This window comes from Rattus rattus, chromosome 1, assembly GCF_011064425.1.
Source record: "Rattus rattus isolate New Zealand chromosome 1, Rrattus_CSIRO_v1, whole genome shotgun sequence".
In the NCBI taxonomy this organism is placed as follows: Eukaryota; Metazoa; Chordata; class Mammalia; order Rodentia; family Muridae; genus Rattus; species Rattus rattus.
The window spans coordinates 33885643-33957731 of NC_046154.1; positions in this window are offsets into that span (position 1 = coordinate 33885643).

A 72089-nucleotide genomic window follows, 5' to 3' on the forward strand; every position below is an offset into this window, starting at 1 on the left:
TAATCTCAGTACTTGGAAAGCAAAGGTAGTGAGTTTTGTGAGTTCGAGGTCAGCTTGGTTTAGTAAGACATTGTCCCATAAAAACACTTTAAGTCCTTTGACTGCCATTCTGTGTCTTTACCATAAAGTATCTTCTTAGCTGCCACAGAAAGTTGGGTCTAGTGTTTAAAGATTTATTTAGTTTTTAAAGTTATGCGGACTCATGTGTTTGTGTCTGGATATGTATATGGGAGTACAGGTGTCCACAGAGGCCAAAGGAGGTGTCAGATCTCCCAGAGCTGTAGTCATTGTGAGGATCCCAACATGGGAACTGAAGGCAGGTCCTCTGCAAGAACTGTGTGCACTCTTTCATTTCATTTTCTAAATTATTGTCATTTGTTTGTTTGTTTGTTTTCCAGATAGGGTTCTCTGTGTAGTCCTGGCTGTCCTGGAACTCACTCCGTAGACTAGGCTGGCCTTGAACTCAGAGATCCACCCGACTCTGCCTCCCTAGTGCTGGGACTAAAGGCTTGCACCACCACTGACCAGCTAAGAACTGTATGTGCTCTTATCCTTTGAGCTGTCTCTAACCCTGTCTAGCATTTTTTTTTTATCCAGTCAGCCAATTTGTATCTCTTAATTGGTAAATTGAGACCATTTACACTCAAGGTTATTCAAGGTCCCCCCCCCTCCCGAGCTGAGGACCGAACCCAGGGCCTTGAGCTTGCTAGGCAAGCGCTCTACCACTGAGCTAAATCCCCAACCCCTCAAGGTTATTCTTAAAGAGATGCACAGTTCCTGCGACTCTGTTATTTGTTTTCCTTGCCATTGGGTTAATTGCTATATTGTTTGTTTTGCCTTTTTAGTATCAGAGGTTTGATGGTTCACTGTGTTGGGGGGGCATATCCTTCCCGCCTCTCCTCTCTTTCAGCTATTCCTCTCATAAACGTTTTCCTTCCTGGTCTCATGGTTGAAACTCTCCTTCTTCGCTCTACAGTCCTCCTCTAAGATCTTCTGCAGCGTGCAGTGCTGGCTTCGTGGTTATGAGCTGCCCGTGGGACTGCTCTGAATCGTCTTTAATTTTCCGTCAGTTTTAAAAGCCAGCTCCTCAGGATCTAACAGTCATATCTAGCAGTTATTTTGTGTTTAGAGTTTGAATGTCTTTGATGTTGTCCTGGATTTTAGGATTGCCAAGAAAGATCTGCTGTTATTCTGAGTCTCTTTTTTGCCTTTGTAGGTGAGCTGGCATTTTCCCCTTATAGCTTTTGAGAGACTGTTTTCCTTGTTTTGTATATGTGACATCTTGACTATGATATGTCAAAGGGAAGCTCTGCTCCTGTCTACTTGGGTGTCTGTTTCTTTTGTAGATTTGGGAAATGTTTTGCTACAGTTTCATGGGTTAGACTGTCTTTGCTTTAGTGTTTATCGCAACTCATTCTTTTGTCCTGTGGCTTCTTAGTCTTGATCATTTCCTAGAGTTCTTGGGTGACATAGCCAAGGTCATTTATTTTATTTTTTCTTATTGAAGGTTACCGTATTTCTTCCGCTGTCTTCTCCATCTCTGATATTCTTTCTTCAGCTTGATCTACTGGTGATATTTTCCATTGTGTTTTCTCTAATTTGATTCCTTGATGGTTTGGTTTCCAACATTCTTAATCTCCCCACCCAATCTGTTTCTGAATCTCTCCCACGTTTTTGACTCTTGTTTAAAAGATTTATTTATTTCATGTATGTGAGTACACCATAGCTGTCTTTCAGACACACCAGAAGAGGACTTTGGGTCCCATTACGGATGGTTGTGAGCCACCATGTGGTTGCTGGGAATTGAACTCAGGACGTCTGGAAGAGCAGCCAGTGCTCTTAACCACTGAGCCATCTTTCCAGCCTGTTTTTGACTTTCTTATTCACACCACCAATATTAGTACATGTCCTGCCACGTTTCCCCCTTTGTATTGCTGACTTTAGTCTTTGGAGCCTGGATTGAACTCATCTGCTCAGTTGTGTCTTATTTCAGGCCATTAATCATTTTAAACAGACAACTTCAAAACTCTTCATCTGGAAGTTTCCTTATTTCAGTGGCTGAGGGGCTATGGTCTTTTGGAGGAGACAGGCTCTGAACTCCTTCATGTTTCCTGCCATTCCATGCTCTGATTTAGGCTTCTGTTAGTTTGGAAATCTCCTCTGGAGTTTGAGAGGGTTCTTGTTATTACATAGTTACTATTACACTGTCGCTGTCTTCAGACACACCAGAAGGGGGCATCAGATCTCATTACAGATGGTTGTGAGCCACCATGTGGTTGCTGGGAATTGAACTCAGGACCTCTGGAAGAGCAGTCAGTGTTCCTAACCACTGAGCCATCTCTCCAGCCAACATAGCTATTCTTGAGGGCTCACTCCCCAGGGCCACTTGGCAAGGAGGAAGCAAACTGCGTTCAGAAGTGTCTTCTCTCTGGCTAGAGAGCTGTGTGGCAGAAGCCATGTTCCCCCATTTCTCTGCAATGCCCATCTTTGTCTCTGACCCTTGCCTGTGTCTTTTCATTCGCCTTGTGGATTTCTGAAGCCTTTTCTCTAGTTCCGCCTCGGGAATAAAGTCAGGTTTTCTCTTTGGGCTCTTCTTCATGGAAATACAGGCAGCCTCATGTCTGCCCCTTTACCCAGAACTCCTCCTAGTAGGCTTCTATATTAGTAATTTTTTTTCCTTACTAATTCTGTTTATTTCTGTTCCTTGAAGCAATTTTATTACATTCCTTGGTGGACTGCTTTCTTCACACAACTGCAAGTAATACGTATTATATATAATATATTATATTACATATGAATTACATATACACATAAATCATTATGGTTTATTTTGTCAAATATTATTCTGTCCGATATTAATATTGCACGTACACTCACATAAATAAGAATATACAACTATAGAAATAAATAAATCTAATCTCATAGTCTTTGTATCTTAGTAAGTAGACAATTTTTGTTTTTCCTTTTCACATTTGTCTTAAAAGCAGAGCCTGAAGCGATTCCACCCATTAAGAGAAAGAAAAAGTAGCCGAGGCTGAGGAGCCTGGAAGCTGAGCGGCAAAGCTAATCCCTGACAGATAGACTCACTTAGCCTCTTGGCCCATCTCCACAGATGCTGGGCAGACACACTCCTGCCTTGCAAGAGCAAATTAAGGTAAAGAAAAGTATCAGCAGCTGCTTCCTGCCTCCTGTTTAATTAGCCAAAGTTTGCCCCTTGGGGTTTAACTCCTCTGAACTGCACGGTGAGTTACCTAGTCCGCACTCTGTGGCATAAGGCGCCAGCTGAGTGGGAGGAGGCAGGGGGATGGTGGGCAGTGGCCTCCAGCTAGACACACCAAGTTGATTGTCACTTGTCTGTGGGTGTAGGATCAAGAGGTGGAGCATCTGAGAGACAGGCGAGGCCAAGAGATTCCAGGATGTGTAGACGGCCCATCTTGTTCCACGCTGTCATAATGATGTATTTGTGTTATGTGTTGCCTGCCTTATTTTGTATTTCTTGCCTTTTGACTCCGTGTTTTCTCTTTCTTACCTTCTGCTGAACTGAGAAGCTTCCCATAGCTATGCTGTATCCATCCTGCCATTTCTTCCCTCTGTAGTTTGGGAAATAAACTGAATGTTTTAGAGTTGTGATTATCCTTTGAGTTGTCCATGCGTTAGGACATACTGAGAGAGTTCTAGGACAGTCAGGGTGACACAGAGGAACCCTGAAACCCTGACTCAAAAAACCAACCAACCAAGCAACCAACTAACCAACCAACCAACCAACAACCAACCAACAAACCAACCAACCAACAACCAACCAACAACCAACCAACCAACCAACCAACAAACAACCCACCAACCAACCAACCACCAACCAACCAAACACCAACACCAACCACCCAACCAACCACCCAACCAACCAACCAACACCAAACAACCAACCAACAACCAACCAACCAACCAACAACCAACCAACCAACAACCACCCAACCAACCAACCCACAACCAACAAACCCCAACCAACCAACCAACCAACCAACCCAACCAACCAACCAAACCACCAACCAAACAACCAACCACCAACCAACAACCAACCAACCAACCAACCAAACCAACCTACCAACCAACCAACCAACCAAACAAACAACCAAAACCACCAGAAAACACAACAACCAACCAAAACAACCAACAACCAACAACCAACCAACCAACAACCAACCAACCAACCAACAACCAACCAACAACCAACCAACCAACCAACCAACCAACCAATCAACCAACCAACAACCAACCAAAAAACAGTTGTCTATTCCTTTTCAGTTAACAAGTAACTACATCTACCCATCTGTTTTATCCATGAGGCTATCAACTCTCTGAAACTCTCTCTCTCTCTCTCTCTCTCTCTCTCTCTCTCTCTCTCTCTCTCTCTCTCTCTCTCTCTCTCCTCCCTCCCCCTCCTCCTCCCTTCCTCTCTCTTCCTTCTTCTCTTTCTTTTCTGGTTTTTGTTCAGGACAGGGTTTCTCTGTGTACACCAGGCTGGTCTCAAATTCACAGACTCATCTGCCTCTGCCTCTGGAGTGCTGCCTGGCTGAATCCACCTTTCTTCTTCTTCCTTTTTGTGTGTGTGTGTGTGGGGGAGGGACAGGGTTTCTCTGTGTATACCAGGCTGGCCTCACACTCACAGTGACTCATCCGTCTCTGCCTCCAGAGTGCTGCCTGGGTGAATCCACCTTTCTTGAAGCACAGTATTTAGTAGATCTTTTCCTTGTTTGCTTTTCTAAAATGTGTACTGTGCTTTGTAGACATATGGAGGGAGTTGGGAAGGTGGCACAAGGGTTTCCCCTAAGTGTGTCAGCCCCACTGGCTGTTAACAGGGCACATGTGTTGCCCAGTATGAAGCACTGAAGAGCTGATGTTGATGTGTCAGTGCTAACAAAAGGAAAACTTTACTCTTTTTCAGAGGTCTCTAGCTTTTAATCCAGTGTCCTTCTGGTCCAGTACTTTACCCAGGACCCCACATCATACAGAGACAGGATATCTCCTTAGGCACCCTCTGACTGTGACTTTGTCTGTCTTTGTTTTAAAAAGCATCTCATTTAGATGTATTGATTTGATTTTCTGTGTTTTATTTTATGTGTTTTATTTAGAAGTGTTTTGCTTGCATATATGTATGTGTGTATGTATGCATGCATGTATGTATGTATGTATGTATGTATGTATGTATGCATGTATGTATGCATGTGTATGTATGTGTACCATGTGTTCCTGGTGCTGGTGGAGGAGAAAGCATTGGATTCCCTGGAACTGGAGTTACAGATGGTTGTGAGCCACAGTGTGGCTGTTAGGAACTAAAATAGGGTCTTCTGCAAGAGCCTTAACCTCTGAGCCATCTCTCCAGCCTTCCTACTTTCCTGTTTTTGATGGTCTAGACAGTTTTTTAAAAATTTAGTGTCTTGTAAAGTGCCTTACTATGGGAATGTATACTTTTTATGGTAAGACTGGATTGTCTTTTCTGGCTTTTCTTCCTTCTTTTCTTCTTTTCCTCCCTTCTTCCTCTCCCCTCCTTTCCCTACTATCCCCCTCCCCTCTTGATACAGGGTCTCAATCTGCAGCCCAGGCCTGCCTAGAACGCTCTATGTAGAGCAGGCTGGCCTCAGAAACAGTGACCCTCCTGCCTCTACTTCCTGAGCCCTGAGCTTCCAGGTGTGCACGACCACACCCGGAATACAATGCCATCCTCATTGCTTCATGACGGCATGACTTGTGAGTGTTGATGTTGGCCTGGTCATCTGGCTGAGGAAGTGTTTGTCAGGCTTCTCCATTGTAAACTTGCTTTCCCCACCCTGTCATGGAGTGCATCTGGAAGGGAAGATCTACCTGCAACCCACACTTGAGGAGTGGGAAGTGATTCTCCCTCCATTGATGGAGGGTGGAGCGTCCACATACAGTGTTTGGAATCCTGCCTGAGACATTTGAGTCTCGTCAGCAATTTCTTAGTTAGTTCATTTATTTATGCAAAAATCAGCTTATTAAACTTTGTTTTCTACTCTGGACTATAATCCAGCACGGTCTTATTGGGTTTGTTTTTCAGTGCTAACCCCTGAGGTCATTGGCCCCAGCACTCCTTCGATACATCCCCATCAGTGTTGCTTTGCGGCACTACGGAAAGTTCCAGAATCTTGTTTGTTTCCTGCCTCAGTCCAGGGAGCAGACACTTCTCTAGGGATGCATGCTGGTTTTTATTGGAGAACGAAGTTAGATGATGAGATCTGGATGCTGTGTGTGCTCACTGATACTAGGGGGCCATTTTTGTTTTTCTACCTGATGTTACAAAATTATTTGTTTAAATCCGAATGCTAGTCTTGTGTGCTCTAGATAGAACCAATCTCTCTCTGTCTCTCTGTTTCTCTGTCTCTCTCTGTTTCTCTCTGTCTCTCTGTCTCTCTCTCTTTCTCTCTGGTATTAGTATCAGATGCTATAATGTGGTTTGTGTACTGCATGTTTTTACCGTAAGGAATTGGCTCATGGGATCGTAAAAGAGACAAGGACCAAGTTCTGCCTTGACAAGCTGGAACACCAAGAGAGCAGATGGCTAAGTTACCAATACAATTTACTGGGCCTTACCACTTGCATCTGTATTAAATTGACCATCGGCCCATACTGGTGTATCTACCACCATCTTTAGGTTATTCTGCCCTCCTCCCTGTGTCTGTAAATTTCCACTTAGAGAGAAACCTGCCTTCTAACATCGAAAACCTATATACTTGGCTGTCAAGTTCTAAAATACATGCCCAGTGGGGTCAGGATTGTTGACCCAAACTCCTGTGAGAAGCAATAGCTTAATCAATTACAGTGATTAAACGCAGCTTCTGCTGTCTTTAGTCTTCGAGACTCGCTGATTCCCAAAGGTCTTTGGCTCAACACGCTGTTCCCCCACCATCTCGAGTGAGGCTGTGTCCTGCATGTGTCACACTGCTGGCTTCTCACGCCACAGTCTGCATTCCTGCATTGAAATTTTTGCATAGAGCTTCATGTGCTTGACAAATGCACATTTTAACATCTCATGATAGCATCTTATAATAAAGTGTCATGGGTTCACCTCTTCCTTCCCTCCAGCCAGGACCACAGCTCCATGCTCCCAGCACTGATGTTTTTGCTGTCTTTTGTAGCATCCCCCTGGACCCTTCAGAGTTTTAAGAAATGACTTAAGGGAGGGAGGATGAGCTTATTTCGACTCACGGTTTCATAGGGTTTAGTCCATGGTCGCTTTGGCTCCATCATCTCTGGATCCATAGTAGAGAGAGAGAGCATTGAGGTGAGGGCTGCAGCACAGGAAAGCTCCTCATAGACGGCAGATAGGAAGCAAGCAGAGAGGAGGAGGCTGGGGACCAGATTAACTTCAAAGGTGATCTGTGATCTAATCGCTTCAACTTCACTTCCAAGCTGCTACCACCTCTCAATGGTGCCTCTGTATTATGAATACAGCAATAAATTCATCCACCGATTACATCACAGCCTTCAGGATCCGGTCATCTCCCCAGATCTGCACCCTAAAACACCGAAGCTGGAACTGGGCCTTCAACACATTTCATAGCCAAGCCACGATAGTCATATAACTCAAAGTACACACTCTGCAGATTTCCTTATTCTCTCTCTCTCTCTTTTTAATCTGGTAATGTGGATCTGACTCCTTGTGGTTTAATAGCTCATTTTTTAGTTGTGACATAATTCTTCCCTGTGTGGTTGTGTTGAAGGACATCTTGGTTCCCAGTCTTTGGAGACCATGGCTAAAACCGCTATTGGTATCCACGTTTTAAAAAAGAAATATTTATTTATTTATTTATTACATATGTGGGTACACTGTAGCTGTCTTCAGACACAACAGAAGAGGGCATCGGATTCCATTACACATGGTTGTGAGCCACCATGTGGTTGCTGGGAATTGAACTCAGGACCTCTGGAAGAGCAGTCAGTGTGCTTAACCACTGAGCCATCTCTCCAGCCCCCATGCAAGGTTTTGCATGACTGTAATTTGCACAGCAGTTGGTTGTTGGCTTTTGTGCAGGCTATGGTTAGCATTGTGGAACTCTGCCAAACTGGCTTCCAAGGTGAGGATATCATTTGATTAATGAATAAGGCTTGCTTTTGTTCTGATTCCAGCCACTGTTAACAAGTTGAAGGTTGGGTCCCTTTGTTTTACTTTGCAAGTCTCTGGTGACCAGGGAGGCTGTGATATTTTTACATGCTGATTTTTTTTTTTTACTTACTGGAAAGTATCTTATCTGTTCATATCTTTCAGTTAATTTTTTTCCTATGTGATGAGGCTCTGGGTGCTGTGGTGGCTTGACTATGTTGGCCCAGCAAGTGGCACTAGAAGGGATGGCCTTGTTGGAGTAGGTGTGGCCTTGTTGGAGGAAGTGTGTCACTATGGGTGTGGACTTTGAGGCTTCTATGCTCAAGTTCTGCCCAGTGTGGAAGAGACTCTCTCCTGGCTGCCTGCAGATCGAGACGTAGAACTCTTGGCTCCTCTAGCACCAAGTCTGACTGCATAATGCCATGCTCTCTGTCATGATGACAATGGACTGAATCTTTGAAACTGTAAGCCAACCCCAATTAAATGTTGTCTTTTATAAGAGTTGCCTTGGCCATGGTGTCCATGCACAGCATTGGAAGCCCTAACTGTGACAGGTGCCTTTGTTATACATTCAGGGGGTTCAGCTACTTGTTTTAGAACTCTTTTCTCACAATCAACAACTTTTGATTCTTCAGTCAGATTTTTTCACAGAGCAAAATAGTGTTCATGTGAATTTAGCCTCAGTCAATCCCCTTTCTTTCCTGAGATTGTGCTTGTAGTGTAGGATCTAAAATTTCAAGGCAGCCATTTTGACTTGTATCTGTGATCCAGGCTGCTCAGGAGAGGGAAGCAGGAAGATTAGTTACTTAAGTCCAGCAGTTTGAGGTAGCTCTGGGTGATATAGTGAGACCTTAAGGGGAACAAAAAGGTAGGGCCAGCAAGGTGGCTCAGGAGGGAAAGGAACTTGCTACATCAACCTGACTATCTGGGTTCAGTCCCCAGACTCCATGGTGGTAAGAGAGAACTGACTCCTGAAAACTGTCCTCTGACCTCTATGTGGATACTGTGGCATGTATGTGTGCACACACGTGCATGCATGCACATGCATATATGCACACAGTCTGTGAAGATATAAGAAATTAGCTTTTTCATTGCTAAACCTAGTGTTAAATAGATTTTTGTCTTCTGTCTTTTTAAAATAATACTGCGTTTACTGTTAGGTGTATGATCCATTTTGAGTTAATTTTTCTGAAAGTTATGATACCTGAATTTAAATCCTTCTCCCACTCCCAGTTTGGAAACTCAGTTTTTCTAGCAGTATTTATTGAAAAGACTATTCCTCAGTGTTCTTTATGTGTGATGTTTTGGATTTTTGAATTTTGACAGAGACTTTAAAAACAGTTTTCCTACAGTCATAACGTAATTGTTTTAGTCAACATTTTGTTGTTGTGAAGAGATGCTGTGACTATGGCAACTTCTATAAAGGAAAACACTTGGTTGAGGCTTCCGCATAGTTTGGAGGTTTAGCCCACCGCCATCATGGTGGGAAGCATGGCGCCATGCAGTCAGACATGGTGCTGGAGAGGTGGTTGACAGTTCTAGATCCAGGTTGACAGATGTCAGGAAAAGAGAGACACTAGGCCTGGCTTGAACATTTGAAACCTCAAAGCCCACCCCCAGTGACACACTTCCTCCAGCAAGGCCACGCCCACTCCAACAAGGCCACACCTCCTAATAGTGCCACCACTTAGGAGCCCATGCTCATTCAGACCACCCCAGTGTCCTACTGGGATCTTGATTAGATTGTGTCTTTGAATCTACGAATCAAGTTGGAAAGGTCATATCTTAGTAACTTGGAGTCTTGCTGTCCATGACCATGAACTATCTTTATTTATTCTCTATTTATTTAGACCATTTTCAGACTTTTGAAGTTTTCCTTATATAGGTTTCCATTAGGTTTATGGCTGAACATGTTTCTGCTATTGTACTTTACAGCATTTCAAAATTCAAATACCAAGGTGCCATTAGTGATCTATTTAAATGATTGATTTCTGAACGCAAACTCTGTGTTCTACAACTTTGCCATAGTAAATTGTTAACTTTTTTTCTTTCTCCCGCTCCTGATTTTTTTGGGAGTTTCTACATAAACTATCAATGCCATCTGTGAACAAAGACAACTTTATTCCTTTCCCGTTTATACATTTCTTTCCTTTTCTTGTTTTATGAACTTGGGTGTATAATCTAGGAATCACCCCACCCCGCCCAGTGCTGGGTAGAAGTGGTGAAAAGGGACAGTTTTGTGCTTTCCTTAATTTTAGGGGAGCATTTATTTTTCACTATTAAGTATGACATTAGTTATATAGTATTTTTTTTTAAGTCAGAGATCTCTTTTGTTTATTAGTTTCTTTAAAATAAGTGAGCACCGAATGCTCAGTTTTGCCAACGCTTTTCGAAGTCCTGGATTTGTGTGCTTCAGGCAAGCACTGTACCAGTGGAGCCACGCCCCCGGCTGATGCTTTCTTCTTCTTTGAAAGGAGATTAATTATTTGAATTAATTCCTTTAGTGGATATAAATCTGTTCATATTGTCTGTCCTTTTTTTGAGCCTGGGTAATTTACATCTTTAAAAGTATTTGTCTGTTTCATCTCTAAGTAGTGGCCAAGTTTCTGGTCACAGATTTCTTTTAATATAATTTCTTTTATTATTCTTTTGGTATCCATAGGATTGGTAGTACTGACTCCTTCGTTTCTGATATTGATAGTTCCCATCTCTCTTTTCTTCTTCATGAAGCTTTATTGATCTTTTCTAAGGAGCAGTACTTGGTTTTGTAGATTTTTCTATTTATCACCTTCAACTTCCTTTATTTTTGCACCATTTTTCCTACATTATGTTTAGATTTGAATGTACCCTCTTTATCTAATGTCTAGACTCTAGACTTAAATTTTTTTATGTTTTAGACTTCCTTTTTTTTCTTTATGAATTTACCCAATGTCATAAAATTTCCCTCTAAGCACAACTTTTGCTATATCCCACAGGGTTTGATAAGCTGTGTTTCATTTTTAATCAAAAATATATAAAATTTATATTTGGATTTTTTCCCTCTGACCCATGTGTTATTCAGAACTTGCCTAATTTCCTAGTCCTTCAGAACAATCCACTGTGCTGATTTCTCATTCAGTTACATTGTGGTCTCTGCCTGCTATTTTTATTCTTTAACTTTATGTTTTATGGCCCAGAATATACTCTCTTGATGACCATGTGAACTTAAGAACGTGCTGTTATTGGAACAGTTGACAGATCTTGATGGTATCCGGTTGACTGATGGTGCTGTTGGGTCCAACTATTTCATTGCAGATTTCCTTGATCTGTCAATGACTGGAGAAGGAGAGTTGAAGCCTCGGATAATAGTTGAGGGTTTTCCTGGTTTCCGTGGCAGTTCTGTTGGATTTTGGATGACATATTTTGATGTGGTATTGTAAGGTACGTCTATATAAAGAGCTGTTGTCTTCGTTGGTTTTGAGTATTTTATATGACTCAATTTTCTTTCCTCTCAACATATCAGCTGTGCTTCTTTTAAAACGTTTCAGTGTTTTCCCTCGAGTTTTCAATATGCATTTCTGTCTGTACATGTTGTTTTATATTGAGCCTTTCACACTCCAGGCGTACATGTTATTTTATAATTAGTGAAGGTGACTTTTTTTCTGCACATGGTTTCTGAGTCTGTCCTCCCAATTCCTCCCCCTTCCTTCCTTCCTTCCTTCCTCCTTCTCCTTCCTTCCTCCTCCTTTTTCCTCCCCTCCCTTCTTCCTCCCTCCCTTCTCTCCTTCCTTATCCTGCTTCCTCCCTTCCTCCTTTCCTTCCTCCTTCCTGTCCTCTTCCTCCTCCTTTTCCTCCTTCCTCCCTTCCTTCTCATAGGGGTCCTCCTTCCTTCCTTCCATTGCTATCCTTCCAGTCCTTTGATGCTTTTTCTGCACAGAGTTGGTTTCTGATCTGTCTGTCCTTCCTTCCATCTACCCTTCCTTCCTCCCTTCTTCCTTCCTCCCTTCTTCCTTCCTCCCTTCTTCCTTCCTTCCTCCCTTCTTCCTTCCTTCCTCCCTTCTTTCTTCCTTCCTCCCTTCTTCCTCCCTCCTTCCTTCCTTCCTCCCTCCTTTCTTCCTACCTTGTGCATTCTTCCTTCCTTCCTTTCCCTTCCTCCCTCCTCTTCCTTTTCCAAATGTTCTACCCCCCTCCCTTCTACCTCCTTAGCATTTCCTCCTTCTCTTTTGATCGAAAAGTTCCTTTTCTCTTTACTTTTCAGGGCACTTCCATTAGATATGTAACTCTAGATTGATTGTCCCTTTTCTTTCCATGCTAAAATGTTTTCTCTATTATCTTCTACCATGCATCATTGCTGACGAAATGTTCGCTAGTTTTCTATCTCTCTCTCCAAGTAGTGATTTTATTTTTCTCTGCCACTTTGACAATTGGTCTTTGTTTTTGTGGAAATTAAATGTGGTGTATGGATTGAGTTTTCAGCATCCATTGGGCTTAGTATTCTCCGGGTCTCCTGGATCTACATTTTGATGTTTGCCATTAAATTTTTAAAAACCCTTGGCCATTACTACTTTCAGTATTTCTTCGGCGCTGTTCCCCTTCCTTGGCCTTCTGGCGTTAGAATCCTGCACATAGTGCAAATAGCATTGTATGAACTCAACAGGTTCATGCAGTTACACATGATGAAAGGAGAGAGCAGGGAGGTCTATCGGGGGCTTGGAGGAGGGAGAGAGGAGAAATGGTCCAATTAAGATACAATCTAAGAACAATCACTCTTAACTTTTAAAATTGCCACAGTTCCCGGATACGGCACGTCCTTTTCATTTCATCTTTGCATTTGACATGGAAAGATGCCAATCAATAGATTTTCAGTCCCAGCGATTCTTCTTCTGGCCCTGTCCAGTTTATGAGCATGATCACGCAAGGTAAGTGTCATTGCCGTTACAGTGCATGTACTGTTATTTCTAGCATCTCATTTTTCTCTGCTTGTGTGATCGTTTGAATGACAAACGTCCCCTGTGGTCGTGGACTTTTGAATATTTGGTCCCATTTGATGGCTTGGGAGGTGCGGCCTTGTGGAGGAAGTATGTCACTGGAGGCCTTCAAAGTTTTCAAGTCTCATGCCATTTTGAGTTCACCCCCTCTCCTTCCTGCTTGTGGTTGGAGATGTGAGTCCCTAGCATTTTGCTCCAGCTACCTGCAGCCTCCACTCGGCCATCATGGATTCTAATCCTTCAGAACCGTACACCCAAACCAACTCTTCTCTAGCTGCCTTGGCCATAGTGCTTTGTCACAGTAATAGAGAAGTGACAGCTACAGCTTGTATCCCCATCTGGTCTCTTGTGTGCCTTTCTTTTTCCACCATCAGTATGACGACTGCAAGTGTTCTGTTTTCTGGGAGTCTGATGATTGTCCTCTGGGAAGGACTATATCTCTCCTGACAATGTTTTTTTTTTCCCCTCAATATTATCAGGTCTTGTAATTTTTTTTGTTGTTGTTGTTGAAAGGAAGGCCTGGTGTATCAAGTAATAGGAGCTGAGGTAACAGGACTTCAGTATGAGGCTCTATGCTAACTTGTGTGAGGTTGGCCATAGCTTATGTTTGCTGTAATTGTAGGCATTCAAGATGAGTCCTTTCAGTGGCTTAGTTTTTGTCTCTCTTGTTATCTTTGGTTTTTCCTTCTCTGGGGTCTGAGTCTTAGAGCTTCTTCACATGTAACCTACTCTTACTATACTGGAGCCCTGTTAATGTTCTGGTGAGATATGGGGTGAGGTCAATAGAGGTACGGGCTCTATAATACTTTCAATCTGGGTCCTTTAGTGGGCTTTTGTCACTGAGCTTCACAAATGTTCTTCTACTTTCCCCTTTAAGTGATGCAGGAAGTCTAGTTAGTTGAGGTGTTAGTTGTTTGTGTCCACCCTGCTGCACCCCAATCACACACACACACACACACACACACACACACACACACACACACACACACCACAGATAGAATTCCAATTAGGTCTTTCCCACAGAATGCCAGCCCTATGATAATGAGACCAATCTGGGTATATTTCAACATAGCTTGCTTTCCTCTACCTCTACAGGAAACACAAGATTTCTTTCCCCCTGGATGTCTCACCCTAAAAACTCATTTGGGTTCCGGGAGGCGGAGCCAATGCAAATACAAGTCACTTAAGTCTGCAACTCCGAGGCATTTGATGGCCGCACTCTGGTCTATACTCTACTGCCATCAATCTACTGAAGCTACATTTATGGGTTCCCACCAACTTCCGGTCTGGGTGAGCTGATATGGGTGGTGATTCTCTTCTCCTCTGTCCTCCAGATTTCATGATGGTGACTTACCCTCTCAGCTCATTTCTCTAGTGGATCTCAGAATTTCAGTTTGTTCAAACCTACGTCTTTTTTTTCTTTTTCTTTTCCTTTTTTTCTTTCTTTTTTTGACTGTGGAATAACTTGATTTTGGGGGGGTGGAATCACCAAATAATAGACCTGGGATGAGTTGATGGAGGAGCTGAATTTGAAAATATTATTAAAACACATTGTATAAAACTCTCAAAAAATAATTTTACAAAACAAGAAGGAAAGAAGCTGATCCCACGCCTTAGGAATGATTTGTCTTCCTCCAGTATCTTCATTTAGGCTGTGAGCACCTCTCTGGATTTTTAGTGGTCAAGAATATACACCGTTCTTCCATTGAGAAAACAAAAGGGACACGAAAGGTCTTCACTCCATTATATCTTCCAGCCACTGTTCCACTGCCTACATCATTGATCCTCAAAGTCGTGTAACAAATGAGTGAACACAGTGATTGTTCTCACTGTTTTCTGAGATGGAATGTTCTCTTTGACTAGTCCTTGAGGGTTTTCTAAGTTACTAAGTGCATGGTTTCATGATCCCCGTGTCTAGTAGCTCAGTCTCTGTCATACTGTCCTTGCTTGATTGGAAGATTCTGTCTCTGGGCTGTGCCTATGCCATTGTGAACATCCCTCTTAGTGTTCTTGCTCAAGACCGACCTGGTATCTGCAAGTGGATGAAACAACTCTTCTTTCACTGGCTGCTTTGTTCTCCTACATCTTACACTTTCTTTTAAATCTTCTGTGTCTTTTTTTAAAAATTGGATATATCTCTTTATTTGCATTTCAAATATTCCCTTTCCCTGTTTCCTGTCCATAAGCCCCCTATCCCTTCTCCCTCTCCCTCCCCCATAAGGGTGTTCCTCCCCCATCCACCTCCCCCCCCCGTTACCACCCCCCAACACAGGGGGTCCAACCTTGGCAGGACCAAGGGCTTCTCCTCCCATTGGTGCCTAACAAGGCCATCCTCTGCTACATATGCAGTTGGAGCCATGGGTCTGTCCATGTATAGTCTTTGGGTAGTGGTTTAGTCCTGAGAACTCTGGTTGGTTGGACTTGTTGTTCTTATGGGGTTTCAAGCCCCTTCAGCTCTTTCAATTCTTACTCCAATTCCTCCTCTGGGGGTCCTGTTCTCAGTTCAGTGGTTTGCTGCTAGCATTCACCTCTGTATTTGATTTGACATGCTCTGGCTGGGTCTCTCAGGAGAGATCTATATCTGGTTCCTGTCAGCATGCACTTCTTAGCCTCATCAATCTTATCTAGTTTTGGTGACTGTATATTTATGGGCCAAACCCAAGTCTTATCCATGCTCAGGAAGTCTTCTTTTATTGAAGCTACATCCCAGCCTTATTTAGCATTGTTTTATTGTTGCAAGGATGGGCATGATACCTTTCATGTCAAATATAAGAATCTTAACCTCTAATAGCTTTTAATCTTTTAATAGGTTGAGAAAGTCATATCTTGTATATGTTGGAACAATGTGCCCCCTCCCCATGGAATACTAGTTTATCTGGGTATAAAATTTCAGATCATCAGCTATTTTCGCTGAACATCTTGAAACGATTACTGTGTTCTTGGCATGTAGAATTGCTGCTGACAATTCATTCTCACTCTGCCATGACTACTTTGTAAATCATGTCTTTTCTTCTAGAGAATTTAAAGTTGTTTTTTTCCCCCTTTTTTACTTCATAGGTTTTATAAGATATGACAGTAAGCATAGCATTTTCTTCACTGGTTTTATTTCTGATATAACGAATCGTGTTTCCTCTCATCGTGAAAAGGTCTCAGTTCTGATAGCTTCTGTAAGTGTGTGTGTGTGTCTGTGTGTTTGTGTTTCCACACCTGCAGTGTGTGTGGAGGTCAGAGGTTGACAGTGGGTATTGTCCTTGACTGTTCTCCACCGTATATCTTGAGCAGGGGGTATCTCACCAAAGTTGGAGCTCACCAGTTCAGCTTGGCTGGCTGGTAACCTCCTGTCTCTGCCCGCCAGTGCTGAGATTACAGCTCACGCTTCTGTGATAGTTGTCCCTCCTGTCTGAGGGGCCAGCACTTTACTGACTGAGTCATCTTCCCAGCTCAGTTCTGATGTTTGATGTCAGATTCCTATCATTCCCATTCTTCTCTGAAGTAATATCTGCTCCTCAATCTGCTCTCCACGTCCCCAAACTGCTCTTTTCTACCTTCAGATCCCTTTGTTTTGTTCTTGGGAAGTTATTTGCCCTCTCTCGCTTGATCTCTCTTTGCCTGTCTCCATTCTAGAATTCATTCCATTTTGCTATTTTTATTAATGAGGAAGTTGTTTTTTTTTTTTCCTTTTCTCCTAAGCCAAAATCTTCTTCCAGTCCTGGTGTGTCCTCCGAGGACACTGATTTAAATCTGCTTCCAAAAATTCCTTGAAGCCAGAGATGACAGCTTGTCTTTTTCTCTAGATTAGACTCCACGGCTAAATGTAAGTAGGTCACGAAGGATGCTGTGATTCACCATGGAACGACCTCTTGCAATCCAGTGATGGGGAGTTGCAAAAGCAGATCAATATCTGACTTGTAATCAATACCTCTCCAGATGTTTGCCTGCTCGTGGTTGAGCGTGGAATGAGCAGAGGGCAAGGAATGGGTTTCCTAGTTAATTGCCTCCCTGTTTATCGAGCACACCTTGTTTAAATAAAACCACAAATATAAAAACTTTAACTTCTGTGATCCCTATGTGAATGGTGACTACCTCTTGGCATCTGACAAAGGGATTTAATATGAGTGGATGGAAACCCCCTTGGGGTATGTAAATTAACCCTATGTGACTCATGTGGGTTTCATTTGTTTATTAAACAATACTTCATTGTGTTTTCACTGTGTTGGTATCCTTCCAAGTACCGGGGCTATACTGGGATCAAGACATGGGTTCTACTTTGAAGGATCTTAGAGATTAATGTGTGTGGGAGAACAGATAAGAACAGAAGCACAAGATAATATGACAAGCGCTGGGGAAAGGGTGCTGTGGGATAAGACATGAACCAAGCTATGGGGTAAGGAACGCCTTTGCTAGGAAGGAGACATCTGGTCTGCTCCCCGAAGCTCAAGGAGCAATCAGGCAGCGGGACAGTGCGTAGGAGCGCTTCCAGAGGAGCAACCGTGTGCAGGAGCCTTTCTGAGAGTGAAGGTGAGATGCCTTTAAAGGCCTGAACAAGATGAGGAAGTTAACATTCCCACAGAAGATGGAAGGGGGCCGAGGCTGGAGAACTGTCTACGCTACGTGGGTCTGGGTCTTATGGAGGGTTGTGAGCAATCTGAAAACCTCCAGATACTGGGGTGCTACTGAAGAGGTAGGGCAGGGTGTGGAGAGAATAACTAGATATAGTTTTGACCTGTCCCTCAGTGCTGTAAAAGGTTGAAATGACAAAAAGAAAGAAAGAAAGAAAGAAAGAAAGAAAGAAAGAAAGAAAGAACGAAAGAAAGAGAGAAAATGTCCTAACTGTGGGGATATGAATGGAGCTGGGTTAGTGAGGCAGAAGCAGGAGTCAAGGGGACTTCCAGATTCCAGGCTTGGAGGAGGGGTGGGTAGTGGGGAATTGGGAACATAGGGAGAGGGGAACAAAGGGAGAGGGCTGTATTTAGTAAGAATGAGCTTAGGTTTTTGTTTTTTGTTTTTATTTTTTTAAAAGACAGAATCTCTGTAGCCTTGGCTATCCTAGAACTTACTACGTGGATTCAGCTGGCCTTGAACTGCTGGAGAGATAGCTCAGCGGTTAACAGTAAAGGCTACTGCACAGGGTCTCAGTTTGGTTCTCAGCACCCAGGAAGGAAGCTCCCAACCACTTGTAACTCTAGACCCAGGGGATCTAATGCCCTCTACTGGCCTCTGCAGGCACCAGCACTCATGTGCACACCTCCCCCAGCCACCACTCCCCACACACACACAAATATACACTTCATTAAAAATAAAATAAATCTTTGGGGAAAAAAAGGAGTGTTGGGTTATGGAGCTGGAATTTAGCAGACTAACTTGGAGGTATTTATGTATTTAAATAGCTCTGACGTCCTCCATATTGGTGATAGAGGGCGTGCCTATCAGAACGTCTTGTGCAGAATCTTCTAGAATCACCACTTGAGGTCTGTGTTTCTAGACGTACTCCTCCAAGTCTGTCCACTTCGGTGTACCTCAGGGATCGCGTCTTTCTCTCTCCCTCAGACCTCAGTATAAAGCTATCGTCCTGTCGGTCCACTGCTCCTGGATGTCCTGACACTCCTGTGCTAGCAAAGGAGGAAGATACTGAGGATGGTGACAAGAGATATGATTAGGCAGAGGCACAAGATAATAAATATGACAGTGGGGACTCCTCGAAGACCCACACTGTTCTGAGATTCCTCTTAGCACTTTAGGGGCATTTGATCTGGGTGAGGTGGGCTCTGCGGCTGTTTATAGGCCCCTGGTGCAGAGTTGCTTAGGGTCTGCCTCAGCTCTGGTGGCTGCTGCTGGTTGTTTTTCCTATCAGTGTAACAAAGTATCTGACCACTCCCCATCGCTCCCAAAAAAGCAATGTAAGGAAGGCAGGGTTCACTTGGGCTTCTGGTTTAGGGGTATAGCTCGCCATAGAGGCGGGACTGGGTAGGAGCCCCGTGAGTAGCTGATCTCATTGTGTCTGAGTCAGGAAGTGGGCAAGAAACAAGGCTTGGCTATCAACCCTCAGGGCACAAAATTACTGCTCCTTCCAGTAAGGTTCTGTGTCCTAAAGGTTCTACAGCCTTCTTAAAACAGCGCTACCAGATAGGGACCAAGTATCTAAACAGGCGAGTGTAGTGGGATATTTCCTATTCAAACCATAGGAGTATCCTTACTCCATCTCCAAATAGGTGTCTGTTTCATTTTGTTCCCAGTGACCTCTGCTTCATTGTTTGTCGACTCACACATGGTGGAGGATCGGTAGCACCAATGGCCCTGGTTAATAACCTCCAGGTATCTTAACCTTCTGTTCTCAAGCTTCACGGTCCACTCCTATTGTGGCTTTGGGCTTGACCACAGGACTTGCTCTGACCAATGTGGTGTTTGTAAAGGAGATGCCTCTCGAGGATGTAGATTCCTGTATTCTCCAGCACCTCTGCCTCTCCTGGAACAACTTGCCCGGACTAGCCTCTCTCCTTCGTGGCTAGTGATGAAGGGAAATGCTCAGAGTAACCGGCTGGAGGAGACGCATGCAAGAGAACTGTATGCTCAGGTGAGGCCCTCTTAAAATCAGGAGGCCCTCAGTTCACTTCCAATTCATAGGAGATACGTGGACCAATCTAGTCAGTGTCAGCCTGGCCAGGGACGGCAGAACACGGATCTCACAATTTACAGAGAGCCTAGCTGATCTACAGACTTTTGAGCAGTAAGAAAGGTTTGTTTTGTTTGTTTGTTTGTGTTGTTGTTGTTTATTTTTTTTAAAGCTACAGAGTTTCAGGGTGTTTTGCTATACTGCAGGGGCTAGTTAGCTGATGCAGGACTTGTAGCTACTTGATGCCCCAACATGTGGTAAAGTTCTGTAGGTCGCCTACTTTAATGAGCCATGGGGAGCTGTGTGGAGATTCATCTCTTTGTCCAGAGCTTGACTCTTTTGCTGGATCAGATCTTTCCTAACACACCATTGGCTGGACTGTGCTCCTGATGCGTTAAGTTCTTCTTGGCCTTCACTTGCTGGCTCCGATGGACACTTGGAAGCGTGCTGTATCGCACCTAGAGACTTCTTACCACCCAGGGTTCATGGTTGGCCACAAGGGACCTGTGTAGGTATGGACAATGGCCACAGGTACTCACACGCTCACGGCCTACCCTCCGACATTTCACACTGACACCTGGATGAAGGGTTGTTCTCTGAAAGGCTACCATCGACTGTGTGGCCTAAACATCCATGTCCCCTAGAGTTTTGGAGGTCAGAAGGGTGTTAAGGGGGCAGATTTCTTCTAAAGTCCTTTAGCTTGTAGATGGCCACCGTCTCCTCATGCCATCATCTTCTGTATGTGTGGATCTCAACTTCCTCTTCCTATGGCGACAGCAGCCATGTTGGATTCAGGCCTTTCCCAATGACCCCATTCTAACTTAATTACCTCTATAAAGGCCCGATCTCAAAATTCAGTCACATTTTTAGGTGCTGGGGATTTGGAGTTACTCCTCAAGCCCAGTTTCCTTGGTCTGTCTCTGACCTGTGTGCCTGAGACCTGGGTAGGTTGAACCTCTGAGCCCCCAGAACTGTGACGTGTGTGCTTGCGTGCAATTGAAATTTTGAGATGACAATGTCCAGCTTCTTTTCACAGCATTTGCTCTAGTGCTTGTCATACTTGTTGGCGCTGATAAATTTTGGTCACCAAATTATACTGTTTTCCTGCTATAAAACACACACACACACACACACACACACACACACACACACACACACACACACACACAAATGATATGAGGCCCTGGGACCAACTCCAGGGAAGCTCACAGATGAGACTATGTCCTGGAGGCAGAAATGGCCCTTCCTATGTTCAACCTGTAATGGTCTAGAGCCCAGGCGGTGTGTGCTTGGAATGACACTGGGGTGGGAGAGCAGTAGGATTTTAGAGGGGAAGCCAAGCCCCGAGAATAGGCTTGCATTTCAGAAAGGGCTTCGGAACGAGGCAGGAACGTTGCTGGACAGTGGCTTCACTGGTTGCTAGTTACAGCTTCAAGGAAGACATTTAGCCTTTCTGGACTCTGCTTTTTGGTAAAAGAGAGAGTGGGTGGGACAGTAGTGCCACGGTCTGTGCCTGGACCACATCCTGAACTTGGAACGTGTGTTAGCTCAAAGGCAGACGACCCCAGGATGGGGAGATAGGAGGGGCCTGTGGGAAACACTGGGAGATTCAGACGTCTCAGGGAGTAGGGAAATAACATTAGTCTGAAAGCCTATTCAGAAATATCTTCTATTGAATCTCCCCCAGCATTCATCTACTTGTGTGTATACACATGCATACCTATACAGAAGGATATAGAAACTTCAGGAAGGTCTACGGGCACGCACACATGTGAATGCAGCTTATATACTCCCATGTCCACAGGAACACATATGTCCCCAGACTGTCCCTCCACTACTAATACACACACATGCACAAAGTGCGTGTATTCCTTACCCAGATGTGAGAACATATAAACACACACACATACCAGCATACAAGCACAAAAAAAATATGAACTCCCAGCCCCAGTTCATAGTAGCTGCTTCCCTTCATAAAATAGAACTCCAGCCTCATCGCAAAGTCATCTCCAGCCCCCGTTCTCGCGTCCTCCCGCCATAGATCTCAAATTAAATACGAGGGGGAAGACCCGAGCCCGGAGTAGAGAGCCACACATGCAGATCGCAATCACCACACAATGTTGCTGGTTGAAAGGAATGGATGTCGAGCATTGAATGTTAAAAATTGTGTTGAATTAGATAAGAAAATCCCGTGTAGACTTTGTTAATGATTCATAATCAGCTAATAAGCTCATCTTGAGGAGAATAATGATCCACGGACCTGTTGGCTCGTTTATCACTGTGTTTTACAACATTGGCAAAGAAACTAATTAAATCCCCGCATCATTACAGAGAATCCCTTTTAATAGAGATACAATGATGCACTAGAGGCTACAGATTACACTGCAAATTGTACCAGGAGATTTTGGACAGCGGGTTTTAATTAACATGTGAGCCAGAAGCAGCTCGTTTAAATAATAACTGGGGCTGGAACCATCTGTAAATTCGAGCCAGCCAGTAGGAGGAGGTGGGGAACTGAGGCCTGGGAGGCTAGGGAAGTGTTGGCTGGGAGCTGGGAAGAATTTCAAAGTTAGGGCTCCGGGCGACAGAAGAGAAACCGAGGCAGGGATCAACCTTAGATGGGGAGGTCCAAACTGTAGCCTGTTACATCCGCTTTTGGAATCAGAGTGGCTGAAGGACCACATCTCCAGGTAGGGAATTTCAACCATGGCTCACAATGGGTCTTAGGCCATCGTGACGGAGGTACCCGGTGGTCTCCCGAGAAACCACTCCCTTGCCATGTAGCACAACAGCATGCAGAGAGGTCATGCTATGCATGAGCACCTCCATGGACTACTGTGATGAGTCTGGGGCAGGTTCTCTGTCTGAACAGTGGCTGGTTCAGCAAGTTGCTGAAACTTGCCCTAGGCCAGGCTGGGTAGGTGCCCTGGCAGAGGCCCACCGCTTTAGTTTTTGCTTCAGAGTGGGAGCACATTTAAGAGGCCCAGCCCTGGACTCCAAGGCTCCTCTGAGGGCTGGCTTTCAGAGTGGAACTTTAGACTGTCGGCCAGAAGATACACAGAAAGCCCAGCACATGAAGGAAGATGGGCAAGGGACGGAGCAGGAAGTTGCTGGCCATGAGTGGCATGTGCCTCCTTGGAAATGCGATCTATCTGTGTCTCAAAGGCAAAGACTCATCTCCATGTGGGATGTTCCCATGGACGGAGCTTCCTGAGGACACGGCCTTGTCTGAGGACTGCCTGGCTCACACAGCAGCTGCTTGGTCTTAGTTTGAGCTACCTGTCATTCATTAGTCTTGGCGGTCCCAAAGCCTGGGTGCTTATATGTTCCCTCTCCAGCATTTCTTCCTCGGTGTTGGGGTGGCCAGTGTCGCCTCCAGAATCACAGCCTTCAAAGGGGCCTTTCTGACAGTTGATGGGAAGATCAAGGCAGAAGGTGGGAAGGAGTTCTCCACGAGTTCATGTTCCTCTCTCCGAGAAAAGAAGCCGAAGTCTTCTTCCACTGTGCCTTGTATATTATTTTTTTTAAAAAAAGATCAGCAGCAAAATGATTCATAAAACCTTGGAAACGGGTTTAGCGTAAAGCCTCAAAGAACAATAGCTCATTGTGCTCTGAGACTCCCACCTGATGTTCTGCCAAAGGCGTGACACAGGCTCCTTCTGAGGGAGCTGCACCCAACAGTCACTCCCAGCTTGCACTATTGCTGGGCTCCCATGGCAACACCAGGAGCATCAGCCCAGCGCTTGGCTAGCATCACCAGGTGGTGCATAACCCTGGGTCCAGGCCTCAGGGCCATCCCAGGCCTGGGATGTTGTTTGCAGGTAGGAGGTCTCTCCTACCTAACACCATGCACACAGGCGCACCTACCTCTACATGCTAAGTCTTTGCACCCCCTTGAAGCTGGAGTTCTGCACCATCTGTGCTGCCTACTCTTAGCCCCATCTGGCTTGGCAGTCACCTGCCTGATGTCATTCTTTTCTTCTGTCCTTGCATTCTGTCGTGTGGCAGGAGACATAAACAATCAGATTAGAAGTTAGAGGCCACCGAGTTCAATATCCTTTCTCTTGAGAGGATGAAGAGGTGTGTGTATAGAGGGGGAAGGGGCCCATTACTCTACACAGCAGTGTGGTTTTCTTTCTCCCAGGCATGTATCACTACCCTACATTAAACAAACAAAAAAAAGGTCTCTTGTCACCTGTGCAGTTCCACTTTGAGGCAGCTCAGTTGTTTCCTATGTGGTCACTGCTTCCTATCGAGCCCCCCTTGAGCAGTTCTTCCAAATCCAGCAGCCATGATTCTGGCACCTGCTTTCTGAGCTGTCAGAACCTCTGGCACTGCCTGCGTAGTGAGTCATATTTGAGCGCTTCAGATCTCGGTGGGGGAATTGTTCAAGGTTAGCTGGTCTACCTCTCTCATTCTGATTAGGGAGGAAAGGAAGGCCCTGGGAGGTGGAGAGGAGTGGATGGAGGAATTTAATCAGTGGTCCAGCTCTTGGGAGAACAAAATGTTTGAATTCAGAAATAGCTCTGGTGATGGTATTAAAAAAGTTGGGACAGAGGCAGGACAGGTGGCTTCTGTGTAGATTGAGCCCAAACCTGTGGAGACAGGAGGACAGCCATACTAACTTTCTTTATTTGGATGCTTACAGATCATTAGCACCTCCTATTTCTCCTAATGGTGCCCAGGGATGCTCTGCAGTTCGAATCAGTCACAACTCCATCTTGCAGTACAGACAGGAAGCTGAGGAGACCCTATAGTCTGGATTCAGTGAGATCTGGGTTCAAATCCCAGCTCTACCCCCTGATTCAGCCTCGCAAGTCCACTATGATGGGTGGCATGTTGGCGGTGGCCTGTAAGAACTGCTAATTACATTTTAGGAATTTGGTAAACCAGCCATTAAATATGGCCACTACCGAAGATTAACTTACATAAAATTATAATTATATAAACCTTGCTTCTGATCAACACTGAAGCAGCACATGACTTTTCTAATCATTTTACAGTGGTTCTCAGCTTTCTTGGTTCTGAGACCCTTTAATACAGCTCCTCATGTGGTGGTGACCACCATAAAATTATTTCTGTTGCTATTTCATGACTAATTTTGCTACTGTTATGAACTGTAATATAAATATTTGATGTGCAGGATATCTGATAGGTGACCCCTGTGACAGGACCATTCGACTCCCAAAAGGGGCTGCATCCCACAGGCTGACAACCTGTGATCTAGAGCCAGCTCTCCCCATCCTGTTTCTATCTGTTTTGTTTGAACAGCAAGAATGCTATACAGCAGTGTGCTACCCACACACCCAAGAAGCCGGTGCCACAGAGATGGAGCCTTGTACTTTTGGCTTGACATCAGCCGAGGTGGCCTGTAGGAATCGGTTAAACAGTACAGACCTAAGTGTTATTTTACTGTTCTATTACTTTTAAACTTTTATTCTTATGATGATTGTGTGTGTGTGTGTGTGTGTGTGTGCACAATTCTGAAGACACATGTGTGACAGTGCATATGTGAGAGTCAGAGGATGACCCTGAGGAATCAGTTCTCTCCTTCCCACCTTTGCGTTGGTCTCTGGGATAGAGCGCAGGTAGCCAGGCTCGCCCAGCAAAAGCCGTTGCCCACTGAACCATCTCACTGCCTGAGATTCATCTTTTTTGTGGGAGTTGGCTGTTAAATACTTTGTCACTTGGTCTTAATCATATGGATTTCCACCGGGAGGGAATTCTTGCTTGCAGAGGAGTAAACAGCTTACAACAGGAAGTGGTATCTTTAACTCCCCTCGCTGGCAGGATGGTAAGCCAGAAACACAGAATTTCACCGTGTCTTAGAATTCCAGATTTGGCCCTCTCTTTTTTTCCCCCCCCCAAATTTAATTTTTTTTAATGTCTTTTTTTTTTTTTTTTTTTTTTTTTTTTTTGGAGCTGGGGACCGATTAATTTTTTTTTACCTTTTGCAGTGTGACTTGCCCTGCTATTTCTCCTCAGGCCCTGGCAGACAGGAAGTCTTCAACAGAACAGCGAGGGTTGCAGGGGACTTGGCTTGTCTGTAGCAACGTCCCAGTTTGTTGAAAGATGGCTGTGGAGGCAGAGTCTCCGTGAAACAGGGCATGCTGTGGGAGGGATACCTGCCTGCCAGGGAAGAAAGGCATGATTTAAAGCCTGGCTCTGCTGCTACCTCTGCAGATGCTCGAGCAGCCGCCCACAGCCTTGGGTTTCTCCCTCAGAGGCAGGGATAACACCGCCACTCACCGTCGGTTTGAAATGTAAATGAGCGAGCCTTCCTTCTCAAAGCACCCAGAGTGGAGCTCTGGTACATAGTTAAAAAAAAAAAAAAAAGTCCAGCTCCTTCCTCTTTTCCTCCTTCCTGCCTTCCTTCCTCCCGGTGAAGACTTTTCAGTTGTCAGTCAGTCTGAGCACATCGATGTGTCTGGAAATGTTCCCCTCTAAGGTAGCATCTTTTGTTTCTGGGACAAACCATCCGTCGAGTTTTTTTGCTCCACTGCTTGGAGAGCTTGAACCTCCCCTCAGGTTGGTGGGAGTGAGGGTGTTGCAGGGTGTCCCAAAGGCTTGAGGTACTAAGGTGGACGCTATCCAGAGAGGCCTGAGACTTGAGAAATGATAGCACCAACCGGGCAGTTTTGGTCTCTGGCTAAGATCATGTGAAGAACAGCAGATCGGAAGCTTGGTGAGGTAGCACAATTGAGGGCTGGCCTCTGTCTGCCCCTGAGAAGAGAAAATCTGCTCCCTTAGGTGAAGATGGCCTTTAGGAGTGGGGCAAGGGACAATTCAACTCTGGGGCAGGGCAGTGCTGTTAGCCCTTGAGCTGAGTTCGTCTTGAAACCCCAAGAGCCTTTCTCATATCTTTCCGTTCCATTCCTCCCAAGAGCCTTGCGTTCATCAACAGGGTCTTACCCCCACCTCCCTTGTTTCCCTTTATCCATCTCTAGACTGACAACTTGAAACCGCCATGGTCTTATAACCCCCAAGCAGCTTGCCCTAGACCTGCATCTCCCTGCTCATCTTGGATTCTGGAAACCCACTTGGCTGCTTCTTCATAGGCGGAGCAGACAGCTCTGCCGAGTGTGTTGACTGAGTGGTTACAGTGAGGCCTCCCACCCCCAGGAACATCACAAATCCTTTTGTTCTGAGTGACATCTCTGACAGCCCAAGTGTGACTGCTCTGACCTTCCCCACTCTCCTCCAGGCACCGGAGACAAGTGCTATCTCTTGGTCTTCACGGAGAACAAAATAAGGAGTGGCAGAGCCTTACTGTCCTCCAGTTCTGAGTCACAAACACCAGGCAGAATCTCTCTCCTGTTCTAAGGCCCAACCCTCTTCCTCCATTATTCTCTTCCCACTGCAGCCCCGATCCCGCTGGGACCGTACTCCATCAGTCACCTCCTTTTCTTTCATTTCCCATCTTTCCTTTTTGGCTGACATCCTTCTAGAAACTTTTAGATGTGTTCAGGTCCCCCTGACCCCCTTGAGTGACTGCTCTATCCATCTCCATCACTTGTCACCGCTGCCGTTTCCTCACCGCCCACTCCTTCCTTAATCCTGTACAATCTGGCTCCCGCCCCCACTTCTCTATGGAAACTGCTCTTCTCATTTCTCTAGCAACATCCTCACTGGATTGAATATGTTCACAGCTCACAGGAAGCACCAAGAGAGGGCAGACTTCCCTCCTGGTGCTGGCTGAGGCATGAAGGATAGCAATGAGAAGCTCATAGCAGATTCACTCACAGGGCTTCGACCAGTTGGCCGCTGTGTCTCGTGGCCGGTGATCTTTGTGTGATTCCATTAGGTTGACAGGCAGATGTCCTCTCTCGGTAACAACCGACTCCCCATTGTCATCCTACCAGTTTGCACTTCTTCGGGATTGCCATCCTCATAACCACACCCATGACCACAAGGCTCCGCCTCCTTTTGGCCAGCCCCTCCCAGGGAAGATTGATTGATCTGTGGAGCTGATCCGTGCCCTCCTGGGAAGAATTGATCAATCATAGCTTGACCTACTGAAGAGAGCAAGGTGTCCCTCAGCCTTCTGGCATATAGATTCTGACCAGAACCATCTAACAGGGAAGCAGGGATGAGCCGTGGCATCAAAATAGGGTTTCTTTAGTTGGTTTTTAGGCAGTTGAAAAGCATGTTTTCATTTCTTAAAACAATACAGTATAATTTAGTTTAAATCTATACCTTTAGTTGTCTTTCCCTAGTATCGTGCTTCTAGGAATTCTGTGGGGTTCCTTTGTCTTCAGTAGATCCTTGCTAAATGCTGAATGAGCGGACCGATCCATGAATGACCGAGAAAGCATCGCATAGCTCAGAGCCTTCTTCGTGAGTTCATCATGAGCCGACTCTCTTGCTAATACCAACTTCTGGCTGACGCTGACATTAACGACAGCTCTATTTTTGTACCTAACACATAGGAAGACATGACCCTGGGGATCCAAAAGTTTAACAAAAGCCCAAGGGCCCAAAGGTGATTCATATTCCAATGCCTGGAGTGGTCTCCACGTGTAGTCAGTGTTCAATGTCTGGACAATGACCATCAGCCCTGCTCTACAAAGCCCAGAGGATGAGCTGGCAGGCGGATTGGGAGGTAGATGCCTGGCTTAGACTTTCTACAGCACTTCCTCCCACTCAAGTGCGTTCCGGGGAAGTCGAGATGCCGGCTGGTGGGTCAGGCTGTTGCCCATCTGAGTGTCCGGTCTCCTGTGGAATCCTGCCGCTTCCTCCCACTGATTTGGCCAGGATCTTCATTGTCTGCTCAAATGTAATTAAAGAGTCCTCTGATGGTGCCAATTAAAGACTCGGAGGGACAGGAGCGGGTGTTCACGGCATCACATGGCGCGGTGCAGCGAAGCTGTAAACATCCATTAGCCATTACAGTTCTCATTAGTCCTTGAAAAACAACTCATTAGTGTCCATAGAACTGACAGGTAAATACAGCTAATGGGCTAAATCTATCAATAAATTCATTGTGTGCAAAATCAGGGTTTCTGTCATTGTGCTGCTTGCGGTGACTAATCAGAAGGTTAAATACTCCTCCTGCAAAAATATATATAAGTTGCAAAGCACTTAGCCTGATAGACTGTGGAAAAATGGCACGGGAGAAACTAATGAAGACATCAAAGGCTTTATTTATACGTAGGGTGGGTTCACTGCGAGTTCAGGTTGCTATGAACTGTCACAGCTGTTTAGCTGAGACTAAATTTTAGAAAGCATATTGATTTGTTTTAATTTAAACGGGGCAGTTTACAAAAGCTGCTTGAATCTGAAGTTATTCCAGAAATGATTGCTTAGTGTGTGTGTGTCGGGTGGTGGGGAGGTAAATGTGCTTCTCCAGCGGCCCCATGGGCCATCTCTAGGGAGGCTGCCTCTTCTAGGCTGTGTAGAGGACGGGAGAGGGGCCGTGAACAGGTTTGTTTAGTCCCATGCCTTCACAGTGCAAACGGGGCTACAGGGAGTCAGGGCAGCCTGGCTTCGGGTCCAGGGTTCATTTGGGGATTTGTGGCAGAGTCCAGGTCTCATAGGCCTTAATTCTATTTTTTTCTTTCTCCAGGGAAACTAAGGTGCTCTTGGGGGAATCACCCACAGTTAAGGCTGACTTCTCTGCGTGTTTGTTCCACTTCCCTGCCTGCTGCCTTCTCCACGACAGCTGTAGCCGTAGAATCCAGAGAGGTCACATCTTGCTACCCTCTGCGTTCAGCCAGCCTAGCCTTGGATGTAGCCCTGGAGTTCACCGGCTTCACTGCAGCCGTGAAACTCCCATCTCCAGAGGACAGTTTCCCAACCTCCTGCTCAAAGGCTTCCCCTTTGGCACTGTTAGCGGTAAGGAAGAATTTCCTTATCTCAAAAGGATATGACATGAGAGGCAGGGTTATAAAGTGGTGGTTGGTGAGTTCCCTCTGACTTCTGCCTCAATTTGAATTTGTGATCTGCATAAAAGTAGTAGAGATTTTACATTAAAAAAAGTTCTTTCCAGTTGCTGTTGGGGAACTCTGGCAACAGTGGGCTTCATGGCCAGCCTAGCCCTACTGGGAGTGGCTGGGCAGCTGCTGACCCCGTTGGATGGGACCTGTGCTTTTTCCCACAGTCTTATGTCCTTCTGCTCTTCCTCCATGCCATAGATCAGGGCAGCACCCCTTTGATAGCCACAGGGAATGGCACCATACGCTGTCACCGCCGTTGTCGTGACTTCTGACAGACCTGGGTGTTCTGTGTCATCATCGCTAGACCTCATCTCAGGCAGACAGAGCTAGCCAGCCTCTGACAGGGGAGGTGAAAGAAAGCAAGTCTTTGCTTTTTAGCTTCTTGCACTCAGACCGTGCCTTGGTGCTCCTAGGAACCCCAGGATGGAGGCTCTCTAAACCCTTAAAGGGTTTTCAGAGCTTCAGCATCATAGACACGTCCAGTGCCCCATCTGGCCTCCTTGCCCGTTTCCCCCCAGCAGCTTTTATTCTGGTCTAGGTAACAGCACAGCTTCTCCTAAGGAAGTGGATGTGAGCATTGGCTCTCTCACAGAGGAGATCCTTGCATCCTTCAGGGATGGACACTTTCAGTGCTGCCCAGGCTCTTGACCCAGCCCTCCCTCCCTCCCTCCCTCCCTCCCTCCCTCCCTCCGTGCCTCTCCCCTCCCTACTCATTCTCATTCAGCATCAGTCTTGGTCCTCTTAGCCAGCGTGGTCTTCTCACCTCCCAAGTGCCCACTGTTCCCTCAGGCAGGAATGTTCTTCTCACTTGCACTCTAGCTGGCCTGGCTTTTTCCTTTTCCTCAAAATTGCTAAGCTGGTTTTGGGGCCCCTAATTTCCCGGTGCCTGTGTTTAGAGAGTGTTTCCCTAGATCATCCCACTGCTGGCTCGAGCTCATCACTCAGCTGCCAGCTTAAATTCCACCTTCTCAGAAAGGCTTTTTGCAACCACCCTCCCACCCAGCCTCTCTTCCTCAAGGCACCGAGCGTGGTCTGAATTTATATCATTTCCTTGTTTGTGTTCTTGGTTATTTATTCTTTTTTACTTGCCTTCTAAGCAGGCAAACTCCACAAGAGTCAGTCTTCGTTCCGCCCCATCACCAAGTGCCTAGAATGGAGCCCTGGGACTGCTCAAAAACAAACAAACAAACAAACAAACAAACAAACAGCAAGTATGAACACACCTGTCATGTGACTGGCTTTAACGAGCACTACTTGAGTGGGAGAAGACACTGAGGCCTAGAATATTCCATGCACATGGGAATGGACACAGTAGAAGGAAGGCAACTTGTACGAAACAGCGATGGAATTCTCAGCTCCATCCAGGGCCAGAGATGAATCAGTTAAACAGCAGGCTGACTCCTTCATCTGTCTGTCTGTCTGAACTTGAATGTACTGACAAGGATCTGAGCCAAAGGAGAAGTTCATGTCCCAGTGGCTTTCTATGGCTGAGCGAACTGTGCCTAAGAACTCTCTAAGGTCACAGACTCTGCTGAAGAGCAGTTCCCTTCCTGTGTCTGACCTGGAGAGGTCCGTGGTGCCCAGAGTTGAGCACACAGAGGTGCACGCACTGAGAGATGTTCATCTCGCATTTACTCTGAGTTCTGACAGAGCAATGAGCTCTGTAGCCCTTTGTCCTACCCAAGTACTAACCAGGCGGGACCTTGCTTACTTTGCAAAATCAGACATGATGGCGCCGGTTCTAGGCGATACGGCCATAGATGTGCTTAGCCTTCCTTCCACCGTTTGACTTCTAGTTGGGGAGAGACGGGCACTATTCACTCAACCAGTAAGTGCAGATCATGTCCGATGAGGAAAGATACTGCAGAGGAAAGGAAAGTGGGACCAGTTAAGGAGAGGGTTACAGTGCTCTGTGTGGCAGTGCTGCAGACAGAATCCCCTGATTTATGTTGAAGCCGTACTCCCCCGTGGAATGGTGTTAGAAGTGGGACTTTGGGAGGTAATTAAGTTTGGAGAAGATCGTGTGATTGAGCTCCCGTGATGGGACTGATGCCGAGGGATGAAGAAACCAGTGCTCATTATTGCTTGCCATAGAGAGGAAACCAGACGAGGATCTTCCCAGAGAACTCGACCGTGTTGGCGCCCTGATCTTGGACTTTGAGCTTCCAGAACTGCAAGGAATACATCTTACCGCAGTAGCCTAGGTTGGATAATAATAGCCCTACCAGGGAAGACCTCTTAATAGAGGCATAAAGGGTGAACGTATGAGAGGACGGAGGATGCATTTAGGACACTGTGACTAATCAAAGCAGAGGTCCTGCGATGCTGTGGCGCTGAGAACAACAAGTGCCCAGAGCAGTGTGGGAGATGACATTAGAGGGGAGATGCTAGAGCTCTGAAAATGCACATCCCTGTCAGCTACTGCAGGGCTTTTCCTTTTACCCAGAGGGAGAGGAGGAGCCTTGAAGAGTCCTGACCAGAGCAGCAATGGTCTCCTTGTTTTAGAGAGCCAAGGCCGTGCCTAAAATAGACTGGGGTAGGATACAGTTAGGAGATGAGCGACTGCGGCAGATCCTCAGGTGAGAGATGCTGGCCTGTGGTGGAGGGCGTGGTGGAGGTGTGTTCATGTCGGGAAGACACAGATGCTGCTGCTGCAGAATGGAACAGAGTGGGAAGGGGAAGCCCAGATCGACTCTGGGGCTTTCGGCCTGAGCACCAGTGAGACTGGAATTGCCCTTTCTGAGGAAGAAGGGGAGGCTACACCAACACAGGACTAGGGATGTGTCCCGAATTGCTTTTTGTTGTTTCAGTAAACACCACAGCAAAAGCAGTGTAGAGGGGAAAAGGTTTCTTCCAACTTACATTTTCAGGCCACAGCCCATCACTGATAGAAGCCAGGCAGGAACTGAAGCAGAAACCACGGAGGAATGGAGTTTAATGGTTTGCTCTTTGGTTTATTCTCAGCTAGCTTTCTTATAACCTCAGCTGCCTAGGGATGATACTACCCACGGTGGGCTGGGCACCCCCTCATCAATCAAGACAGTCTGATTTGAGGCTTGTCTGATTGAGGCAATTCTTCAATCGAGGTTCTCTTGTCCTAGGTATCTCCAAGTTTGTGTCAGTTTGACAAGAAAAACTAACCAGGGTGTGTGTGGATGCTAAATGTAATATATCCACTGGGTGTGCGAGTGATGACACTGAGACCGCAGCTGGACCTATGTTGTCGGGGGAGGTGGAGGGAACCTGCAGTCAGCAAGATATGGGCAGTGTGGAACTGTGGGGCCAGAAGTACCAGGCATTGAGCACAGATAATGTCTTGATGGTGTCTCAGAGCTGAGACCGGAGACCTGAAGTAGCTTGGAGCGTAGGGAGGTAAAGAAAAGTAAAGAAGGAGATGGGAAGAAACAGCCTTTCTTAGGACGAAGACTGGGAAAGGGAAGGTAATTAGAGCTTACAAGAAAGGACAATCCCAGAGGAGAGATGGGAATCTGAGGAAGGTGGGTGAGGGCAGTGTGGTTGGGGGTGTATGGATTTGACCAAGGTATGTCATACATTGGTGTGTGTGTGTGTGTGTGAATTTGATCAACATATATTTTCAGGCCACTGATTTGTAAAATTAATACATGGGAAAAAGATTGAATCCATGTACCAAACATTGGGGCACACAAGTGGTGGCAGTGGGGATGATGGGGGAGGTCCGAGAGCTGACTCTCAGATTAGGCCACACAGAAGTCACTGGCCACTTCAGTACCCGTTGTCTTGGCAGGATGCTGGGCAGGGACCTTATGGAAGCAGGTCAGAGAGAATAAGAATGAGTTGCTAATGTGGCGTGACTTGAAGTCACTCCGGGTGGATTCGCTTTCAAGAGGAGCAGAGACTGAGCAAGTAAAAGTGGCTTTCATGACTGAGTTGCACGGGACCCTCACAATGGAGAGTGCAGGCTCCTGCAAGCTGTCTTCCGGCTCCCATGCATGCATATGCAGCGGTACTGGGTGTCCACCCCAAGTCGGTAGACGCGGTGCCAAGAAGACCGAGGTGGTGGACTGGCTGTTGGAACACGGTGTCGAAGGACAAAGAGTCTTTGATTTCCTTTTCTCTTTTTCACTATTTTTCCCCCCTCCGAGATGAGAGAAGTTGCGATGCATTTGTTGGCTGGTGAGAACAATCTGGTAGAGAGGAAAAGATCTGATGATGCAGGGAAATTGAAGGGATAATTACTGAATTATTTGTCACAGCAAAAAAGAGAAACAGCCTAAGGTGTCCATCAAGAGAAGAATAGATGAATAAAATATGTTATGTTCAAAATAATGAGTCCCATGCAGCTGACTCACTGTCTGGAGGGAGGGATTTCAACAGCAGGGAGAGACCAGCGCTGCATTCCTTTCTGATGGCCCTGCCTGTCCCTGTCCCTGTATGGCAAACTGAACCCAGACCACAAAGCCACTCCCCTATACCTTACCATAGCAAATACCTTAGCTTATCAACCTATGCAGAGAAACGGTTCGTTTCAGCTCACAGTTTTGAGGGTTCTGGGCCATGGTAGGTCAGTTCCATTGCTTTAGGCCTATGGCCAAGCAGCTCCTCATGATGGGAGCATGTGGCAGAGCAAAATCGCTTATCACTAAGGACGCCAAAGGACAGGGGATGAAGAAGCCAGGTCCCCCAAAGTCCCTTTGCAGTCTCAGTCCACGATCTCCCAGTTACCACCCTGGTACCCAGAGGACAGAGCCCTTAGTGTGTGGGCCTTTGAGGTGCATTCAAAGTCCTTCTGTAGCACCCCACTGTCCTCAAATACCTTCCCACGTCACAGGAAGAGTGTAGCTATGTCTGAGGCTCTCCTGGAAAGTCCTCCTTATTTGTCTTGGTCAGAAGAGCCTGCATTGTGGTGACGTCACAGTACAACAAGAAAAGTGGCTACTGGTTATGGATCGCACATCAGTGTGCTGCCCTCATAGAGGTTATGTCCTGGGAAGACATTAAACAAACTGTCTGACAGTAGCTTAATTTCAGCGATGCTGGAAAGGAGAGATCAAAGACGAGCCTAGAACAGTCTAGAAAGGTTGAGGGATGTTGTTTATTTCAGAAGCTGTGCAGGAGTTAGCCGGGCAGATGTGGGGAGGGAGGAAGGGAGGAGGAAGTAGAAAAAGAAGATGAAAGCTTCCATTCATCCAAACAATGGCTACTGAGCACCAGCCCTGCCCTAGGTGTGGGGCTGCATCAGCCACAAAGCACAGCCCCTGCCTTCCTGAGGCTGCCGTTGTGACAGAGGGAGATGGACCGAGCATATCAAGGGCACAGGCCTTCAGTTAGCAACGAGGGCCAAGAAGGGGCTGACAGTGGAGAGAGGGGCAGTGAGTACAGTAGGGAGAAAGGCGGCAGGAGAGGCGAGTAGCACGTGAGACCCCCGTGCAAGTGGCTGGGAATCAGCCTATCACGACTAGGAATAGCAAGAAGGGCAGCACGACTCAGGCTTAAGAACATGGAGGCGTGGGTGAGATTAGAGTCAGAAGGAGAGAGACAGGGCTCTGAGCGCGAAGGGCCTCCTAGCACCATTTTAAGCCTCTGTAATTCCAAATCTAAGCTGAGCTGTCTGTTCTAACGGAGGATTTCTTGGAAATAGCTCAGCATCCCCAGGTCCCCGGTGAAGGCATGTGCCTGGTTTGGTTCTCCACTGCAGAGGTGTGGGATACCTCAGCAGCCACCCCTCACTCCCGGCTATATATCTCACCTTATCACTCCAGTCCATTTAGTATGAGCCGTATACTCCCCTCCAGAGGAGAACTCTCACTTAATTAATTTTAGATTTAAAGCAACAAGAAGTCCTTATATTAAAAACGGAGTGGGGGGGAGAACAGCTTGTTAATTAAAATGTCAGTTAGGGTGTTCCTGGCGAAAACTAAGATTAGTGGGTGTTTCCTTTGGTTACAAGCCCTTGTGCTTTGATATTTCATGTGTGAATTTAAGGATGTGCCTGGTACTCAGAGACAGGCAGCATTTCACTATGGGTCCAATGGGCGGCCCAGTCTCCAAATTCCATGGTCCCCTACATCCTATGAGATCGTACCTACCACCCATCTGTGTGCGTGCATGTGTGTGTATGTATGTGTGTGTATGTGTGTATGTATGTGTGTGAGTGTATGTATATGTATTCATGTGTGTGTATGTGTATGTGTGTGCGCATGCATGCGTGAGTGTGTGTGTATGTGTGTGTGCATGTATGTGTATGCATGTGTGTGTATGTGTATGTGTGCATGTGTATGTGTATGTGTATGTATGTATATGTATGTGTGTGCGTTGTGTGCACGTGTGTTAGTGTGTGTGTGCATGTATGTGTGTGTGCATGAGTGTGTGTGTATGTACATGTATGTGTGTGTATGTGTGTGTGCACATGTGTTAGTGTGTGTGTATGTGTGTGTGTGTGTGTATTTATAGGTTTATTCAGATGCTCATGTTTGTGTGTAAGCACAGGGTGGAGGTCAGAAGTTTATCTTGAATGTCTTCTTCAATCATTCTCCACATTAGATTTTGAAACGAGGTCTCTCACTGAACTTGGAGCTCTACGGATCTACCTGTATCTACACCTCTCCCCCAATACTGGGGACACAGACATATGCCGCTGAGACTGGCCCTTATGTGGTACTGGGCCACACACTCAGATCCTCATGCCTTCATAGCAGACACTGATCCATCGTCCTGCTGACCCATCTTCCCCAAACCCATCTTTTGACCTCTGACCTCGGCTGGGGAGAGTCTTTCCTCCTGCTTCTGCCATTTGCAACTGGCAGGCTCTCGTGTTTCCAGCTTTTGCAAAGCCTGCTCCCTCTTCAAGTGTTAGTGACTTCGTTCCTGATCTTAATGTGTCTCCTCCTCGGGAGTACTTGTCTCTTCCTTCTGCCTATGAAGCACACTGCTTACCCCTTAGGGCTGTTTCATTTTGTTGAGACAGACTATTAATGTGTAGTCCAAACTCCCAGTCCTCTCCCCCCAGCTTCCTAAATGCTGGGCTAGAATCATGTGCCGCCATGCTAGCTCTCTACTTTAAATCATTATGACAGATATAAATTGTGCTGGGGAAAATATTTTTTTAACCTCCCTGTTTAACTGCTAAGAAGAGTGGGGGTACGCGAAGGGTCCTTGTTTGCTGTGCTGAGGGATGAGTTTGGGGAGCTTGGCCTAGAAAAAGCAGGGTAGAGTTGGGCAATGAAGAGTTATAGAAAGGCCTAGAGTCGGGATGCAGATCTGAGCTGGCTGGCAGCCACACTGGCGAGCCCGAAGTGGAGATGGGATGTCAAGACAGCTGAAAGCTGGAGGAGTTTGGGAGGTTACATAAATGTTATGGTTTGACTGTGAGACAGCTCTCTCAGGCTCACATCCCTGGTCTCTGCCTGTCATTCACTTCCTCATATTGGCTATGAATGGCCCTCTACCATATGCTCTCTCTGCAGTGATGTTCCGGCCAAGTGCGCGATCACGGATGGAGCCTCTGAAGCCACAATCCCAAAGAAAACCTGAATCCATATGCTGTTTCCATTCGTCATTTTGTTACAGCAAAGGGAAAAGCAATCGACTCAAACGAGGAAAGGTTTCTGGGGTGTCGGCAGCAGGGGAGGGGGGATCTTTAGGGTATGGAAGGGAAGCTTTCTTTTGTCCTTCTATGAATCTTGAGTAAAGTCCTTCCCTGACTAAGGCTCTGTGGAATTGGATTAAATGGTGCTAGACGAGGACACAGCGATCGCTAGGAATGACCCGAGACCCTCTGCTTGCAGACTGTGGCAGTCGTCCACCAAGAGTATCATGAATGTTGACAGAAGACATGTGACGTCAGGTAAAAGACAAGGAACTACATGACTGTGACAATAACAATGGTTACCATGTCAGGGCTCACAGGGTTCCTATGGGGTGGCACAGGGGAGCTAGCAAACACCCACAGCAGGAACACTGGGCTTAACATACGAAGGAGTCCCTCAGTGAAGAAACATGTCTTAGCTTGAGTTTCATTGCTGTGAAGAGACACCATGACCAAGGCAACTCTTATAAAGTTGGGGCTTAGTTACAATTTCAGAGGTTCAGTCCATTATCATCATGGTGGGAAGCATGGCGTCCTGAGGTAGACAGACTTGGTGCTGGAGGTGCTGAGAGTTCTACATCTTGATTCACAAGCGGCAGAAGGAGACTATCTTCTGCAGGCGGCGTGCTGGGCAGAGCTTACGCATAAGACCTCAAAGCCTACCCCACATCAATGAACTTCCTCAAGAAGGCCACTCCTACCCCAACAAGGCCACGACTCTTAATACGTCACTTCCTTTGAGCCAAGCATAGTCAAACCACCACAGAACACAGTTCTTTTATTTCCCCCCAATTTGGAGTGTTATTGTTTCCATGTGGAAGCCTTTGTGGAGGTGAAAAGACGCAGCCTGTCCCACTGCTTGAGGAAGCTCGGCTAGAAGAGCCACACCCGTGACTATGTAACCATAGTGACGGTGATTAAACCTCATCCTAATGAGTAGAAGCTAGAAATGGAAGCTTGGGAAAATGGCTGAAAAACCCGTCAATGCAGAGTGTTTCACAGTAGGAACTCAAATCTTTAATGATGAGCAGCAAGCCTGCTTAAGATTTGCCCCAGAATGCTGGGGATGGCTCGGTTCGTATAGTGTTTGTTGTCCAAGCATAAAGTCCTGAGTTCAATTCCCAGGTCCTACAGTTTCCCAGATCCTTTACCTCAGGCCTGGTGGAGGATATGTGTAACCTCAGTATTGGGCAGGCAGAGACAAGAGGATCCTTGAGGCTTGCTGACCAGCCAGCCTAGCCTATTTGGTGAGTTTCAGGCCAAGTGAGAGATCTTATCTAAAACAAAGCCCACAACAAGCAAACAAACAAACCTCCAATGTGATATTTCTCAATGAGTGATATCAGAGGTTGACCTCTGGTGTCTCCATATTTGCATGTACATTTGTGTGCACATCCATGGAGGGGAGTACACACCCACTCACACAAAGATTTACCCTGGATAGTGAATTTATTTTGGACAATCAACCTTCCTGTTGCCCTGGAGAGAATTTGTCTAGCTTCCAAGGCTACCTGTTACATTGACATCCCTCTGAGATGCCTTTGGTTGTAGAATGTGCAGAACCAAGAAAGCTCTGGAAAACAGGCTCCCCAGACTGGGGCCCAGTGTTGCTTCCTGCTTCCAGGTAGAGTAGGATGAGAACACGGGCTGTTTGGGAGGTCTCAGTGACATCTGGTTCAAGAGTTTTACAATATTCCTTTTGAAAGATTCATTTAAGAAACACCATGACCTAGGCAGCTCTTATAAAGGACACCATTTAACTGTGTCTGGTTTACAGGTTCTGAGGTTCAGTCCATTATCATTAAGACAGGAAGCATGGCCGCATCCGGGTAGATGTGGGGTTAGAGATGCTGAGAGTTCTACATCTTCATCCCAAAGGCAGACAGGAGAAGACTGGCTTCCAGGCAGCTAGGACAAGGGTCTTAAAGCCCACACCCACAATGACTTACTTCCTCTAACAAGGCCACAACTACTCCAACAAGGCCACACCTCCAAATAGTGCCATTCCCTGGGCCAAGCATATTCAAACCACCATACCCACCATATCAGTTAGCTAGTGACTCAAGACTTGGAGTATAAAATAAAAAGCGAGAACCAGAGAGAAGTTCTAGTCTTTGCACGCCCTAATTCAGGTCACTCTTGCTATGATGAAACACCATGACCCAAAAGCAAGTTGGGGCAGAAAGAGTTTAATTGGCTTACACTTCCACATCATAGTCTGTTACTGAAGGAAGTCAGGACAGGAACTCAAGCAAGGCAGGAACCCGGAGGCAGGAGCTGATGCAGAGGCCACGGAGGGGTGCTACTTACTGGCTTGCTCAGCTCCCTTTCTTATAGAGCCCAGGTCTGCCAGCCTAGGGGTGATCCCACCCACAATAGGAGGGGTCCTTTTCCCCATCAATCACTCATTAAGAAGATGCTCTGCAGGCTTGCCTACAGCCTATCTTATGGAGGTGTCTTCTCAACTGGGGCTTCCTCCTCTCAGATGACTCGAGCCTATGCCAAGTTGACCATGCTTTATTATTATTATTATTATTATTATTATTATTATTGTTGTTATTGTTATTATTATTATTTTATTATTATTATTTATTATTATTATTATTTTATTATTATTATTTTATTATTATTATTATTATTTTGCTTCACAGCATTCTGCACTGGCAATCCCACAGTGAAATTGGACGACAGGAGAATCACCTGGAAGCTTTCTGTTCAGCCAGCTACCCTGGAACACACGACACCCCGATAACAAGAGAGACTTCACAAACAAGTTGGATCGGAAGGACTGACTGCTAAAGTTGCCCTCCTCAGTGCACAGTGCAGTGGCATGCATGTCCCCTAACACATGAAGTCTCCTTCGGGTAAGACACTCTGACTAGTGAAGGTGTAGACCTCCACTTTGCTCAGGGACCACTCAATGTGTGGTACTTTTGTCCCACAGATCTGAGCTCTTTGTGGAATTCCCCCTTCTAGATTGGGAGCTAAGGAGAGATAGATTCCTCCTGTTTTCTTAGGTCCCTTCATCCCATCACTGATATCCAACTTTAGGAGGAAGTGTGCCCATAGGGGGGTGTGTGTGTGTGTGTGTGTGTGTGTGTGTGTGTGTACAAGCGCGCGTGCCCCTGTGCTGAGCAAGCAGAGGGAGTAGAGGGCTGAGAAGAGAGAGGATGAATGACAGAGAGAAGGGAGGGAAAGGAGGAGGGGAGTGTGAGAGAAATCAGTAGCCAGGGCCACACATCTGGCTCTGAGCTGCCCCCTCCCCCGCCCCGGCCCCAGTCTGCTCTATGGCTCCTCTCCCAGCAGTCCTTGCTAGGAGAAACCATGTCTAGGAGCAAAAGCTTTCTCATTTCAGGCTCTTCCTTGCTCTCAAGCAGGTCTGTGTGGCTGTGCAGGGACGGGGGGGCAGAGGCGGAGGTCTCCCATTGTGTTGGATTTTATTATTTTAGTCTTTGTTACTAGTTTTATTTAATTTGTCATTTAATTACTGTTTACAGACGCTGCCAGCAGCCAACGTGTATTTACTTACTGTGCACTTGGTCTGATTTTAGTAGATTTTCCTTGCCCTCTCATTGTCTCCGTATTGTTTATTCTATTAATGTATGACTAAGTAAAAAATAACGCAGAGAAAGTTAATGCTCCTTGACCGTTGACCCTTGACATTTTCATCCTTCAGAGAGAACCGCTGTTGACAGATGGATAGATATTCTTTCCCTTTTGTTTTTAACACTCACGTAATTTGGATGTGACCCAAATATATCATAGAAGCCTCCAAGGCGGGTTTCTGCCCCACAGTCATTCAAAACAACCCGAGTGGGACTCCGGAAGCATAAAGAAAAAATGTAAATCTTTATTGTTGGTTTCCTTAAATAGGTGGATGGTGCATGGCTTCTCGCTGTGTCTGGAGACACACGTCTGTTCTCCCCCATGTCTCACTCCCAACAGCTGCTGAAAGTCTCTGCCCGCACCCTCCCACTCAGCTCCGCTTTCCTGGGGCTGTACCCTCCTGAACTCTATTGACAGGAGCCCTCCCTCCTAGGAACGTCTTCCAGAAAGAGCTGCTCCCCCTGAGTGCTGTCTTACAAAAGGCAGACTTGCTGTAGTTTTTAAAGAAAGAATTTATTGCCTCTCTCCACATAAATAGAATTGTGCTATACACATCGTGCAGTTAACCACCTTCCCCTGGTCCCCTCAGCCTGCAAACTCACAGGTACCTTTGCAGGGCCAGCTATTCAAAGCTCCAATTTGGGCTTGGTGGCCTCATGCCTGTTTGACTTTAACTACAGAACTTGGGAGGCAGAGGCAGGAGGACGGCTGAGAGTTTGAGGCCTGGTCTATATAATGAGTTCCGGAGCAGACCCAGGGACATATAGTGAGAGATAGTCAGAAGAAAAAAACTATATAAAGCTCCTGGTCTTTCTTAATGTCTGGGTCCTGCCCATGAGCTGTGATCTGTCATTAACTAGTTGTAGAGTGTCGTGGTTGAACTTTGAACTTCTATGTCTTCTCCTTCCTCTCTACGCTGAGCTCTGAACTTGGCCTATATTATGTTGATCTAACTTCACGTCTGACTGCTTCCTTCTGAGACCTTTGAACTCCTCTCTTCTTGTTCCACACGGTTTTGTGGGACACCATAGCCTGCGTCTCCAGACTGAGGCAAGGAGTCACCTAACCACGCTGGCCAACCACAGCGTGCCTTATGGTTGGTCTAGGATAATCTAATCACTTTCTGCAGTCCGTCTAGATTGGTCCTACTCTGCTCTAGCCCCAGGCTCATCCTCTCTGCCACCCTTTTGTCTGCAGTCTCTGCTTCCGGGGAGGTGTAGCCATTTTCTTCATCAGCCAGCTGCTCATCTTCCCTGACCTTGTCATTCCTGTGTGGCAGGGCCCGACTGATGCTTTTCTGCACAGGGCCCCATCTCCTCAGCCGGCCATCTGGAGCGTAGAAACCTGGCTGTTCCTTACCCTCCAGCCTTGAGGGTAAGCCCCTCTCTCTCATGTACTGGATTTCTGATAGACTCACCTCTTTCTCATTTTCCAGCATCCACCCTCTGATACTGCTCTTCATTCCATAGAAGGTTGACTGGCAAATCCTTAGGCCCAAGTTTTACTCAAGCTGCAGGCAGCTTCTCTCTAAACTCCAGCACTTACAGGGAATACTCCATTTTGTCTTCCCTGGGACTCCCTACACCCGGGCACTTTCTGTTATTTTTGCATTTCTTGGAAACTCTAGTTATAAAGATGACAGCTCAGTTGGGGGTCAGGAGTGGGTACTGTAATGACGTGAAGGTCCCATAGAAACTAACTCAGCCACATCCCATGGGAAATGGAAACTAGTGTTAGAGATGTCACCAGGGGTGATAGTAACTCCTACCATACCTTCATGGCTACCCACCTTTTTGTCTCTACCCTTTCATTGACTTAAAGCTGAGTGATGGCAGTATACCGTTGTGACTCTTTTCCTGCAGAGCTATAATCAAAGGTTTGTTCAACAACAAGCCAAAGAAATTATACCACCCAAGTATAGTTTAGTGAGATAGATCCCTCTTTCTTATGATTCCTTGACCTTGAAGCAAATCTTAAAAAATATATTTATTTAAAAAGTGTGTGTGTGTGTGTGTGTGTGTTTTGAAGTTACTTATACAGGTGTAGGTGAAGAATTATTTATAGGAGCATAGATGACTAACAGGCAGCCGTCTTACAGTAAAAACCCACCCAACATAGGTGACAATTCAAAAACTTATACTTGTAGGCAGTTGACCAGAGTCTGCTCTCCTCAACGATCAGCAGTCAATTGTTTAAATAATAAGGAGGGATGACTTTCTGGTTCTTGTAAATTTCAAGAACTTCCTGAGACTTGTGAGTTCCCTTTACTGCCAGAGCCTTTTGAGCTTCCTTTACTTCTGAAGCCTTATAAGCTTCCTTCACTTTCTGAGTCTCATAAACCTTTCTCTTCCCTCTAGAAGGAAGTGATTCAGTTCAGCTACACATTTATGTACAGTATTTAACCTCCTACCCACCATGACCCTGGGCATACACTCCCACTTATACTCCCAGTCAGTGCTTGCTACATTGTAAACAGGAATAAGATGACAGCATTTTAGTGCATACACAGAGAATGAACAGGAGTTTATGCTTGCATATTCTTGTTTTAATTTCCCAACAACCTCTCTAAGAGCAGGTACTATTGTGTCTCCCATTCTGTAGATGAGTAAGTCAAAGTAGTGCTTTGCCAAGGAAGTAAGTGAACTGGGACCTGAACCCAGGCCTGTTTGAGTGACTAGATGGACTCATTAATATACAGAAGCAGTGGCATGTGCTGCACACATATATGGACATATGCAGGCAGACATATAAATTATATATATATATATATATATATATATATATATATATATATGCTTGTTTGTGGTGTCTAGGGGACCAGTAGGAAGAGGAGGAAAGGGCAATATGAATAAAGTACAATGATGTGTATGCATGAAAATGTCATAATGAAACCCATTATTTTGTTCATTGACAAAAATAAACAAACAGAAGTGAATTGAGATCATCTCCAGACCCCTGCCTCTCTGCTTGGGGTTTGGACTAACTGTTCCTGGGGCAGCATGCTGTTCTGATGGTAAGCTTCTCCCAAGCGGACCTCCAATGCTTTCATCTGTCCCCAACGTCAGGCATTTGTGTCCCGTCATCTTTTTTAAAAATTAAGATCCCTCTTCTCTTTCATGCTTCCTTGACCTTAAAAAGAAAAAAAAATTAAAAAAGAGAGTGTGTGTGTGTGTGTGTGTGCGTATGTGTGTGTGTGTGTGTGTGTGTGTGTGTGTGTGTGTGTGGTGTGGTGACGGTGGTGGAGTGTACACCTGCCATACCTGTGCAGGTGCCTGAGGAGGCCAGCAGAAAGTGTCAGAGTCCCCTGGAGCAGGAGTTACAGGTGGTTGTGAGCCACTTGACATCGATGCTGGGAACTGAACTCTGGTCCATTGCAAGAACAGTTAGCCCTATTAACCATTGAGCCATGTCTCCTGTCCCTGAAAAAACTCTTGCTTGGTACCGTCCTCTGTTCTTTTGTGACACCCTGTGAAGTACATGCGTTCAATCTCTGCCTAAATCTTTATCTTTAGATAAAAGGAGGGAAGCAGGAAGCAAGCTGCTCTAAGACTCGCCCTTGATGTGTTTAGAAAGTGAACTCAGAAGCCCAGTTGTTCCTATAACCCACTAGGTTGAAGGCATGATGATGTGTCTGGAACCATGGAAGGAGTGGGTATGGCTATCTCCAAAGTGGCTAAGAAGGAAAGGGAAAGGACAGCAATGTTGACACAGAGACACATACAAAGCAGGGAGGTGTGCCTTCCATTCAGGGTGGAGTGTGGAAGGGGACACAGGAGTCAGTGTGGAGACCGGGGTAGTGGGAGGAAATCATAGCATGAGACCTCTGAGCTTGCCCCTGTAGCTACAGGTTGAGGAGCGATTCGGTTTGCTGGAACAATAATCCTGAACCAGGACTTTTGGTGTGCTTTGTACATAATATATCCCCCTCGTTAATTGACAGCTTGGTTCCCAGTTGGTGGTCTGGGCACAGAGAAGTTATTAGATCCCAAGAGCTGCCTTTATTCATTGAGGAATACGTCAGCGGCTTCATGCTATGGTGCTGTCACTGGAAGGAGATGGCAAGTAGGTCTCCATCCTCCTAGTTCGAGGATGTACGTAGTCGTTGGGGGCTTGCCCTGAAAAGAAGTGCCTTGTCCTCAGCCCTCTTCAGCTCCATTTCTCTAGCTTCTTGTAGACCGCGAGAGGATCGACCTTTTCTGCCCACGCTGCTGCAACCTTGATGCTTACCTTGCTTCAAGTCTAACGCAACAGGTCAAGGGAAGCCCTGAGCTGAAACCACTCATTCTTCCCTTACATTGTTTTCCTACTTTGTCACAGTAATAAAACAAAGCAAAAACAAACCAAGGAAGAAAAACAATGACAACAGAAAAAAGCCATCTAACTAACACAGCTGTGCCAGGCAACCTGGGACACCCGGTCACCGTGGCTAAAAGGCTCTTGGTGATTTGCCTCCCTCCCACCCCTCTGAACTTGCCTCACTCTCGTTTATTACACCCGAGCCACACGAGCCACACTCGTGCTCTGCCTTGAACTCTCTGGTGTTGCTGCGCTGGGACAGTTGACCTCCCCTCTGCCATAGCATTCTTCTACCTTGACAGGCCCCTCGGTGCTGGCAGCTCAGTGTCTTGGGAGGTTACTCAAAGGCAGCACCGGAAACTCTGAAGGATAGTTCTAGGGTTAGTGCTGGAGGTCCTTGGGTTCATTAATCTGAGTATTGCAGACCCCAGGCTCCATGCCCCTCTAGAGCACGTGTGCATACATGGGCAGGCATGCACACACACACACACACACACACACATACACACACACACACACACCAATACACTCACCACGTGCCCTTACCCCCACCAGGATTTAGTGTTAACATCCACACACCAGGAACTTTTGTTCACACCTAAGTTTCCCCGGGGAGGCGAACCTCCCCAAGTATTTACCTCTGGGTCACCTTGGTTTCCAGAAACTTCAATCAGTGTCAAGTATGTATCATTTTCTCAGGAAATCTGACTTGGGGAAAGTGCCATCTATGCTGTGCTCCTATCCTTTCTGTGGAATGAGTTATGCTAGGTTCTGGCACTTAAGTGAAAAATTTACTTCACTTTTTATTTAAAGGGCTTTTTTTTTTTTTTTAACCAGAACCCTGATCTCATCCAACAAATGCTTGCTACGAATGAGTACATTAGTCAGAGTGCTCCAGAGAAACAGGACCAAGAAGATGCGTGTGCATGCGAAGGCTGTAGACTTTAGTATTCTTAGTTGTGTGGAGGGCTTGAGGGAAGGAAGAGGAGGGGAGAGGGAGGGGAGGGGGAGGAGGAGAAGGAAGAGGAGGGAGGAGAAAGAGGAGGAGGGGAGAGGAGGGGGATGAAGAAGAGGGGAAGAGGAGAGGTATGTATGAGTATGCAGAAATGTGTGTATGCAGGGGGTAGATGCCAGAGGTTGACATCTGGTAGCTTCTGCTGTCACTCTCCATAGCATCTTTCTTTATAAATAGGACCTGTTGCATTGTTCTTCACAGGGCTCAGGGTTTGGCTGTAAGTCAGGCTGCACAGCTTCCATCGGTCTGGCCTCTCTCACCATGTCAACACTGGCTTCGGTGCTCCGTGTTTTCTGTTGAGAGAGGGTCTCAGAGAATCCGGGGTTCACTGATTGCTACGTGGACTGTCCAGTGAGCCAAGGGACTGGTCTCTGACACCACCCCCGGCCCCGCTGTCCCCAGCACTGTGCATGGGGACTGTGCACGACTGTGCCAGGCTTCTCTATGGGTGCTGAGGATGCAAAGTCAGATCTCCACGCTTGCATGACAGAGACTTTCCTGACTGAGCCATCTCTCCAGGACAAGGGTGTGGATTTGAAGGACTTCACTCCAATGATGGGGCATTGCAAATTCAAGATCTGCGGGGAACGGCAGCAGGCTGGAAAGACTTACTGTCCAAATCCAGGGGAAAGGTTTCTAGAATGATGCTTTCTTGCTCAGGGAGGAAGTTTCCGTTTCTAATATAGACTTCTGCTGCCTGGAGGAGGCCAGGTGTGTCTGCTGAGGCTGAGACCAAGGTGCTTATCCATCCATCCATCCATCCATCCATCCATCCATCCATCCATCCATCTATCCATCCATCCACCAATCCATCCATCCACCAATCCATCCATCCACCAATCCATCCATCCACCAATCCATCCATCCATCAATCCATCCATCCATCCATGCATCCATGCATCCATCTATCCATCCATCCATCCACATCTATCTATCTATCTATCTATCTATCTATCTATCTATCTATCTATCTATCTTCTATCATCTATTTCAGCTCCCACCATTTATTGGCTTATGGCTACAGTGGTTGAGTCCTCATTTCACCAACTTATTTCTTCTCTGGCCCAGTTCTCTCGTTCTCTTACAACCATGCAGACCACATTAGAGGCAGCCACACAACTTGGACCACCATCCCTTTTAGGGTTCTTGACTTAATCACTTTGCAAGGTCTCTATGGTTGTGCGAGGTGACACAGCTACAAATGTGGAGGATTAAGGATGTGACCTTCTTTCTACAGAGACCGATTATTCTGCCTGTCACACCCATCTCCCTCCCTAATGATCAGAATGACCTGTGATGATGATGATGATGATAACTTACAGCGTGACACTTGCCCCATCAGTTACAACTATAGCTAGATCAGCAAAGATAGAAATGACTTTCATTAAAAACTCTCCAGGTTTTAAGACTGAGAGCAGCTTTGTGGGTAATGAGTAGGAAGAAGACTAACTTTTGAATTTTTTGTCTTTTCTTTCTGGGTTCCTTTAAGAACAACTTTTATTCCCAACATGTGCCATGAGCATAGACAAAGGGGACTGGAGGTGTCTATACTCGATTCAGAAACTGGCTACCGTGGATCCCCCAAGCCTCTTCCCTCTAGTCCCTTGATACTGGTCTGCTTTTCAGTTTGATGAAATTCCAGTCTTCCTGTTCTGTGGCCTTGGGTCTGCTAAGCCTTCTACTGCCTGCCTAGAGTCACTACTGCAAAAGAACAGTCCCAGGCTTAGACCTGGCTAGAAGCCTCCCCTTCCAGCTACATTCCCTGCAGGCAGCTCCCATCAAGGGTCACCCCAAAGTCAGCACCCAATACTGCAGAGGCATGGAACTGCTACCCTCCCAGGCACAGACCAGGGCATCCCCTGAAACCTCAACGATGAGTTGTGTATGGAAGGACCTTTTGGCTCCTTCAGAGGCAGTGGTTCTCAACCTGTGGGTTGCGACCCCTTTGTGGATGGAATGACGTATCACAGGGGTCATACGTATATCAGATATCCTGCCTATCAGATATACAGTAGCAAAAATACATTTATGAAGTAGCCACGGACATAATCTTATGGCTGGGGGTTTCACCAAAACGTGAGGAACTGTATTACAGGGTCACAGCATTAGGAAAGCTGAGAACCACTGCTCTAAGGGGTGGCCACATTTGGCCAGATTCTAAAGTAGAACTGTAAACCTCAAGCTGCTCCCGGCCACAGGGGAACACATTCCCACTTAAGTCCTTGCCCCTCATAAATCTTGCAGTTTCCTTGTTTATCAAGAACTCGCCCCCCCAATCACGTGACCGGGTGCAGCCCAGGGGAGGCTGCTGATGCTTGTCTTAGATGGGAGAGGCTCCTGCCCACTCTGATTCTGAGGAATATAATTGCCCAGCAAAGTCACTGCGTTGGCCCTTCTGCCGATCACTGACTTACAGACCACATTCATTATGTGAGGGCTTACACACTGAGGACCCGGGAGGGGGATGCCTGGGCTTCACCGCAGATGCACATCGTCCCCCTGGTCCTGCCCTCTATTAGAACACGGCTGGGCAGACCCCTCAGCCTTTCTCCTGGAATTTGAAGGGATCAGGATGAAGGCTGAAGCTTAGGTTTTTGAGCAGAGGTAATTTCAGAAGGTGGACTCATAGCTCAAGGAACCTCTGCTGGGAATTTTCCTGATGTAAAGCTAACAAGACATTGTGATAATTTCTCTAGAGTTGGCCTCATTCCAAGGTGGATTTTAAACGCAGATTATAAAGCAAACACCATCCCCCACAAGTATTAAAGGAGGGGGAAATAACAGAATGGGGGCTGAAAAAAAAATGGTCTCTATTGTGGGACCAAAAGCCGTCAATCACGCAGGCTGACAGGCGTCAGAGATTGACAGACAGGCCCTCGCTCCTGACTTCAGTTATCAAGGGGAATGGGAAAAGTGTCTGCAAGAACATGTTAAATTGCCAAAGTCATTACCAGTCACCAATTACCAAAGAAAAGATAACAAGGTGTATTTTAGAAAAATCGATGCAACAACATGCATTTCAATACAGCGAGTTTTTTAGAACTTTCGAAAACAAAACGAACTATTTAGGGAATACACGACGGTTTTTCAGTGCATACCAAACACTGGGCTTTGTAAAGTCATCAATATTCACTTTAGATTTGGCTGTGCTTTAGGGGAGCTGGGATTAAGCACCAATCTAATGTACTTCAGCCTTTCCCCTGCACTGCCACCCAAAGGACGGAACCAGGGAAGGCCTGCTTGATTCCTGAAGATCTCTCGGGACCCTGGGCATGGCCAGGGCACAGGGTAAGTAGGCAGCTGCGTGCTGTCGAGCGGTGGGCACTGTTCTGCAGGATGCTTCATGTTCCAGCCAATCCTCATCCGTTCCTGCCCAGCCCCCAAAGAAGGGTAAGTGCAGGACCTGGCTGCAACACTGGATAGGGTGGCGGGGGAGCGAGCAACACAAGCTCAACAAAGTGAGGCAGGACAGGAGGATCCAGGAAAATGACAAATGGAAGGGACACGGGGAGGGAGAGGAGTCCCCATCCTGCAGTATGGGGGAGGCCACTGGCCAGCAGGGGACAGGAGCCCAGCACAGCCAATGCTTGCCGAGAAGGTGGTGGACATTGAAATTATATTTTTCATATATAGATTTTTTTCCTTTAAGTGTTAAAGTAACAACAGATTCGGCTTACAGGCTGAAAATGCAGGACCTCGGCTTTCTGAGGCTCTCCAACAAGAAGGGAGCTTGGTTTGCAGTGAAGACTTCCAACCTTCTAGAATTCCTCTAACCCGTGCATTACAATCCTGCCAGGTGGCCTCCGGAGTCATCCTGCAATCTCATTTAGATTCCTTCTGGCTCTCCGAAGACAGTGACTTTAAAATTCACTAAAATGGCATCCGTGCCTATTGTGCTGACAGCGACGGGCTGGGAGAGAGCCTTGGAAAAGCCATGCGCACGCCACGGGGTGTGTCTTCTGTGTCGAGCATCTTTCTCTTAGGAAACTACATTAAAACGCCTTTCAATGAAGCCCCAACTCTGCTTCACACCGGCTGCTTCGGAAATTCTTTTCTCCCCATCAAAGCCAAACAATCCCAAGTCCGCCTGAGTTAAAAGGTCCATAGAAGGCTATGACACCGCCTTCAGTACTGGGGGTGACAGCATGGATCTGTGACCCTCTCCTCAACACGGACAAAAGGCTATCACAGCCAGATGTGAGCTATATCTCAGACGCTATGGGACTAGAAGGGAGAGGCCATGATAGCTGGGAGGAGTTCGAGGAGGACTGGGGGGATGGGAAAAGGACCAGGCTTTTAGTGAATGAGAGGTTTATATTGAAGACGCAAACTCCTAAAGGACATCTTCCCACCCCTCCAGCTGCCCATGGCCCACAGGTGACAGGGACTCTCCATTCCTGACATGAGGTTCCTCCTCCCTAACTTCACAGGGAACAGGGAAGGAAGATAGTGGCCCAGCCCTATTGTTTTTGGCGCAGTGGTCATCCCTTCCTTCATGCCATTAACCTGAGGGGACAACCTGCTTCCCCAGCAGGAGGTCTGTGCTGGCCAAGTGGCCTGAGACCAGGGGAGGGAGCCTGACAGCACCATTTCGAGGAGACTTCAGTCAGCCTTAGAGGAGCCAGGCCGGGTACCCCCTATCCAGCTGATTCTCCACCCAATGCTGAATGCGGCTCTCACACTCCAAAAATCCCTCTGTGTCTAAATTAAACAGAGCCCGGGGGATTTCAGAATTGGCACGGCGTTGGCAGGGGTGAGGGCGGCACAGACCACAGGGTGAGCGTGGCTGAGAATGTAATAGGAGAAAAAGCAGCATTTAGGAGTGAATTTTACTTTAAGTGTTTGTCTGAGGCAGTTTTCCCCCCCCCAATCTCACACACTTCTTAGGGGGGACGATTTAGAAATTAATTATTAGAACTCCACAGTATTAATATATTAAAATAAACGTCAGCACAGCATTAAGGTAATGGATTACATACAACAATAGGAACCAAACCAATGTGTACTACATCTCCATCTCTTCACACTGTACCTGCACACCTTTATCCACACGAACTTCATTTCCATATATTTTTCTCAGCCAACGTCTGATGTGACTCCCGTCAGTCCAGGTGAGCATGGTCTGTTCTGGAGCACAGCACACGTGCCTTTACAGTAGCTTCTATGTGTGTGATTTCTCCATTGCTACACATTGGCTCATTTCAGTTGTGCGTATTGTATCTCAGTTTCTCCACTTACCTACTGATGGACCCTTGGTGTGTTTCCAATGGTTTTCCTTTTGAGTCCAGGTCTCACCTTGAACTTGACTGTCTTTAAAATTGAGAGCCTCCTGCCTCAGTTTCCCAAACACTGGTATTGCTGATATGTTGTACTGTGCCTTTAATTAGATTTTCATTTGCATTGCCTTGGACACACACACACACACACACACACACACACACACACGTGTGATATATGATATACATATCATAAGAAGATAGATATCATCGTAGTGTGTGTGTGTGTGTGTGTGCATGTGCGTGTATGTGTGTGTGTATGTGTGCGTGTGTGTGTGCTTGATCAAATCTTTTACGTCTTTGTAGTTTCTTTATCAAGTTGCAGATGCTCTTTTTATATCCCGGATAGAAGTCCCTTAGACAGTTACACACCCTTTATGGCTTAGAGTTTTAAAATCCACTTTTTCTCTGAGCCCACAAGCTGTTCTCTCCATGGTGTGAAGCAGCGGCTGAGGGGAGGTGATCGGTCCATCGCCGCTGAATCCCATCACAGCTGCCGAGGAGAGCAGGTCATCACACAGCCACAGCTGAGGAGAGCCGCTCTGGTCAGCCCGGCAGTGCCTGTTATCATCCGCTTGATCATCTTAGTGGTCTTGTCAAAAAAATCAACCATACATATTTTTAACTTGTAATTTAATTTAATTTAATTATTCTGTATGTGAGTATGTGCAAGTGAGTGCAGTCCCCGTGGAGGCCAGAAGAGGGCATCAGATGCCCTGGAACTGGAGTCATGGGTGGTATTTAAGTCACCCCACACAGGTACTGGGAGTCAAATCCTGGTTCTCTAAGAGATCAGCAAGCACCCCTAACCGCTAAGTTGCCTCTTCAGTCCCAAGTGAACACATTTGCATAGATCCATTTTCTTGACTCTCTTCTGCTCCATTGACTTCTCTATGTATCCCATGCAAACACCTCATTGTCTCGGTTATAATTTGCTTTATAATAAGCTTTGAGAATAAGTAGTCAAGCCCTCGAACATCAGAACACCATGCGCTGTGTCGCCTGGGATTGCTGGAAATAAATGTGCTTGGATTAAAGGTCTAATAAATCGTTTACATCAGCCTTTCTTGGTGTGGGCTGTTCATCACTCTCAGTCAATACCTCTGCGGTCCTCAGAGGATGCTGGGTTAAAGAACTCATCTGGGTTTTGCAATTGATGATGGTCCTACCTTGGTGAATTCCTCACTGCACAGTCAGGACTCTGATTATAAGACAGAGCTTTGGAACGGAGTAAATTCCCCTCTAGGACTGCTCCCCCTTACTCATGCCTTGGGAAGCTTTGGGGTGATGGTTGGGCTCTCCAGTTGTGGAAGAAATTTGAGCTAGCCAATCAGAGTCTGCCCAGGTTATTTTTTGCAAGTTTTGAACGAGTTCTCAGAAATACTGCCCTGGTTACAGACTGAGTTCAACTCTCTGGGGATCTACATGTCCCCAGTCAGAAGCATCCTTCAGATGGGGTCTGTCAGTCACCCAGACAGAGGAGGATACAACATAACCTCTCGCCAACTGGATTCAAGCCATGCCTGGGCAGAATCATTTTATTTTGTAGGGATTGTTTTCCCTGGAGTCTAATTTGACCCTAGCCCTCTCAGAGTTCCCGTTTTGCTAAAGTTGGATCCAGCCTTCAGCTTGGTGTAGACGCAAAACAAGAAGATCCGAGTTCTGAGCCTGTTCCATTTGTATAAGCAGCCTTCTAAGACTAAACAAGGCAACACACTTTCTGTGTCTGCACTCCCATTCTCTCCCCAAGGCTATGCATACATCCGTTTATCCGTCTCAAAAAACACCGTGGTGCAGGAGTGCATGTGAAGGATTCTTAACATTGTTATCTCTCATTTGTAGCTGATCGCGGCTGAGAAACATCAATGATGTCCATTGGAAGGCAGCAGCAGGGACTAGTTTTGTCTGGCAGCTGTCACAAAGCTGCTCATCTTGATGGCTTAAAACAATAACAGTCTGCCATCTTTACAGCTCTAGAACCCAGGCATTAGTTCACGCCCGTGTGTCGCCTGGATCACGCATCCTCCTAAGGCTTGGGATTTCACCTCCTCCTGGTGGCTGGCAGTGTATTGACTGTTTGTGGCTTTATAGCTTCCACCTCTGCCCTCTCCTCTCCTGTGTAAAGTTTCTCTGCTTCTTTTGAAAAAGTTATTCAGAAGTTCGTACATGTGTGTGATGTGTTTTGGTCATATTTGCCCTCCATTTCCCCCTCTAGCTCCTCCCAGATTCCCTGTCCCCATTTCTATGCCCATCTTCACTTACTAAAAACAAACAAACACCGAGTTTCATTAGTTCTGCTAATACATGTGTTGGGGGAGGGGCTGTCCACTGCACATGGTCAACCCACCAGATGTCACACTAAAGCAAGCTAGCTTCCCTACCTCTAGCACCCTCTGCTGTTAGCACACTAGGTGTGGGGCTGTGTGGTCGTGCCCAGCCATGCTGGAATGTTGATTGGCTTCATCTTGTGCAAGTCTTACGCAGTCAACCACAGTGGCCCTTAGTACATGAGTGTGGTGGTCTCTAGGAGACACTGTTGTCCCTATACTCTCCAAACCTTGGTTTTTACAGTCTTCTTACCCCCTTCTGTGATTTATTGACTGCTACCCACTGTACACAGAAACGCTTCTGTGCGAGTGTTGCCCAGACTTGCAGGTATAGAGGGGGGTATTTAGAAGGCAGTTTGAAACTATGTTCATTTAGCACAGTACGGTAGTGCTAGGGCGTTATAAACTACTGAGCCATGGGGTCTTGGTCATATTTACAGCGTCAGGCATGGCTGTCCTCCTGTGGAGCAGGCCTCTGTTTCCTATAAAAAGACACTCGGGGTTAACGTTGAAGCCTATCCTGGGAATCCAGCCTCACCCCAAGATCAGTCACTAATTCCCTTCTTCAAAACCTCTGCCAAATAGGCAGTTCTCATAGGACCCTGGAACAAGGTCTTATATCTTTGGTGGTTGTTTAGTCTACTGTGGTGTCTATGAATGTGTACATGCGTTGGTGTGTATGTGTGTGAGCGTGCATGTATGTGCGGGGTAGGTGTGGTATAGGACAAGAAAGGAAGTCATGTCCTTTCTGTTTCCTTTGTACAGATTCATCCCAAGCTGAAAGAGCCTACAATGCCATCTAAATGGCCTGTGCTTGCACGGTGTGTGTGTGTGTGTGTGTGTGTGTGTGTGTGTGTGTGTGTGTGTGTGTGTATATGTGTATGTGTGTGTCTGTCTGTCTGTCTGTATTTTATGATTGGATACCAGAGAAGAAAGTTGGGAGTCCTGCTCTACTGCTAGGCTGCGTGTCTGCCTTACCACTGGGGTGCCCGAGCCTGCCAGCAAGTCACTCAGGGAAGACAGGACACAGTCCCTAATGGGTCCCAGTTCATCTCTACCTGGGCGAGAAACAGAGCTGTCTGTGATAGATGTTGTGGTTCCCAGTGTCCTGTGTACCCAGGCCCACTGGGGTACCACTGGGAGTTGGGGACACAGTCCAGGCTTCCCCTCAGGGCATTTATGTGCCAGGCAGGAAGGGGGGATGGTTGAACCCAAGACAGGGGTGTAATCCTGGTAGGTTCTGAGTGAGTGCTGAGAGTAGGAAGAGAGAAGACCTTCTGAAGATTTAGGTGCAGCTCTTTATGATGAAGACCTCCCCCCAAATCCCTGAGGTGGTCCTTCATGAAGGGGAGGGTCCTTGCTTGTCCAAACTGTTTTCTTTGATGGAGAATTTGAGTGCACATACCTTTCTCAGGGTGAACCAGGGATTCCCTTTTGTGGGAAGGGATGCCTAGGAAAGGAAGGAAACATTGCCTTTCTAGATACCACATTAGCATGGAGAACTCCAGGTTTTTCTGCCATGTGACTGACTCTCAGTGGGGGATCATGGTTATGTGGTCCAGATCAGGTAGTTTGGCAGGGAGCTGGCCCCACACCTACGGCTCTCAATTCAAAGATGCCCTGGAGTTTGAGCCTTACCAGTTCTTCTGTGTGGTGGCACGGTTCACTTGTCCCACAGTCTACCACTCTCCATCTTATCCCCCCGAGGCAGGGTCTCTCACTGAACCTGAAGAAGGCTGCTGGCCACCCACCAAGCTCCAGTGATCCTCCTGTCTCCGTCTGTTCATGGAGGACTGGCTTGCAGAGCATACCAGAGACCACACCCATAAAGCAAGCCATCTTTCTTTCTAGCAACTGACATTGTTAGTGGCTCCCAACTAGGGGTAAGGTTTGTGGGGGCTTAGGGATTTGAACTAAGGTCCTTATGCTCTTGTTACTCCCTGAGCCATCTCCTCAGCCCAAGACCCAGGGCTCACTAACTATATGCCCAGGAGTCATATTCGATTCCTTCCTATTTTGTCAGGTTGAGTAGCTGTGCCAGGGAGCCTGTGATCCACACAGCTTAAAATATTCCCTATGTGGCCCTTTACAGAGAAGCGCTATGGGTTGGTCTAGAACACTGTCTCTTTGTACCTATGAGGAAACTGAGGTCCAGAGGGCAGGCAATGACAGGTAGACAGATTATTTCCTGAGAGGACCTTCTCCCAGGGCTCCTCCTTCCCTGCCTGCATGGCTGGTCCACTTGAATGGATGAGAGGAATCCGGTCTTCAGGAAGCCAATCTCAGGCAGTACTCAGCATATTAGAAGGGGTTGAGCAGAGGGACTTGACTTCAGTGTGTATCCCCAGTGCTCACATGGTGCCTGAGGAACGAGTGAATGGATCCTGGAGTAAATAGATGAGGTGATCAATGTGTTTGAATGACCTGAGCTGGCCTGGCATTGCCCCAGGTTGGGCTAGTAGAAAGGATCCTAGAGCAGACCCAGTATTTAAACCCCTGGCTTGAGACTAATGGGGGGGGGCTCCCCAATGCCAGCTCACCCACACCCAGGAGGTCTCAGGAGGTCCGGAAGGTGTAGAAGCAGGGGACTGGCGAGGTCCCCCTGGTGACTCTCAGGGAGGTTGGGAAGCACTGTGGGACCTTTAATGATGACTAATTTGCAGCTTATTAATGCAGTGGTAATTAAGAATATTCATTTTATTAAAAGCCGTTTATTGTAATAACACATGCGAATCTGGAGAGTGCATTGTGCTCACGTACTAATCCACACAGGTCTATTGTGGCTCCGCCGATGGCGGGTCGCCGCGTCACTAATTGTTAGAGTTTAGGGTCTAATTTTAAACCCTTTTAATTCCATTTGAAATAATTGCTTTAATGAAATTCAAAGTACTCAGAGGCAGCCATGGAAAAGGTGGGTGGTGGTCCCCTCCTGCCCCCGAGGGGACCTTGTGGTAGAGAAGCCGTGCTTGTCCTGAAGCTTCAGAGCAAGAGGAGGCTGTTTCTAGGAGAAGCTGGTGAAGCCCTGTGAGGACCAGGGTCCTGTCTGTTTAGAGAGAGTAGTGCAGGCTGGAGAAGAGCCAGTCAGAGTCCAGGGATCACAGAAGCCTGGGAAACATCATTTCTCTAAGCCATGCTAGGGTAAGGGAGCAAAACTAGACTTGCACCAAAGTGTATGTACGTGTCTTCTCAGAGACCATCTCTGTCCTGATGAGGTCGGTCGTGCCTGGGGTTCCAAGCCTTGGCAGGATCAGAACCACCTGATGGTGTATCTAAGAGCAGTCTTTGAGCCTCACACTGGGTACATACACTTGGGACTGTCTGGGGTGGAGCTTGAGGTCTTAATCTTTTCCTCCAGCTGCTACATCAGTCTTTTCCCAAACTGGGGCTCACTCCTTTTTCTAGGTTTGTTCCTCAGTGCTAAGTCTAGATCATAGTTCTCAACCTATGGTTCTTGATCTCTTTGTGGGTCAGGTATCAGATAATCTGCATATGAGATATAGTCACATTATGATTCATAACAGTAGCAAGATTACAGTTATGAAGTAGCAACAAAATAATTACATTGTTGCAGGTCACCTCAACATGAGGAACTGCTTTAAAGGTTGAGAACTACCTGTCTAGACAAGATTGTGTGCAAAAGGACTGTGCTGGGCGTTGTCTAAGATCTTGTTGAAGTCTGCTCATAGTCAGAGGCCAACATCTGCTGGAAGCTACCATAGCTTTTTGAACAGAATGTTCTGGAAGCTGAGATGGGAAGGAAAGCAAAGCGAAGGCTTCACCGAAGAAACCAACTTGAAGAGGAAGTAGGATGCTGGCCTCAGGAGAGTGGGGAAGGGTGTTTTAAATCAGGGAAGAATACAGGTAAGGGAGCAGAGACTGGACATCTGGGGCACTGGATGGGCAGACTGGGAGAATCCCTGGGACCCCTGCCTTCTGCTCTGCTCTTCATGTTCTCTCTCTCTCTCTCTCTCTCTCTCTCTCTCTCTCTCTCTCTCTCTCTCTCTCTCGTGTTGTATGATGTGTGTGGTATGATAAGTATGTGTGGTGCGTAGTTAGTGTGTGTGTGTGTGTGTGTGTGTGTGTGTGTGTGTAATTGTGAGTTATTTCTTATAGAGTGTGCCTATTGCTGTCTTGTTGACAGGACTATCTCTCCCATGGACTCTGAGGACACAAACATCCACATCCCCTACCTGGCAAAGAGCAGTGGGTGGGGAACTGACTTCAGCTAACACCCCTGCCTGAGCACAGCCTTCCCCAGTGGAGCTTCTCTCTGAAAATACAGCCCTACCAACAGTCAGACAATCCAGACTGACATGGAATTAGGGAATTGGGCTGAGTTAGGCCTGGACTCTGGACCCTCAGAAGCTCTGAGAGAAAAATATCTTGAGGCGGGAGGTACAGCTCAGTTAGAAGACTGTGTGCTTAGCTGCAGGAAGCCCCGACCTTCGAGCCTCTGCACACAAACCAGGCATGATGTGTGGACCTGCAACCCCAGCCGTTGAGCTGCAGGTCGAGAATCAGAAGGACTGGCCTTGGTGGTCTTTCAGGACCCACTCCTGCAAAGCCAGGCTCTGAAGCAAGATCTTTCCCTCTTTTTCTTTTCGCTTTTCCTTCCCTCCCTCCCTTCCTTTCTCCCTCCCTCCCTCCATCCCCTCCCTTCCTGAAACAGGGTCTCTCCGTAGTCCAGGCTGGGCCTGGAACATACTGTGTAACCCAGGTTGGCTTCCAACTCGTGATGCTCTTTCTGCCTCAGCCTGCCATGGTGCTGTGAGCTACACACTTGGTAAGATCTTTTTTATCTTTTTTTTCTTAAGTAAAATTTATGTATGGTAAACCACATGGATTCTAACCACATACTTTGATGAGTTTTGACATGTGTGCATACTCATGAAACAGCCACCTCAATTAAGGTGTTTCTAAGGGTGTTTTTTTTTCCCCCCGCTTTGGTGATAATAAGACATTCCTACTTTTTTCCCCTCTCACCTAGCCAGTCTGTACTGACCGAGAGGATCCACTGTTCTGAATTTTACAAGTGGTTCTCGACTTTTGAGAGGGTGTCGAGCGGCCCTTTCATGGGGCTCGCATACCAGACGTTTACATTACAATTCATAACGGAAGCAAAATGATAGTTATGAAGTAGCAATGAAAATCACTTTATGGTGGGGGGGGTCACCGCACCATGCAGAACTGTACTAAAGGGTCGCATCCTGAGGAAGGTTGAGAACCGCTGTTGAGACTCATTTGAGCTGTCGTGCACACCAGCAGTTAGACCTTGTTTCCTGCCGAATAGCATTCCACAGAGCGAGCACATCACTGCGTCTCATTGATCTATCCACCTCTGACTGGATGTCTGGGGGGTTTTCAGTCTGGGGCTGTGATGATATCCCTTGCTAAGTTGATGAGTGCTACTGCTAAGAAGATCCATGTGTGAGATTTTTAGGACGCGTCTGTCTTTATTCATCTTGGGAGATCCCTGAGGAGTGGACCGTGCGGACCTTATAGTGAGTGTTTGCTTTCTTACCACCTGGTTCACAGTGTTCTGTCCCCCAGAACTGTAGGGAATTCCAGGGTCTCCACACCCTTAGGAAGATGGATATTTTCTGGCTTTTGAGGTTTTGTTATTTAGTGGGTGTCAAGTGGTTTCATGCTGTGGTTTTCTCGATTCCTGATATCCATCAACATTCCTGTGTTTGTATGTTTTTTCTTAAAAAATATTTATATTATAAAAAAAAAAAATATATATATATATATCCAAGCATCTCGCTCAGTCGTCCAGGTGGTTTGTCTTTTTGGCGTTGGCTTTTCAATAAACAGTCACATGACTAAGAGCATCGTCTCCCGGTCTTGGGCTTGCTTCTCATCTTAGGACGGGCAAGGCTGGAAATTTCAACAGAGTCCATTCATCATATTCTCTTTTGACTGGCTTCCCCCAGATCGATTGCGGCTCCTAAATAAATACAATCCAATGAGACCCAGATGCTAAAGATATTGTTTTACTTTAGGTTACTGTCTTAGTTAGGGTTTTATTGCTGTGAACAATCACCACGACCAAGGCAACTCTTATAAAAACAATGTTTAATTGAGGCTGGCTTACAGGTTCAGAGATCCAGTCCAGTATCAATCATCCAGGCAGGAACATGGCAGCATCTAGACATCCATGGTGCAGGAGGAACTGAGTTCTACAACTTCATCTGAAGGCTGCTAGTGGAAGACTGACTTCCAGGCAGCTAGGGTGAGGGTATTAAAGCCCACGCCCACAGTGACACACCCACTTCAACAAGGCCACACCTACTCCAACAAGGCCAGACCTCCTAATAGTGCCACTCCTGGGCTATGCAAATAAATACAAACTGTCACAGTTACAAAGACCATGACTAATGTTTCCTTAGATTCATAGTCTGAGTTAGCACGTTCTGACTTTTAAACCCAGTCAAGTCAGTTTGTGTGTATATGTGTGTGTGTGTGTGTGTGTGTGTATGTATGTGTGTGTGTGTTTATTTTCATGTTGTTTTATTTTGCCTTTTTAGAGTTTTTTTCCCCAGCACCATCTTTTGAGACTTTCATATCCATGTCAAATAGTGATGATGTTTTGTTTAAACCCACAGAGCTGTCTGTGTGGGTCTGTTTTGGATTCTGTTTTCTTCATGATTTTAACTGTCTCCTGTCTTTGTTTTCTTCATTACTGTAACCTATGAACGTTGTGTAATTATTGAAATGCACTCACAGTGTGTGTGTGTGTGTGTGTGTGTGTGTGTGTGTGTGTGTGTGTGTGTGATTTCAAGATTGTTTGGGTTACTCTATATCCTTGGCAGTACCATATATATGTGAAATAACTTGCCAAGTTTATTTAAAACACCATTTGACTTAATATATGATTGAAGGATTGGAGAGATAGCTCAGCAGTTAGGTACATGTGCTGTTCTTGTAGAGGACCAGAGTTCAGTTCCCAGCTCCCACATCACAAGGTTCACAACATCCTGTAACTCCAGCTTCAAGGGATCTGATGCCCTCTTCTGGCTTCCAAGGGTAACAGCACATATGCACTCATACTTGCACACAAAGACGTGTACATATATGATTAAATATTTAAAAAAACAAATCTTTAGAAAAATGTCATATATATATATATATACACTAACCCCAATACACACACACACACACACACACACACACACACACACACATATTCTGGGGGAGAAATATATTTTCTCATTAGGCTCACCCATCATATAGCATATCTCTTCACTTATTTAGTTAAGTATTCATTTATTTAACTCAGTATTTTGTGATTCTTTTTTCCTAGCATAGGAGTTTTAAATATCCCTTGCTAAATTTATCCCTTAAATATTTTTTCACTTCATGTTATAAATTGAAATTTCTGAATGCTTGCCGCTGACACATAGAAAGAAACAGTTTTGTGGATTTACCTTTTTTACAACCAGTCCTCTTGATGAATTAATATTACTGGTTTGAATGAATTTTAAATGTATTTTTAGCTTGTGTTTATGTTTGTGTGTGGGTATATGTGCATACACACACCACTCTTAGAAGCAGGGAGGACATTGGATCCCCTGAAACTGTAGTTAAGGCATTTGTGGGCCTCTGAACATGAGCACTGGAAACTGAACTGAGGTTCTCTAGAAGAGCAGCAAGTGCTTTTAGCTCCAGCTCCCTTGAGTGATTTAAAAATTAAAAAAAATAATTAAGAGTTTCAACATAAATGCCCTATCATTACTAAACACAGTTTTGTTTCTTTCCCAGCGTTAGGTTGATCCCCCTGGGACTTCCAGCACCAAGGCAGAGCGGGCAGATACACCCTCCTTATTCGAGCTTCCTGGAGGGCGGTCAGCCGCTCACTGCCATTCGCTACAGTGTTGCTGTGTTCCTGTTACTGTTTTCATTGACCTCCCCCGGCCCCAACAAGGTAAGGGCTTGAATGACTGCTGAGTTTCCCAATTGACTTTTCTACACTCCTGGAATGACTTTCCCTTCTTCCTTTGTAATGTGCTGGATGACACTGATTTTTCAAATATCAAACCAACCTTGGATTCCTGCAATAAATCCCACTTGGCTCAAATGCAGTCTCCTTTCCATATATCTTTGAATTAATTTGGTTACTATTTCCTTAAGGAATGTTATATTTGTATTCACAAAACATATTGCCATGTTACACCACCTCTCCCCCGGTTATTGTCTGGCTTCTGGTACCAGATTTATGCTGGCTTTACAAAACAAATTGAGGATTGTTCCAGGCAACTCTGTTTTCTGAAAGACTTTGCATACGGTTGGCAGTATCCAGCCGTGATAATATCTGTTGTCAGATATTGTCTAAAGGAAAAACATACCAGTATCATTGCTGAGTCTAGAGTTTTCCTTATGGAAAGTTTTGATTACAAATCCAACTTCTGAAATGAGCACACACCTGCTCTAATTTTTCCATTTCTTCTTTCTTCACTTTGGACTGGTGGTGCTGTGTGCACATTTTAAGGAACATCTAAGTGGTCAAATCTACTAAGAAAATAGTGAGTTTTTCCCTTTAACACTGAGGCATTGATTATGGTGTCCCTCGCCCCTCCATCTCTTTCTCTATTTCCATTTTATTCTCTCCCCCTCATCTCCCTCTCTCCCCCCTCATCTGTTCCCCTCATCCTCTCTCCCTTCAGCTCCCTCTTTCTTCATTTCCCTCTCCCCCCTCATCTCCCTCTCCCCCCCCCCTCATCTCCCTCCCCCCCCTCCTCTCCCTCTCCCCCCTCATCTCCCTCTCCCCCCTCATCTCCCTCTCCCCCTCATCTCCCTCCTCCTCATCTCCCTCCTTCCCCCTCATCTCCCTCTCCCCCCTCATCTCCCTCTCCCCCCTCATCTCCCTCTCCCCCCTCATCTCCCTCTCCTTCCTCATCTCCTTCTCCCCCTCCTCCCTCTTTCCATCTCTGTCATAAGTTCTGCCTCCAATTTTTAAATTTTTATTAATCTTTCCAAAGGCGGGGATTTGACTTAGTCACCACTCTCTTCCTTTTCTCTTTCATTTATTTCTTGCCTTTCCCATCTCCTTCCTTTTTATTATGATTTAATCTCCTCTCCTCAGTCTACTGCATCAAGGCAAAATTAGACCCTCTATGTAGAAACCTTTATTTCTAATACGGGAATTTAAAGGTTTCCTTCTTTCTATTTTCACGTTTCTGAGTGTTTTTCCTGTTTCCGTGTCTCTGCGCCACATGCATGCCTGCTGCCCCAGAGGTCAGAAGAGGCTGTCAGATCCCGTGGAACTGGAGCTACAGACAGTAGTGAGTTGCCATGGGGTGCTGGGAATGGAACTTGGGTCCTCTGCTGTAGCAGCCTGTGTTCCTAACCACTGAGCCATCTCGCCAGGCTCTGAGAGAGTCACGTGCGAGATGGATTTCTCTAAGGGCTGCTTTCACTACATCTCTCACACGGATGTACGGCGTATTCATTATCATTTGGCTCGGAATACTTTACATCTTCCTTTGGGAGTCTCTCTTGGTTATGCTGGATATATAGAAGCACAATCTTCAATTTTGACTTATGCGGAGATTTTTTTTTAATGGATATTTCAAGCTATTACTTTTGAGGAATCTACGTGTACCATTGTTGGATGACATACTTCATTAACTTTCGGTCTTTTGCAGTTTATTGGAATTTACGTTAAGGCTGTGTATGCGCCAGTCGTGGGGAGAAGAATGTTCGTCCTGTGATGTCCTGGATAAGGCTCCACAGCTGTGGACTAGGTAAAGCTGACCGATAGTGTCGCTCAGATCTCAGATTTTCCACATCTGTCCTGACTCATGAGAAGGCTGTGTTGAAATCTCCAGCTATCAGAACCAGTGTCTGCCCCACATCTTGAGGATCTGCTAAAAGATAGATGTGAAGTTAGGAGGGTGTGGTAGTTGAAATGAGAAATGGTTGCTTCCTGGTGAATGACATTGTTCTGGAGACTTAGGAGGCATTGCCTCATACATCACTGGAGGGGAGCTTTGAGAGCTTAAACACTGGCACCATTTTGAGGTCACTCTTTTCTGTTTCTCCCTTGAGGTTTAGGATGTGTGCCCTCTCCTTCTTGCTTGTTCTGCCTCAGAGGGAAGCAGCCTCCAAATCCCTGTGAGCTTTGGGTGCCAGTGGTGAGGCAGACACAGACTGAAGAGGAGGGTTTTGCTCCAAGACAGCGGTGAGGCTCTTAGGAGAAGGAATCCTTGCTGAGAAGTTATTTTTGTGTGGGTGAAATGAGTCGATTCAAGCCAGATTATAAGCGGTGTATGGATGTTTTGGGGAGGGGTTGTTCCATAGCCCAGGCTGGCCTCCAACTCCCCACAATTCTCCCATCTCAGCTTGCCCAGGCTAGTGTTAGGATTACAGGCATGAGCCACCACAACCTATTGCTTCCATTTAAAAACATGCAACGGTTTTCGAAATCAAAGGTATCTTTTTTGGAAAAGGTCACAAAACAATGGAGTGACAGACCCCAACTTCAACTCCAGAGCCTGTGCTGAGCCCAAGGCTTCCTCCTCCGGTTCAGGCCCCTGTCATGCAATGAGAAGGCTGACGTTTAAAGAGGGGAAGGGGTTGGTCCAGGGTCACAGAACTAGCAAGCAACTCGCACCAGCTCAGAACCCAGTTTCTCTGACTCCAAAGCCCCACGCTCTCAACCTGTCTCTGCCTCCGGTGGCTTCCCACCCTCTGGCTGCCACCCTTCCTGCACCTTTGACTCCAAACAGAGACCCCTCCGTCACCAAATAATGTGATCAAATCAAACCTTCTTTCCATACAATTAGAAAACATAACAGGTTACAGCATTTAAAAAAAAAAAAAGCGAAAGCCTCCAAAGCTGCTCGAAGTTAATTAATTTCTATTACTAGTGAGAGAGGACCCACTTAACATGTCTTTTCTTATTCAAATTACCATTGACGGCACCTGCTTTCTTATTCTTGGGAAATCCTGCTACAATGCGGGTAAATTATGTAAGACTGGAGAATTTATGAAGATAAAGCAATTAGCATCACAAAACCAAGTCCGGGTTACAATTCCTGGGGAATAGAAAGAAGTGCGGTGCTCCCTTAAATGGCCCAGGGAAGTCTCACAGGCTGAGTTAATCCTGAGGTAGTCAGGAAAACGGAAGGCTAACCGGTGCCCATGATGGTGGGGCATGAATTGTCTGGATCTTTTGGTGGTGGTGGGGCTGTCTGTGATGGGAAGGCAGAGGTCTGGGCATCTCCTGCTTCCCTGGAAAGAAGAGGGGTGGATACAGGATTTGGGTGGTGGGGAGGAAGGGGAAGAGGAAGTTTTAAAGATGTTTGGTGTTTGGGGCCAAGCGGAGTCCTTCACCTCCGGGGTGGGGAGCGCACTGTACGGCCTTTTAAAGTTTGCCCTGTGGCTCAACGCAGCCGCCAGTCAGTGCAGCTGCTGCTCGACAGGTGCACACTTAAACAGTGCTTCCGGGAGGCTTCCGTCGGCTGGAGGGCTCTTCAAGACACAGTGAGCCTGGAGAGGGGCCTGCAGGTCCCTGCCAATAGTCACAGAGCTCAGGGGGTGAAGGCAGGAGAGGGGTCGGAGTTCAAGGTCATCCTTAGCTTTGTTCACAGTGTGTGAATTTGATTCAGCCTGGGCTACATGAGACCCTACCTCAACAGACCAAAAATAAGTAAATAGATAAATTAAAATAATTACTTTTTATATAACGACGGTATATTTTATTAAATAATAAAAGTAAAGAAATAAGAAAACAAACAAACAAAAATCAAACGGCACCCTAGAAACACTCTAGGAACACTTGATCTAGAAATGCTGAGGTATGGGGTGTACTTGAGACTGTGTGCAAAACTGAATGTGTGAAGTATGTCTGGGTACATATGGGTGTACCGTTTCTATTAAACGCTGAGCAAGTGTTAGGCCACCTCAGCCGAATTGGAAGCCAGCTTATATTGTTTGGGGTCAGGAAGAGGCCAGCACCTCCTGTTCCCCCAGATAGGAGTGTGGTGCCTCTTGCTGCTAGGCCCACCCAGATGGGTTAGGATTAGGATGAATGTGGTAGGACCGGCCTTCTGGGCTCCTGGCTTGATTATCAATTGCTCGCTAATCAGCTGGTCCTTATCTAGACAGCCTCCCCAGCAGCCACTCCTGCTCTACGGAGTGTGTGGACGAGAAGACAGTGCAGGTCCCTGGAAAGATGCTCGACGTTTGAAAAGCTTGGCAAGCAAGAGTTGGGCTGAGCGCTAGCCCTTATCTTAGCTTTCTTGTATCCTTGTATGAAGTACAACCCTTCTTATCATGTCCTGTGAGCCAGGAGGTGAGCCCTTGGTGTTCAGTTCTCCTGTCGTCTCTCTCTCCCTCCCTGCATCCTCTCTCTTTACTTTTCCTTCCTTCTCCTTTTTTCCTTTTTCTCCCCCCTCCCCTCCTTTTTTTTTTTTTTTAGCAAAAAATTAAGAATATTCCAGGTAAGCCTATCCAATAGAAGCTTAGGGGTCAGGACACAGTTAGCTAGGGACAGGATGGTCATCACAGTGAGGTAGCAGATTTCTTCTCCAGTTGGCTGCAGGGCCAGCCAGACCCCATGCTAGAAAGGTCGGAGAGAAAGCAGGGCAGACACAGAAAAGAGGCCTGCAGAGGAGAAGCAGATGATGTAGTAATACGTCTGAGGAAGAGTCAGTGGGTCAGAGAAGGCCAGAAGAATAGGAAAGTCATAGGGCATGGGGAATGGGTCTACCAGAGAACAGGGCCAGGTTGTATGGGGCCATGTGGGCCATTGGGAAGCTCTTTCCTACTCTGAGTGGTTGGTGGTGGGAAGTAGGGTAATCTGAGGACTCTGGCTGTGTGCAGAAGGGCATCCTGGGAGAGACGGGAGCGGGAGTCAGTGGCTCCTGAGACAGTCTTTCTGGAGGAGAGCTGCTGACAGTGTGAATCTAGATGGGAGCCTTTCCAAGGGTGAGAATAAGTGCACCACACATGTGTGGACTTAAGGTGCTGCTGACGGGATTGAATGACACAGTGCACATTCAATGAAAAGAGTCACGATGCGTTAGGGCTTTCTGACCTTGCACAATGGTGTCGAGTGGAATCTGGAGGTCACCAGAGAGCTTGATGGTACAGGCGTACTCTGTCTCTCTTACATGGTTTTGATTCCAGATCCAAATCCCTTCATTCCCCTCCTTCCCCACAAGGCATGCCCAAGGCTCAAGGGGTTGCTCCCCTCTGCCTTACAACTTCTGCTCTTGGCTTCTTCCCCAGTGTCCTCTTTACTTTTTCCTACTGAGGAAGTGCTGTGTTAGCCTGAATGCGAGATACCATTCATCTATCCATTTACCCACCAACCCTCAGGACTTCTCTTCACCCTCTGGTCCATCTATCCACCAACCATCAGGACTTCTCTCCACCCTCTGGTCCATCTACCCATCAACCATCAGGACATCTCTACCCTCTGGTCCATCTATCCACCTGCCATCAGTACATCGTTCTCCCCACTGCTCCATGTATCCACCCACCCACACATCTATTCACCCACCCTTTCATTCACACACAATTAAGTGTTTACTGAAGACCTGCCTTGTGAAGATGGTGGTCTAGGCATGAGAGATTCAGAAGTGAGAGTCAGCCTGGACACTGCAATTTCAGAACTTAAGCTTCCGCTAGCCCCTTGTGCCAAGAAGACACTGCTTTTCCTACCTGGACCTACCACCTACCTCACCACCTATATCCTGAGTTCTCTGTCAGTTTTTGTAAGATAGCACTTTTAATCATGTAAGGGGAGACCCTGAAGATCCTTGAGATTCATATCCCTTGCTCCCAGTCATTTCTTAAGCAACCAGATGCTTAATTACTGCAATAGCTGGACATATTGGAAGCTTAGGAGATGACTGTTAGGACAGATTTTTTCCAGCCCTATTTACAAACCACACATGCCATGAATTCTCTAGGGGGATTAGAAAAACAAGTGAAGAATCCAACTATTCAGGGGTGCTGTCTTGGGACCCCAGGCAGTATGGCCCACGCTGGGTGATCTGCTGAGAGGTGTGAGGACATAGAACTTGGCCCATCCTTTGGAGAAGGGTCAGCACCTAGCTTGGGAAGAGCTGCATTCAGGCTTTGAAAATAAGCTGAATCAGGTGACAAGACAGAGAAGGGGTAAGGAAAGTGTTGCGCACAGGTAGGGACAAGGAATGTCCACTGCCACCTATATGAGGGTCTGAGGAACACTGAGCTCCTCTTGAGGGCAAGGTCTGATTGCCTAGAACCTCAGATGAGGCTTACATGGTGATGTGACCAGTCTCATCCAGCCTTGGAGCTTCAGCGTTCAAACCCCTTCGAACTATGGACTCACCACTCCTTACACAATTTCCCTTCATTTCACAGACACCAAAGCTGGAGCTTAGGGAACGTTGTATCTGGGGGCCCCTGGAGCCAGTGCAGAGTTGCAAGGATTTCTGGGTCTTCAGTTGAAACCCTAAAGCCACTGCTTCAGCCTAACAGGGGCTGCTACACCACACTGCCCTTCTGATGGTTCTAGATGGCCCTGGTTTTACTGGGAATGGAAAAACCCATCCATTTCAAGTTCTGTACAAATGCCAGGCCCCAAGGTGGTGATATTAGTATGATGTCTCCCTGAGCCTTCCCTGAGAGGCTAGTAGAACTGTAATACTCTCTTGATTTGTAAAGGAAATGGACTTTGAGGAGGAACTTTCCAGAACTGTGTTCACTCACTCCCTGGCTTCCACGGACAAGGTTTCACATCTCCATCACTTGAGATGAGAGTAAATTTGAGCTGGAGGATAGCTCTCAGAAGAATCAGGCTAAGAATATCTATTTCTGAGGGTTAGGGAGTGAGACGATGCTTGGGCCATGTGATACACCCAAGGAGCCCAGCACAGAGAAGCTGGCAGTCTCTACTTGTAGCCAACCCACTCCTACAAATTCTGGGCAACTCAAACCAAGGATGCACGGAAGAGAAAAAACATTCTTACCCATGTGACTGTGTATGCCTGAGGATGCCAGGGCACAGAAAGTCATGGGAAAGGGGTGGGTGGAATGCAGGGAAGGCTGACCTGGCAGGGCAAACGCTAGATACCCAGTTCAAGTTCAGTCTTACTGTGACTGCACATAAGCAGCATAGAATTCTTAGATGTGCTTTGTCCAGCTCACCTTCAGTTTGCCTGGCAAATGCCGTGAGCTGAAGGCCACACTGGGCCCTGTCCCAGCTTCTCCTAGAGCCAGACACTTGGCTTTGGGTCAGTACTGAAGGAAGGAGAGACAGGAGCAGGGTGGGCTGGGCAGGGCAGAGCTGGCCATGTACATACCACCCCCCTCAAGTTTCTCTGCTGGGCCTAAAGACTTCATAAAAGAAGAATGGGCTGGCAGCTACTTTCAACTAGAAATTGCCCACGCACCTGGATTCTCAGTCCTAAAAAGGATTTGGGGATTTGAATCAATCCCTTTCCTGATCAGTACAAATTATACCTTTAAACAGGACTCATCTATGGGCCCACTTTTTCTCCTACCAATTCGTGAGTAGCCAGCATCATTCCTGGACTTGAGAGTAGAAAGGAGGAGGTAGGATTGGCATTGTGTGTTATGAGAGTCTCTTGCTAGAGTCTTGGCTGGCGGACTCAGGTCTACAGCTGACAACATTAATCAGTCATATGCAGTCTCAGCTCTCAAGAGGAACTGGACAGTCCTATCTTTTGTACAGAAACGGGGTCGTTTTCCCTTCTGGTTAAAGAATTAAAAGGCAGGGACCATCTGAGAACCCCACAAAGCCAACATCCATTCAAAGAAGACAATTTTATTAGTGTTCAAGAGGGAAACACCCAAAGGCAGTCAGACTCTACATCTTAGTGGCTGCCTGGAGGAGGAGACTGGAGGGGAGAAAGGAAGAAGCCAGGCCTTTTGAGGTAAGCAGGCATGGAAGTCAGCCTCACAGCAGACATCAGCTATGTTGCGGGAGGGGAGCTTTAGAGGAGCTCAAAGTACCAGAAAAAGCAGCCTTAGGCTGCGGCCTGCATCAGGAAGAAAAAGAGAAAAGAGAAAATACAAGAAATGGGACCATCTTTCAGACAAACCCAGACTAACCTTGCAGCCTCTGGGGAACATGCTAGGGGACAGAAATTCTGAGAAGGAAAAATACACTGTCTCACAAAAGGGGTAATTATTCCCCCCATTTCTTTAGTGCGGCTTAAGGTGAATCCATTTTCCTGAGGTGGGAGGGTTCCTTTGCTTGGCTTGGTGTTTGAGTGGACCCAAATGGACTCATTTGTTTATGTTTGGTAGCTTGGAATGGGAGGTCTCCACCCAGACCCTGAGATTTCATTCTCTCGATCAAAAGGAGCTAGTTTTTCCTTAATGGGATTTCTTGTTGCTTTTATTACTTCAAAGGACTGCCCTGACTGCCTGAATAGAGAATGTATGAGGCCAGCCTCCATGACAGAGAGACCCTCAACCCCTTCCATTACCCGGCTCCCAACACTGCCTTCGCCATCAGAACTTCTGGAAACAGCCCTGCCTCCGAGTCAGCAAAATGCGGGTAGAGCTATTGGCATGAGGACTTGAATTTGGATTCCTAGAGTCTGTATGAAAAACCCAGTGCTGTACCGCATGCCCGTGATCTCAGCTCCGAAGAGGTGAGGACCGGGGTCTCTGGAGCTCATTGACAGCATTGGTGAGCTTGGGGGGGGGTCAGTGAGAGTCCCCATCTCAAAAAGTACAAGCGAGAGTGATACCCGAAGATGCTTGGATTGACCTCTGGCCTCTCATGTACACGCACACAATGTGTGCACACACATTCGCACAGTATTTGCTGGCCCTGCCCCATACAGCTGGAAACAAAGACAAAACCAAAGCCAGCTGACGTTGTGTTTCAATCCCTACCTCCTTCAGTGTCACAGTGCTTGAGTGTGTTTGTCCCTTTACGGCCAGGGCTCTGTTTAGGTGCAAACACAAAGATCTGTGGGCCTTGTATTGGAGCTGCTCCAACTTCTCCCAGTTTCCAGCCTGTCTCCAGGACCTCTCCCTGGTCCTCTTCTCACGTTGTCTCAGCCTGTTGGGGTCTGTCCTCTCCTCTCTGATCTTACCCACATCCTAAGCAAAGATATGAAGAAAGGCTGACACCCTTTTGCTTTTTTGTACACGGGGGTGAGGGTGGGTTGGGGGACACACTGGCTACAGTCACTGATTGAGTCACTGTCACTCTCTAGATGAACACCCAGGATGGCCAGAGTGCAAAGTAGGGGAGCTGGGTGTTTCCCTTTGGGATGATAAATTTAGCCAAGGACCTCAGGGCATCCTGAGTCTGACAAGAGTATATATTATAAAACTTGCCAAGGAAATTCACAGATGAATTCTTTGGGCGCTGGAAGGGATTCTAGGAGAAAGGCTGACTCCTCCTCAGCTCCTTCCCAGGAAGTCTGGGGGTTTCTCCTCCATCTCTCCATCCAGGAGCAAAGTGGGAGGAGTCCCCAGGATGAGCGGGGACTAGCCCGCGTGCATAGCCCTCATGGCTGACTTCATCACTGGGCATCACAGAATCGCTGTAATGCTTGTGGTGGTGTGTGTGTGTGTGTGTGTGTGTGTGTGTGTGTGTGTGTGTGTGTGTGTGTGTGTGTAGTGTCAGGACTGGGCCACGATGATGCAAGTCCCTGTGATTTTTAGATTTGAAAGCCAAGGCTTAGTTTCTCAGGACCATTCTGTAAGTGACTGACAAAGCCACAGTCAGAACCCAGTGCCTCCCCTGCTTCACCAAGGCCACCTGCCCAGGATCTGTCACCAAGGCCACCTGCCCAGGATCTGTTAATGGCTTTAGCTTTTTTTTTTTCTTTTTTTGATGCATTACTGCTGACCTGACCCCATTTTCAGCAGTGAGCTTTCACTGGGAAGAAGTCTGCCCCCAAGAGCGGCAGGCCCAGGGGTCGCTCAGATTAAGACTCTGCTGAAAATGATCAAGTGCCTAGTGACTGTCAGCAAAGGCGGGTAGGGTGTGCCAATGACAGTTCATGTGCTTGGTGACTTGGTGACGTGAGTGTGGCCACCCCCCACTTTACAAGTGGAGCTCAGAGAGGCTGGGTGCCTTCCTTCCTTAAAGACCCCAGGGTCCAGATCCACTTTGTGTTTTCCCTCACACCCACTAGAGTGTTTGGGCATTCCAGAAAGAAAGCCAGGCACGGTCCTAAGAAACAGTTAGCTAAATACTAAAGAGTAAAGAAGCTTTGCTCATTGGATAACATCTGATGCCGTGTCGTAGCCCACACTCCTCCTGGGCACAGGACTTTCCGAACACATCTCATGTCATTCTATGTCCTCATTCAAGATACCCTGGGGCCGCCTAAGTCCTTTCTCTAAGCAACTGGCGCCTGTTATCCCCTCTCCCCAGCCTCATTATTGAG